Source organism: Pseudorca crassidens, chromosome 8 (assembly GCF_039906515.1).
Source record: "Pseudorca crassidens isolate mPseCra1 chromosome 8, mPseCra1.hap1, whole genome shotgun sequence".
In the NCBI taxonomy this organism is placed as follows: Eukaryota; Metazoa; Chordata; class Mammalia; order Artiodactyla; family Delphinidae; genus Pseudorca; species Pseudorca crassidens.
The window spans coordinates 49,719,554-49,791,642 of NC_090303.1; the positions used below are offsets into that span (position 1 = coordinate 49,719,554).

A 72,089-nucleotide genomic window follows, 5' to 3' on the forward strand; every position below is an offset into this window, starting at 1 on the left:
TTCAACATAAAATCATTGAGCATGCAGTCTGTATTAGGTATTGGGCTAGGTGGTAAAGGAGATACAGAGATGAATCAGACAATCTCTGTCATCTAGAAGCATATAGTTCAATCACACTTTTCTACATAGCATGGTCTTTCATTACTGCAGATTGTCAGATCAATGGTGACCAACTAGTTGCTAGGCAACTTGAAATACGGGAATACAGAACTGATGCACCTTCATTATGATATGAATTCTTCTTTGAAATGTTTGTCAAGAATTGTGAAGGGTCTGAAATTTTCTCTCCTTTAAGGCTACAATGTGAGCCTGCCACGGTTTAATAGATGCTGGCAGAAGACGTGTGACTTCTGGGTCAGAGACAAAGGACTTTATTACTCATGGCAAGGCAAGCAACATGATTTTTATGTTTACTTCTGGTCCTCTTGACCCCAAGTCCCATGGGGGCATGCAGGGCAACTTGATGAATGTGTCACAACTGAGGAACACCAAGCATAGGGAACCCAAATCTTTTAAGCAAACCTGCCTGACATTTGCCCTGTAGGAAAACATCTTTATTATACTGGATAGTAACTTGCCCTCCACTCTGGAGGGAGACACTACCTCTGTCTTCCAAGGCTGTTCACTATCACTATATAAGCATCCTTGAAAAGATAGTCCAAAACAAAGATAGTCAGTGCTTTTGCAAGACATTTTGCAGAAACACCATAAACCCTTAGAGAATTGTATTCCAACAGTGTTCTTTCTCTGGATACTTTCTAAAACCATTCAAATGTTTGATTCTTATTTCTATTAACTCTAAGTATCTACTTAGAATAAGTAAGATTGTCCCATATTCCCCCATTTTTACCGTATTCTTTTTACTAGGTGTGTTAATCAAAACTGGTTTTTTGGTTTGTTTGTTTTACATAACAGAAACCAATTTTCTCTAACTTAAGCAAAAAAGAAAGTTTGTGGAAGGATACTGGATTATTTCATAATTCAAAGAACAACCCCACACTAGTACAGCTCTGGGACCTCATCAGCAGAAGTACATAGTTGTCTCTGGAGTATTGTCATTAGCATGCCTCAACTTCAGTGGCTGTCAGTCTCTGTCATTCTCCACTCCAAGTTTTAAATCCTCAGAGGAGAGGAGTGGAATGGCCCACCTTGGCTAAGCCTCTGCCTCTATCTTTTAAATTATGTCCAAGGGGGAGGGGCCATAAAAGCACACAGACCTAGTAAATCTTGGCTGTTCCCAAATTAGGAGAGAGTTTCTTGGCAGCTTTGGAAGCCTTCCGACTGCTTTCTGCTATATCTGGATTTGTTTGGATTGATATTCCACTGCTCCTAGAGAAATACAGTTATTGTCTTGTGCATTATTCTATTTTTTTAATAAATTAAATACAGCTTTGCTTTATGTGTTGTTTTCTTGGCCATCTTGTGCCATTTCTCAGTTTTGGGAGGGAGTCATTATGTGAACTGATCTAAGCCAGTTTAGTGATTCAAGAGTTTGGGGTAAATATAGGTAGCCTCTGGTGGTTGAAAATAGATTGGACTATTTGTCTTTTCTTGACAATCTTGCTATTAAGTGTTATGTTATAAGCAGAGTAAGGCTTAGCCCAAATTTTGTTAATATTAAATGTTTATTAGCCAGTCAAAATAGCTTCAAGACCATTTTGTCAACAATGAAAATTTATTTTTAACATCCTTTATGCTAATTAACATATCCTCTGGTATAGATTTCAATAATGCTATTTGAAATACCAGAGTAGCCACCTCTAAAGCTGTGGATTTTCATAATTAGGGTATTTCCAAGATTACAAACTCAGTCCTGGAATGTGAGATATATGCACATATATACATGAGACCTCCTATGGAATTATTATTATTATTATTTTTTTGCGGTATGCGGGCCTCTCACTGTTGTGGCCTCTCCCGTTGTGGAGCACAGGCTCCGGACGCGCAGGCTCAGCGGCCATGGCTCACGGGCCCAGCCGCTCCACGGCATGTGGGATCTTCCCGGACCGGGGCACAAACCCGTGTCCCCTGCATCGGCAGGCGGACTCTCAACCACTGCGCCACCAGGGAAGCCCCTATGGAATTACTTTTTAAATAAATTACCAGACAGACAATATAATAGGTCAAAATATAGGCATTTAGTCAAGCACTCATGCTAATTTCCAAACTCCTTTGTAATTAACATTCCTCCTGACTGGATTAATTGGGTTTGCAATAAGTAAGCACATTTATAATGCTGCAACTGTTCCCAAATTAACTGCTCATGTGTTCAATGAGCCATTACATGTTCTCATTTAAAGCAGCTTAGAGAGCCCATGATTTTAGAGCTGTGGTCCTAATAGTTTTTGGGGAAAGGGGCACAGAATCATCCAAGAATATGTCAATAATATGATGACAGCAATAAACCAATGGTGCCCAAACTTTGGGAGTACATGAGAATCACCTCACTACTCATTGAAAATACCAGATGCCTTGGCTCCACCCCCAGCAGTTCTGATTAGGTAGATATTATGTGTGGTCTGGAAGAACTTTGAGAAGTATTGCACACTTTCTTCCTAGAAAAAGGCACATATTCACATACTTCCAACTTTACCAGTGATTTTACTGTGGCTTTAGTCTAGTACAATTTTTCTCATGACTGGCTGCATATTACAATCACCAAGGGAGTTTTAAAACAATATTTCAGACCAATTAAATCATAATACAAGTGGTATAGGGTGACTAAACTGTCTGCATGTTTCTTTCCCCAACCTAGAATGGAGACTAGAGATTTCTCCCAACGTATCAATTTATTTTACTGAATTAGACTCACTTGACAGATACCTAGCAGAAATGATAATAAAAAGAGCTCAGTTACCCTATAAATCTTATAAAATACACACTTTAATTTGTGTATTGGTGAGAAGGCACATCAGTTTTGGCATTGATTTGTCTTTCTCTCTTCAAAGGTTCAAAGGATTTAGTGGACTTTGTACTCTGTTTGATAGATAGCCTTCCCAAGCTTGAGAGAAGAAAAGCACAGCTCTTTTTATAATTTATGATGGCAAGGTGAGTGTTTATTGTAATAGTTTAGTTGAAGAAAATCTAAGAAAACATACGGCACTTCAGATTGACCATAAGTTCACTCTATTTTAATAGCATGCCCAGCAATAAGTAAAAGTAAATATCTGTTGTGAATAATCCAGAAAAATGGTTAAATGGGCAATTTTCTAGATGTTATCTGGAGAAGGTCTTTTTACCTTTTTTGATTAGGAACATATCATGATGAGCAAAGTAGTAGATGGAAAGTTTAATTTAGTTACATTGATAAAGTTTTTGAAATTATTTTAGACTTCTGTATTATAAAGGAAAGGAGGCTTATAATCAGTGATAGAAAAACCATGTTGGAAATAGCTATAATCAGAGCTTCTTTTATGTTTCCTTGAAGTGGATCCACTTATAATATTACTCATATAGACATTCAAAGCACTGGCAATAATAGGTGATTTAATGATGTTAAAACCCTTGAGTAAATTTATATAGGCCAAGAAATTTCCCTGAGGACATGAATTTAATAATTATGATCATCTCTTGTGCTGATAACTCTTGAGTTAGGATTTCCACTGCCAGAGACAAAGTTTTAGAAAATCAACTTGTGAAAATTAAGTGTCAGAAGTTTGGATAATTCAACATGTATGAGTTATAGCCGATTTGTGTAGAAAAGCTGGCTTCCGAATGAGCAAAAGGGCCATTTCTATGCTCAGAAACTTTCTCTCAAAAATTGGAAGAACCTAATGGCATAGGGCAGAGACCAATTAAATGCAAGTTTGTTCTATTTGTCAGAAATTTTACTTCTTTTATTTTTTTAACTGTCAGAGTGAAACTATTATTATTTTGTTGTTGTTATAAAAAATTGAAAAGATTTTCAAGCTTTTGATAAAAGTACTTTAAAAAATTGGATTGTGGAGAAGTATTCACCAAAAGTTGTGAGGGTTTGGAAGTTTGCTAGAATCTATTTGTGGTAGAAAAAATTGAAGTGTAGTAGTTGAATTGTAGATGTGTTGCCGTTTTAGGCCACTGCTGTCAGAGAAGATAGTACCTGTAGAAAGGTGATTACTTTTCTTAGCAATGTAGTTAAAGGTTTTCAGGGAAGGATTTGGTTCAAGATGGTGGAGTAGAAGGAGGTGCATTCACTCCCTCTTGTGAGAGCACCAGAATCACAACTAACTGCTGAGCAATCATCCACAGGAAGACATGGGAACTCACCAAAACAGATACCCCACATCCAAAGACAAAGGAGAAGCCACAGTGAGATGGTAGGAGGGGTGCAATCACAGTAAAATCAAATCCCATAACTGCTGGGTGGGTGACTCACAAACTGGAGAACACTTATACCACAGAAGTCCACCCGCTGGAGTGAAGGTTCTGAGCCCCACGTCAGGCTTACCAACGTGGGGGTCTGGAAATGGGGGGAGGAATTCCTAGAGAATCAGACGTTGAAGGCTAACGGGATTTGATTGCAGGACTTCGACAGGACTGGGGGAAACAGAGACTCCACTCTTGGAGGGCACACACAAAGTAGTGTGTGCATCAGGACCCAGGGGAAGGAGCAATGACCCCATAGGAGACTGAACCAGACCTACCTGCTAGTGTTGGAGAGTCTCCTGCAGAGGCGGGGGCTGGCAGTGTCTCACTGTGAGGACAAGGACACTGGCAGCGTAAGTTCTGGGAAGTACTCCTTGGTGTGAGCCCTCCCAGAGTTCACCATTAGCCCCACCACAGAGCCCAGGTAGGTTCCAGTGTTGGGTCGCCTGAGGCCAAACAACAAACAGGGAGGGAACCCAATGCCACCCATCAATGCCCATTGACAGACGAATGGATAAAGAAGATGTGGTACACATATACAGTGGAATATTACTCAGCCATAAAAAGGAGCAAAATTGGGTCATTTGTAGAGACGTGCATGGGTTTAGAGACTGTCATAAAGAGTGAAGTAAGTCAGAAAGAGAAAAACAAATATCATATATTAACGCATATATGTGGAACCTAGGAGAATGGTACAGATGAACCAGTTTGCAGGGCAGAAACTGAGACACAGATGTAGAGAACAAACGTATGGACACCAAGGGGGGAAAGTGGCGGGGGCTGGTGGTGGTGTGTTGAATTGGGAGATTGGGATTGACATTTATACACTAATATGTATAAAATGGATGACTAATAAGAACCTGCTGTATAAAAAAATAAATAAAATAAAATTCAAAAAAAAGGGGTGGGGCTTTCACGAAGATCCAGCCTTGTAGGGATAATGATAACAGTGGTGCTGGGTACTTTCTCTACACCAACCTCACAAGCTGCTATGCATTCCTGCTTCCGATCCTAACAGTCCGATGGGTAGTGCCATCGTTATCACCATTTTATGGATGATGAAATGGTGGAGACAGGATTTAAATCCAGATAGCTCGGCTTACTAAGCTCCTGTTCTTTCTGGCACATCCTCTTCTCTCTGTTCCGTATAATCCTTAAAACCTCTTGCTTAAATCCTGAAGGATTACTCACGGTATTTGGGGGCAACATTTGCAGCATTGGGCAGCACTGCTCACCCAAAAGGCCATTCTCCTTTTGAGCTTTATGTTTTTCTCCTTGGGACTTCCATTTATTAGCTCTGTGAGAGAGATATTAAGGATAGATTAGAGAGGGTAAGTTAAAAAAAGGGAGCATTGAGGACATAAGGTAGACCACTATGGACACTATCTCTCCATCTGGAAAGAAGGCTGTGTGTCTGGGGCAGACAGGAAATAAGCACAGGAAACTGTTCTATTTTCTCCTCCTAAATCCGAGTTTTCATTCTCTGATGTTGTGCATGTGGCAGTGTTAAAAGACTGGGGTGTTCTATTATCCAGTCAGCAGGGGGAGCAGTGAACTTGAAGTGACATCCAGTAGGGAGAGAAAGGCCATCCACTCAGCACAGTGGTTTGTGAGTGAGTGTTCTTATCCTGCCTGGCATTAATAGATTCCATGAAAAAAAAAAATCGTTTCTGTTTTTTTTCCATGCTGTTTATGGTTAATTATTCAGTGGACACCAACAGCAATGCTGCAGCAGAAAAATATTTACTTTAGCAGAAAAGTACATTTAGTGTTTATGATTAGTAATAATAAAGTACATCTTTAAATATGTAGTGAATTGTAGTTTTAAAGATACCTTTCTAGCATCCATTAGGATTGCTAATTCTGGCCAAGATTACTCTTACACCTTGGACTCAGAATAATAGCTCTGCTTGGGAGCAGCCAGATGAAGAGGAGACATTTTGGTTCTAAGAGGTGATTTGAGGGTCCCTGAAAAACATGTTCCTATTACTGTCCTTACAACCTCTAATAGTGCCCAGATTTTTAATCCCTTTTAGGTTAAAACTTCTTTTTTTCAAAAAAAAAATATATAACTTACATTTGCATATTTTACCTAAAAGGCATAACTCATTAATTGATCTCCATTATTGACTTTGTTCTCATTTGAAGAAGTTCTGTGGACAGGTGCATTTTGATGTTGCAGAGTATAAGGCTGGGTCATAAAGCATGTGCGAAGACTTGTTAAAGCATAGGATAGAGGTCTATAGCAGCGAAGTGAAAGAATGAATGACAAACCTCTATTTTAATTTGGGCCATTGTTGGTTCATTCTCTTGGGTCTTAGGATAGGAGAAGCAGCGTGTTGAGTATGAGACCCAAGGTGAGCTATGAAAGTCTAGTTCAGAAAAGTCCAGGTTTAATGAAGTGGGTAGTACTTCTTTTGGTTATTGGTTTATAACATCTTTTTTGGTCATGTACCCCTTGGCTTAGCTGAAGAAAGTTGTGGACCCTTTTCCAATAAATATGCACACACACACAAAATTTAGCACTCTATTTCAGGAGTTCACTGATGTCCTGTTCTCCCCTGGAGCCCACCATGAGTCCTGTTTAGAGCAATAGTCTCTGAAATGGGGGTGGGTAGGTGATACATGCCAAGGTGTGTGCCAAATGATCCAACGGAGTGTGGAATTTTCTATTTGTATTTATTTTCTGTCTTTTAACATTTTTTTCCATGTAGGTTTTATATTGCACATAATACATTAGTGCAACAGTACACATATAGCATTTACATATAAATAGATTAACAGAATTAGTTGTAAGAGCTCACATTTTTACTGATAGGGAGGCACAACTCAAAATTGATAGACTACCAGTTCGAGAATGGTGCTAATTAAATTTAAATTCTAGTCTCTCCTCTCCCTAAACTGGAGGGCCAGGGATAGGAACTTAAATCAAGAGGAAATTACAAGTGACTGGAAGTTTTAGACCTAATGATGACAGGTAACATTTGCCTACACTTCATTAAGCACTTTCACATATGCCCCACTTAGTCCTCCCAGTGGTTCTGTGAGATAGGCACAGTAGGTATGCTGATGGAAATCTCTTGAGAGCAGATATGTTAACCAAATTCTCAGAAAACTTAAGAGACTTTCCCAAGGGCCCGTGGCTAGTCGGTGGTGGAGCTGGTGCGCATAACCTTGGCTGCCAACCACAAATTATATGCTCATTTCATTGAACTGCAGGGATAAGTCAATCATTATGGGCTGTCTATGGCCCCATTGTTGCAGTTGCTGGTGCTCCCCCCAGGCCACTGAGTTGTTGAATCCCTGGCTGATCCAGGCACAGGGATAGAAAACATATTTAGCTCCTTGATCAGAGGGCCAGGAAGCTGAGCTAACAATTGAACATTAGCTCTCTCCTGTTGGTACTGTAATACCAACATATTTCAAAACAGATAGAGGGCTCTGGAAGGGTTTAGATACATCTATGTACAAAAAAGATTTACAATGGGTTATTAAATGGGAGTTTTGAGGCTGGCTTCATGGGAAGTGCCAACCACTGCTTCTCCCAAATTTCCCCTGGTGCCACTGTCAAAGGCAAAGTACTTATCTAGATGGATTGTTATTCTGACCCAAAATGACATTTCCAACTTTTCTTACATATAATCCAATTTCTGAACTTCCTTTTCAGTGATATTAAGTGGAATAGCATAAAAAAGTCTTTTGGCATTAAACATAATAAATGTGTTCAGCATTGCTCAGGTGTCTTTGCTCTTTGCCAGTGCATTAGCTGTATTGACTTTAGAATTTTAAATGACCCTTTTTACCAGACTTCATTAATATCTCTTCCCCTCATCTTGGCTACCTAGCTCCTTCAACTCTCTCATGTGCAATCTTCTTCCCTCTCACAGTAACACAAGTTAGAGGCAGCTGACCTTCACATGACCAAGGGTCGGGAGATGTTATGAGGAGGTTCCCTTGAGTCTGGTGATTAGCCTCTGAAGAGGGGACCTGCCGTTCAAAGGCCAAGACTTCAGGACATTGCCCAGGCCCTGGAAACACTAACAGTGGACCTCCTGTCTTGGTAAGTACCAGACTGTTCTAATATGTGGCTTCTGGAAAAGAAACATTTAGCCAGACAGAAGGCTAGAAGGTGATATGAGATCTCTGGCAAGAGCTGGCCAGCTCAATCCAAATATCACTGTTACTGCATGAGGCTAAGGTCAATTTCCTGGGATTCCATCTCCTTAATTAATAGTGTCCTCTGCTATCCTCAGAGGACACTTCGTTTAAAATTGTGTTCAGGCATTATTTTATTCTCTCTCTGCAGTTGAGCTGCGAGATCCCTGAGGATGCTGCTGCCTGGTATGGCTTTGTACACCCCTCCCCAGTGTCCCCCAGAGTGGCTGGGACATGGTGAATGATGACTCTTAGGTTAGGATTTTCCTTCTCTTTCAGAAAGTGGGTGGGCAGGAGGGTGACCACCCTTCCCCTGGAGTTGGTCACTCCTCAACCAGGATTGTTTTCACTTGTGACTGCTTATTTCTTTTCATGATATTTTAAGAGTAAATTTGTTGTAAATGATAAAAGTAATATAACTACATTATAGCAGATTTGGATAATTAAGACATAAAAATCATTTCTATCATTACTACATAAATGTACCTACTCAGTATTTTTACATTGCATTTAAAATATTTTTAATGACAGTGTGCTTGAATATTATATTTTAAAGATTGTAACATTCTATTACATTTTTTCTTTTGTTTAATTATCCTCGTAAATGTTATTGAGATACAAAAATTTATTTCACTATTTTCCTATTATTATCTGTTAGATATATCATTATTTTTTCCTCATTAGTATTTATTAGATATTCTATCATTTATTTCCTTATTGTTATCTATCAGATATATCATTATTTAACTATTTTCCTATACTATCTCATAAGGATGATTAAATGATTATTAAGTGACTGCTTGCTTAGGAAATCTGCCTATTTGGATACAGTTTGACAAAAGTCATTACTAACATGTAGCATAGTTTTGGCTCGTAGTTGGTACTCAATAAATGTTGGTTTTCTTCCTTCTCTTTCTCCCTTCCTTATACCAACTTTATCAACTTTATGGTTTGTTCTTGTACTGTGAGCCTGAGGGCATAGCATATGCTTTATCCAGAGATTTCTAACTGGTTATTATGTAAGTTTGTCTTGGCTGTTTCAATTAGTAATTTGTGGGGAGTACTAGTACTCTGATCCCAGAGGTTCAGTTTTATGTTGCTTGGTTAGGTATATTGATTCGTTCTTGCCAGACATAAAATGTTAAAACTACAAAGGATTGTTGAAATCACCTTATCCAGTGGTTTCCCAATTGGTGCATGTCAGAATTTTTCAAGGTGCTTAAAAGGATACTGATTCCTTACTAAATCTTAATTTGGTGGTTGAGGATTGGGAATCTGCATTTTAATAAGCATTCTAGTGTTCTGATTTAGTGGTGGAAGGACCACAATTTGAAGTTACCATTTGGTTAGCAGACCTTGCTAACTTTTTTAGAGTTAATTTTAGATTTTTATCATGTTCAGTCTTTTGCTTTAAAAACTAATTGAATCTCGAGATGACTTATAACAGGAGGCAAATATTACAATCACAATTATGTTCTGCAACAGGAAATAAGCTCTAAATGAATCTTAAGATTATACTTGACACATTACTATGTTTAAGTGTATTAAAGATGTCATTGAAAGGTGCAGGGGGGGAAATGAACTTGATTTGACAGGTAGGTGTTCGTGGTACTATTATCCACAACCGTCTGTGCTGATTGACAGCACACACATTACCTCTTAACAGGCATTGTACTCAGTTGCATCAGATTTAAGTGTATGGCATTTTTACTGAATATTTGAAACTGTTTTAGTTAATAGTATTAATTGTGCATAGACCAACTTTCAGCCACTGTTTCAAAGTGCTTAATGGATAATAAACCAAAAAGTTCTATGGACCTCTACTTAGAATAAACTTAGGTCAACAATTGCCACGTTGCTTAGGTATTATGTATTTTGAGTAGGGCAAATGTTTAACAGTTCAGAGAAGGAATCTTCCCCATGTTATAGATAAACTGAAACTCAGAAAGGTAAAGCACTCAAGGTCATTTAGCCAGAAGGAGCTGAGCCAGAATTGGAGCTCAGATCTCCAGGGTCCTTGTTCTCCGCTCTTTCTACCATACCAAACTGCCCTTTTTGCATAGTTCCTATCTAATGAGAAATACTTGGTCTAATGGCTGGTTAGAGATGCTATAATCCATATTTATACTGCAAAGAGCATTGAAGCAAGGAATTCTACTCAATATTTTCTTTGGAAAACCAAACATGCTTTATTTCATTTTTTGCACAATTTATTTAAACATCTCACATATACAAAATAGGTACAATTTAATTTTTCTGCTTGTCCGAGAAACAAGGCTTCTTTGGAACCATGGGAGAGGATGAAAATGAGACTGGCAAAGAACAAATGCTGAATTTAAAGAAGAGGACAATGTTGGGCAAACGATCCACTTACTTTTATTCGGGAATAAGATGTAAAGTACTGATGTTAAATCAAATGAAAAAAAAATACACAATATAACTCAACACAGAGGAGTATTTCTTCTCAAATTCTCCTAGCACCATCAACATTCTTCAAGTATCTGAAATACTATTAGTTAGCACCTTTGTATTTTGAACAAAAAACAGATACCTCAGCTCAACTCTGTCTAGGTCAGCACCTAATGGTGTGGATCACACTCACAGGAAAGTGTTTTGAGGTAGTTTACACCTTTGGAAGTTTGGGTTTTAAACTTCCCTCTGTGGAAGATATTCAAAAGCCACAAGTGGTGCAAATGTTCATGGTTTTTATTTTTCAATTTTTATTTTGGTTTTCTTACAAAGGTTGACATTTTCCACAACAAGTTTAAGACTGTTAAAAAAAATTCCAGATTTTTGGAGAGGGGGAAAGGGAAAGGGAATTAATTAAATCGTATTGCACAATGCTCTGATCAATCCTTCTTCTTCTCTTTTGCCCACAATTTAAGCAAGTAGATGTGCAGAAGAAATGGAAGGATTCAGCTTTCAGTTAAGAAAGAAGAAAAAGAAATGGCCAAGAGAGAAATTTTTCAGATTTCCTTTTTCTTTAATTTAGGTTGAGTTCATTTATTTGAAACAGACTGGGCCAATGTTCAATCTGATTTCTTGGTCAGCGCCACCGATGTCCAAAGGTGCAATATCAAGGATGGGCAGGCGAGATGGCTTATTTGTTTTATATTCAATGATTGTCTTTCTCCATTCATTTATCTTTTTCTGTTTAAAAAGAGAAGAAAAATATACATAAAGCAGCACTATTACGGAACCTAACCATCTTGTATAATATTATATAATTATATATTGCATACAATTGTATTATATAATATATAATTATACAGAACATATATTTATATATAATTATATAATATATTAGATAATATTTATATATAATTATATGTTATATAATATTATATACTAGATATTATAATAACCACTTTTTGGCTTATGTCCTTCTGAAGATGTGTGTCTCAGATCAACAAGTGTATCTTTGAAACAGTAGCATCAGGGCTGTCTTTACAGGGAGAGGTTTCCTACCAGTCTAATTTTATAAAAAAACCGTTCCAATGCATATTCCAAGCGGCTTATTTCTACAGTATCTTTTCAGGATGTGTGTGGTAGGGTGGCTATGCAGTACTACTATTAGTGAATTTAAATTTTCTTCAATTTATAGTATATTATAGAGAAGGCATAAAGAAAAATTAAATATAGGTCATACTAATAAATAAAATAAAATACATATAACTATAAATTACAGTTTGGGCCCTTTTAACCTCAAGTAATTTTAAGTTATGGGTATACATCATCATTTAAGAAACTCATGTTAGAAGACAAATAACTAATACATGGAACAGAGTATATATTTCAGTATTTCAGAAAATTTCAGAAGGCAAGATCTGATAAGAATATTCTGAATTTACCATCTGAATTTAAACAAATACATTTATGAAAGAGAAATCAAATAAGTTTGGTCTCTCATTCATCTGTTCATTTAATGGTCTATGCTCCACTATCCCACTTCCCAAATAAATGTTATTCCCATACTTCACTATTACTTACAGAGCAGCCATCTACAAGAACAGTGTAAGTGAATCTGCTGTTGCCCTCAGCAACAAGTTCAACATCATTGGATCCTTGCAGAATGACAGCCTTTTTCAGGTTGCCAGTCTCCTCATCCATGTATGCAATGCTGTTCTTGCAATGGTAGGTGATGTTTTGAGAGGCATGGTTGGCCAGCAGGCGCATGAAGGCAAGTTGGGTAGCCATTTCCTTGGTAGTTACTCCTTCAACATTATATTCAAACTACAGAGAATAAGATGGGCATTCCAGTTAAATGAAGAAGGACTCAGATACTAAGAGTCAAATTTAAAAAAACAGTCTGGTATAGAGAGGAATAATGGACTCAGATCTGAACTTGTACTTTTAAAGGAAACTCAATTCACTTGTCTTTGAAATATAAGCTACCTAGAAGGAACATAAGAACTACCAAGCTGAGGCAAGTCATCTCAAAAAGGGACCTGTTTCAGATAAAGCCCAGATACACACACACACACACACGCACACGCACACGCACACACACACATATATACGTGTTTCTTTTTTTAAAATAAGAGAGCAAGGATCTAGAGATTCAGACCCCTTTAGTTTTCTATAATTCCCACCAATAAAGTTGATGAAAACTTTTAATTAGAAATTCAGAAAAGCTCATATCTTGAAAATACATGTGGCATGAGTACTGGACTACATGCTGGCCAGTACTCCTTCACACTTAATGACATTAGTCAGTTTCTCCAGCGATTATCAATTAAGTCACATTTGAATATTTTTGAATTATATGGATATGTCTAATCAATCCATCTTTAATGTGCAATCTAGGATATAACCAAACCCAAGAACAGAGCAGGTTCTTTTAAAAAGCCCATTTTGGTAAAGGGCTAAAATGTAGATAATTAAAAAACGAATAATCCGAACAAGATATTATTTAGTAGGAGAAGGAATGTTTGTAGGATTCCTTACCTGGGTACCACCATTGATAGTTTCTCCTACCCAGACGTGCTTCTTGGCCTTGGAACTTCTGTACCAGTTCTTGACTGGGATGTTTTCAGGCTGAGCCCGGATGCAGGTTTCGCCAGTAGAGAAATCACAGTATACTTTGATAGCATCCATAGTACATCCTTGGTTAGGGTCAACCCAGTAGTAACCTTTTAGAAAAAACAAGACCCAGATCATAAAACCTCTCATTGAGTAGCATATAGGTTCTAATAATTACTAGTCAAAGATTCTGATTCCCATAAGTAACAGTTCTGATTGTACTGTTATATTGTCTACTCCACATTAACAGGAAGAGGGTGGCTATTTTCTAAATTAGACAGTTCCTCCTCTCCTCTCCATGAAAATCAAATCAGGGTACATAATACCATGAAAAGGGCAAAAACAGATATCAAGACAATCTTGAAAATGGGTGCTGGTTGGGAGAAGAAAATGTTTTATTAAGTGGGTATGATTTCACATAATGCAGTTTTTACCCAAATACCTTTTTCCTCTAAATATCAGTGGGAACTGATTTTGAAAAGCCTAACTTGTGAGAAGGGTCATTCTGGTTGGACATCTCAACCTACCACTGCTCCATTCTGGGTGGCTGAGTCTCAAGTCACGGCATGTGCGCGCTGGGTTCTTCCTAGAGCCTTCTGGAGTAAGAAGAGTCTCAATCTGGTTGTTGAGAGATTTCAGAGTAGCATCAACTTCATAATCCTTGGGTCTGAGAGATGGTGGTGAGCGAGGCTGGTCAGCCCTGTAGAAGTCTCCATCAAAACCGAAGTCATAACCACCACCACTGGGGCCAGGAGGGCCAGGAGGGCCAGGAGGACCAGGAGGGCCCTGCAGAGTGTAAGTAAGAAAGAGGAGGCTTTGTATTTGGTTACAGTGAGAGAGAATGAGAGCAGGTTTTCCGTCGAGATTCACACAAAAGCATGTTCTAATAAGTAAAAAAGAATCAAGTTCATGTAAATAACAACTTGCTCCCAGGCATACTTGCAGGGATGGGTTTATAGAGCTCGTTGCATACAGACAATTTTTATATATTTTAGAAAACATACAGAAATGGGGGACTACTTTAATGTGTTGTTGTAATTGTCTTGGTTTAGTCTAAAGAAGATATTCCCTTAGGTCAGTGATGCCCTTTATTATTTCCCTAAATCATACTTACAGAAGGACCTTGGCTACCCTGAGAGCCACGAATGCCAGCAGGTCCGACTGCACCAGGATGTCCAGTGCGACCATCCTTGCCAGAAGGGCCAGAAGGACCAGAAGGGCCCTAGGGAAGAAGGAAACCAAGTCTGTGTGAGCCAGCAAAAACCCCAGAAGCGAGAAGAGGTCTGGGGCTCACTGCCTGCCATAGGCTCCTTTCAGAGATGAACGTCTCTTAGTTGACCTACCCTAGGACCAGCAGGACCCACAGTGCCAGGAGCACCTTGATCGCCATGATGACCCTTTAAAGAGAGAATAGGAAAATCACACTTTCAGAACATGTGTCGATACACAGATTTCAAAAAACTGAATGGAAAACTTTAGTTTCAATGGACTCTGGATTGAGAAAATTGAAAATGTAAAATGGGGCTCTTTTCTCTCATTATGTCTATTATATTCAGTTATTTTTTTCTACAAGCCACTTCAGAAGTGCAATATTAGTCATTCCTCTGATTATATTTATTTTAAGTGGGGTTGAAGGACATTGTTGCCAGGAGATTTTAATATACGTATATTTCTATCTCCCCTAACCCTCACCTTTTCATGTTGGGATGAAATAGCATTACCTCTGAGCTATGGAGTTAGAGAACGGGAAGTGAATATGATGTAGGACATTTTAGAACAATAGCAGTGAAATTGTGAGGAAGTTCATTCTGTGTTGAAGGACTTTAAGATCTGTGTACATGCTGGATGTCCACACTGTACTTACAGCAAGACCAGGAAGACCCTGCAATCCATTGTGTCCCTTTAAGCCAGGAAGACCTCTGGGCCCCTTATCACCAGGCTCTCCCTTATCACCTCGAATACCCTGTGGGCCCTATAAAGAAAAAGGACAGATAGGACATTTACCTTTGAAAGATGACACTCAACTCTCCACAAATATTGTTCAATCTGTTTACAAAGATAATTCAAGACATGCAAAGGTCTACAAGCCATGTGGGTGCTACTCCCAACTCTTAATCTGCTTTAGTTGAGCTGTCTGTAAAGTGGCTAAGCGTTGTGATAATTTAATACAAATAAGAATAGATTTGAAATATAAGAGATTAAAAGGTATTTGTAGCAACTCTCCACATGGACTAAATTTTCAAAAAATATATAAAATCCAGTCTATGTATTATTTATCTTTTTTAATGTACAGTGTGGACTGATCCTCCCTAACTGTTGTACAGAAATCTTCACCATGTACATACACTAGGACCTCTTGGACCAACAGCACCGGCCAGACCAATGGGACCAGAAGGACCCTGTGAATTAGAAAAGAAAAACACAATTTATCAGCCAAGCCCAAGATCCTCCTCCCTAGGCCACCACAGTTCCCAGGTGTGGGGAGGTCAGAGGTAAAGCCTGCTGAGGATGACAGCATTAAGGGACTGGTATTTATAAACTTACAGGTTCACCGCGGTGTCCATGTTTGCCAGTTGGACCCACAGGGCCTTGAGGACCAGGTGCACCCACAGTACCAGTGGGACCAGCGTTACCAGGGTAACCACGATCCCCCTGCCGAAGGCAGAAATGAAGCTTAGCATCAATCTGGCCTGTAGTTTAGTCCCTTTTAAGTTAGAGAACAACGGTGAGGTGTACTGACCTTGTGTCCAGCTTGACCATCGCGGCCTGGGGGACCATCATTCCCAGGGTTGCCCTGTGAAGACACCATGCCAATTAAGGTGCTTAGGGAGGCTCTGTAGCTCACTGACCCCTACAGTTCAGCTATCTGCCTTCATTACTCCCAGTGCCCAATGGAGAACCCGCTCTTCAGGCTGTTAAAAATAGGAACAAGAACTTGCCAACCTAGATTTTTATAGAATTTTCTTTTTAATATGTTGGCCAACTTGAAGTATGCTACTTAAAGACTCATTCCCTAGCCCAAGTTATTTTTAGGATTGTCAATACTGAGAGTGGTGAGTACATGTAGACCTCAGCTCAGGATACAAAGTTACACACAAGGAAGTACTGCTAGGTTACATTTTACAAACCAAATGTTGGACTCACATCACGACCAGCTTCACCAGGAGCACCATTGACGCCAGGATTACCCACAGCACCAGGGGGACCACGGGCCCCAGTTGGGCCTGCAATGCCGAGAGGGCCAGGTTCACCCTAAAGAGGCAAAGAAGACAAAATTCCTCTCATTGGATTGAGTGCCACTCCCATTCTCCCAAAACAACGTTAGCCAGGGGATTCCAGGTTTAAGCGAGAAGGTAGATTGAAAGTGAGTGGGCCACATAATGGTAAGAAGTGTCATTAGTGTCATCTTTGCCCTTCTCCTACACACTTAGATGGTCAGCTTTATGTACTTTTGGAATGTTGCTCTGTACAAGCTGAGTCTAGTTTCATCTGATTTTCCAAATAAAATGAATTCATAAAGTTGAGAGAGTTTATGGAGATTAGATGGTTCCTAGTTGCTGTCATGTATTAGGTTTAACAGAATGATTCAGAACTTCTGGAGTTTCATTCTTCCTACAGGATAGATGATGCTAGCATTTCATACTGCAGAGGAGTAAATGCAATTAGAGCTTATATCGTTTTTAAGCATGTAAAAAGAACAAAAATTGTTCTGCATAATGTTAAGCTGTGTTTTTATAGCATGTGTCTAAATAAGGTGGTATTAAAGCTTCTTAGATAAGTGACATGTGATCTGTATAAAGAAAATGCTATGAATAAAAAATCTTAAGTGGAGTTATTCACTGATCAATCTGTCACAGTTGAAGTGGCAGCTTTTAAATCTTTTCTTATGTTAATGAGAATAAGAATGGTGTCAAACACTCACCACAGATCCAGCAACACCTGGTAGACCACGTTCACCTCTAGAGCCTGGGAGACCCAGAAAACCAGGAGCACCAAGAAGACCTTGAGGACCTGGGGTGCCAGGAGATCCCTAAACAACAGTAAAAATACTGAGTATTACTGTAAGACCCTAGGAGACAACACAGGTTGGCTTGACGCTTCTGAGAATGAGTTTATCCTCAGTTTAGAAAAAGGCTAATGACCTCCTATTAGTAGAACATATCTTTGGCTGTCTTTTCTCTAGTGAAGACAATGAGTTTACATCTTGGCATGTTTATTTCTTTGTACCTGGTTCCTCCTTGAGACCAATGGAACAACATTTAAAAATATGTGGTTGGGATTAATGAAGCCATCTTGGAGTGAGGGAACAGAGTTCTTATAGAATTTATGCTGGGAAGCAAATTTTGACCTTGGCCTCTAACTGCACCAGGTCTAGTAAAGTCACATTTCACAGTAGCAATAATACTGCACATTGCATGTTTAAAAAATTGGTAGCTTACTGATATTGATTAATTTACAGTAGAGTGACCACAGCAATGGGATGCTGTTCTAATCCCAGTACCAGTGAGGTACTCTCACAACAGCTTAAAGGGCTGTATTGATAAAACAGTGAGTTCCCTCACTCATTGTCATCTCCATCTAGTGCCTTCTGAGCATCTGCTGAAGCCATGACACCTCAATATCTGTTGGATAGATTTCCTGGCTCAACTGAGCTCTACTTGAGAGCCCGCAATACTCATCAACAAATATATGCCACCTGAAGATTTTTACAAGGGATTTATATTAATTCAACACAAGGTATTAAGAAAGAGGAGTTTGAAATCACTTACAGCAGTACCAGGCTCTCCAGAGGGACCCTTCTCACCAACAAAGCCAGGGGGGCCAGAAGCACCTGTTTCTCCAGTTCGACCAACTGGACCTTGGTCACCACGAGGCCCACGAAGTCCTTCTTTACCAGCAGGACCAGGGGGACCAGGGGGGCCAGTGATACCCTGTGAGCAAATACATGAGGTCATTTACTTTCTGTTAATCATCACAGATGGGAGAGAGCAGCTGAGGTTCTAAATATTAAGATGCAAACAACTTGAAGCAACAAAATAATATCCTGGTCACTTTGGAGAAATGTTTAGAAGTCTTAACAGTCTTTCTTGTAGAAAGAAGCAACTTTCATCTTCCTCTCCTGGGGCTGTAATAAAGTGAACAACCGAGGCAGAAGCTATGGCAAATGTCTGTGAGAAAAAGCAATGTGGTGCCACCAGCCACCTGGCATACTGGAATCAGAACTACGTCGAGTTATAAGAGCTAGCTGTAAATGAATGGGAATTTGGGTTTTGGAGGACTCTGCTTGTTTCTTTTTGAAGAAAGCCAATACAGGCATTTTGCTCATAATTGAGGAATCACATATGCTCTCAACTAGGTTTAATTAAATGCCTACAGGGAATGAAGATTTTTCTGTTATGAACCTGTGAAAGGATTCCAAGAAATCAACATCTTCGCTATTTTTTTTCCCTGAAACCTTAACCAGAAGACTTAATCCTTTGTAATTAATTAAATTCTCTTGAGTCCTGACAGGAGAGTCTGAATCAGAATTAAATTAGAGGCCAAACCACCTTTAAATTCAGGAACAATTATACTTTAACAACGGAGGCAGAATGTTGGCCATAAAGGGTAATTAGATATAGAAATATCTGATATGTGACTAAAACTGTTCTGTTTTTTATTTTTAACAAAGAGACCATGCCCCTAAAAGGGGACAAGGGGACTTATGTTCACATGAATAAAAGCCTCTTAAACTGATATTTCTAATATAATTTCTGATGATTTTGCCTTAATGATTCAGAAAAACTGATTTCAGATTAGGAAAGTAATAGCAAAATATTAGTAGCATGTTTTTCATAGGGAGTTTCTTACCAGTTTCTTACTAGAGGCTAGGGATTTTGGCTAGAGTAAATAAATGAAGACACATTTTGAAGTGATTTACTTACAGAGGGTCCAGGAGGACCAGTCCTTCCAGCAGCACCAGGGAAACCCGTAGCACCCTAAGAACCAAGCACATTAAAATTCCACAGTCAGCACCAACTCCAGGAATTTGGGTAAGATGGAAATTTCTCCCTTGGAAAATCCTCAGTACACGTGACCAAGGATGGACCAAAGAGTAGGCAGTGACAGCCTCAGGTAGGGTATTATGTTAAATATACCCAGGACCCCGAAGACCCTCCATCTCTACACAGCTTCCTGACCAGCATGCCCCCAGTTGCAATGCCTATATTTTGCATTAAGGCTCTGATAGTTCTTTTTTGAAATGCTAACATTTTGCCTGATGGTTGTAAAAGCAAGAAGACAAGACACTATACTATTATTATATATGATCTGTATATATTAATAACTTAACCACCTGGCTGGCTGCTAAGGGAATGGACACTAAGTAATTTTGTTTACAGAAGAAGGTATAATAAAAGACCAAGTGTATTAATTGCTGTCCAATGAGAGGAGGAAGAAGTCAGTGGAGTTGATTCCTGGGGAGCTTTGGGTCTCTAGGAAGTCAGTGTGATAGCACTGGACACCAAGGGAAGGGACCTAATCAGGCAGAAGAAGGGGGGCATCAACAAAATGATAAAAGGTACCAAAGAAATATTTTACCCATTTCACAAACTACTTGGGGTTAACTTTGGTTATCACTACCTCAAGTGAAGTGGCAGCAACATACAGTGCACTGAGTTCCAGCTGGGATTAAGTTAACATTCCATGAATCTGATCTTGACTTCATTATCAGAATTTCTTTAAATAGTTAGCTTGACTCTCAAGACTCTCATTATAGTCCAAATTACCAAAAATTTCCAAACTTTCAAGTTGTCCCTAATAGATTCTGAAGAAATAAAAATTATCAGAATACACTGTAAATACTCACAGGGGGGCCTCCATCACCACGACTTCCAGCAGGACCAGGGGGACCATTTGGACCCTAAATGGAAATAAGAAAAGATGGTCAAATCAGAAAACAATCTTTATAAATGTTACTCTTTTCTTCAAATGGATCATTCCCATGTCTATTAGAATCAAATCTAGAAATGTAAAATGATTATCTGTGTTATATAAAATAAATGTCCTTACTTCAATATTACCACCTTTTGGGTAATCAAAGAAGTGAGATAAAACAATATTTATGAAACTTTTATAATGTGTAAAGTGGTATGCAAATGTTAACTCTTATTTTAAAATTGTCTTCTATCTGGTATGTTTCCTGATGTATAGCAGGTACTTGATTGATTTATGTTGAGTTATAAGATTTCATGGGTAACTGCAGAGGCTGTGTTTACCATCAGTGAATTCAACTTACAGCTGGGCCAGCAGCTCCAACGGGGCCTGTGGGACCAGTAGGGCCATTTTCACCCTTGGGTCCTTTGGTTCCTCTCTCTCCTTTAGCACCAGGTTGACCAGCAGCGCCCTGTTGGAAAGGAACAGTTATAGTTCAGGTGTTCCAACTTACTCTACTTGCTAACTTGGAATGTTTTCAGATTAACCTGTGCCACATGATACTCACAGCAGGACCAGCAAATCCATTGGGGCCAGCGGGACCAACCTCACCACGTTCACCCTAGGTGGGAAAAGGGATTTTAAAATGTCTTAGCAATCTTAGATTCATGAGTGTCTAGAAGTTATGAGTGTCTAAAACGACCCAGGTTTTTACTTACAGGGCTTCCACGAGGACCAGCAGGACCGGCGGGACCAGCAGGACCAGCTTCACCCTATAAGGGGGCCAGAAATGAGTTTGTCAGTGTTCCTCACACAAATGCTCAAAGAGGTAGGAGGCAGAGGGAACAGGCGTAGACAGTGGGCTCTTGCCAGAGTTTGCAATTGCATCCAAAGAGATAACTAATTCACGTCTCACAGAGAAAAGTGAAATGGATTCTTACTCTGCATAATATTGTATTAATTTTACAGGGTGAAATGGTATTGGTCATACACTTGCCAAAACACTATAAATCAGTGCCCACAATACCAGGAGGAGGACATTTTAATTTTTAGATGGACACAGGGCTGATCTATTTGCTGCAATTTGTGCTATACAATAAATAAGGTCTATTTTAAGTGGACTGTTCAATGTGAAATGGGCACACTATGTATTTTATTGATTTTTTTTTTTTTTTTTACAATGAAGGCTTCAAGAAGGCTCAGTGCATTAGGATATTGTTAATGGGCAACCCCGAAAGACTTTAAAAGACTTTAAAACAAATGATAGGGATTGAAGTATAGATCAGATACCTGGCACGTGTACAGGAAGGGAAAGAGAACTTTCAACACACAGCGTTTGTTTCTTGCTGCCCCATACTAATGGATAAGTTTTTAAATCAATGGGCTTTAGACCAAGCCATAAAAATGAATTGCCAGGGCCCTTTGGGGCCAGGGTGGCAGGGAATTTTAGATACCGCCATTGGCTCAGAGAGCTGCAACTCAGTGAAAATGCATGCTTACCCGGTCCCCGTTGGCTCCAGCAGGACCAGGGGCACCTACAGCACCAGGAGCACCCTAGTACCAAAAAGAAAACAAGTCTTGTTAATAACACCCCCATACCGTCAGAAGTGACCCTTGCTGTTTCCCCTTGCTGTGCTTATACAGTGACTGAACACTCTGGGTGGACATCAAGAAAGCCTTTGAAGCATTTCAGTTCTAATTTTCAAGACTATTAGAAGCCACTCTCAGGAGGGGAGTACCCTAGTGGTGAAGGTTATGGAACTAAGTCATGGGCAGGTTAGGAACAATGGGGAGATCTGAACTCTCTGCTCTTGTAAAATTCCCTGGAGAGTAGCAAATGACTAGCCTTGCTAAGAACTGTGAGGACTGTGTGAGTTGGAGAAAGGATATGATGAATGTGCCACAGGGAGTTATCAGGCCTGAGGGAGAGGTGAGAAAAGCCCAAGTGGCTTATGGCCTGGAAGAGCCATGATATCAACACTCTAGGTGAGATTATTATACCTTTATGGGATTATCATTGGCATCTCCATGGCATTAACAGTTAATCTTTGGAGCTGCTCTTTGAGTGATAAATTCTTAGGGTATACATTTGAATAAATAGGACCTTATTAGAGGTTCTGGCTTCCTAAAATGTAAGAATTATTGTTTTTTCTAAAGCCCTATGATAAACAATCATTTAATGTTCTATTAAACCTAGAGATTTTGGACTGTAGTTTGTACTTGGTATAGTTAACACTAAGGAAGGTAGAAAATTCAGGCTATGATTTTCAAGGGGATAAGTCCTCATTTGAATTTTTCTTTTGGAACATGTAAACTGATATTATTAGTCATAGGTCCAGGAAGGAATGGAATACTCTTTTACAAGACTTGAATCCCTCTTTTGTCAGTTCAGTTTTGGAAAGCTTCTCAACTCAAATTGAGTGAAATGTAAAACAAAACAAAACAGAACAAAACAATCTGAGTACCAACAGAATTCTACTCACACGAGCACCATCTCTGCCGTGGCTACCAGTATCACCTCTGAGACCAGTTTCACCCTGAAAGTAAAAAGCAAGAGGAAATGTTTGTTTTCTGACCAAATTTTTGAATCAAAATTAATTCACAGTGTTTTTACAGAAGATGCTATAATACTTTTATTTATTTAAGATCTTTAGTAATGTTTTGATTCCCTACCATTCTATAAAATATTGAATGAGGAAAAAATAATTCAAGGCCCTTTCCAAGTTAGTGTTAAATATTCTTTTCTAATTTCCATACACCCTCCTGAAGCGTAATCAAGCAAGGTACAAATTCATGTGGACAGAATTATAAGGCAACATCACAATGGGCTTCAGTGCCTGATCACTCTTATGGCATAACTAATGCAGCAGCACGGTTGACAGCTGTTCAATATAGCTTCTTCCCATTAATTAGGGCAGGCTGAGGCATTATTGTTAGTGGCATTAAAATGAGCCTCATGTATTACTCAACACCATCTGTTTGCGTGAAATTCCATGGTAGCAAGGAATTTTGCCAGATTAGTGAGTTTAGCAATGCGTAGGTGCTAGGTGGCAGAGGGAAACGTATATAGATAGATATCAAAATGCTACCAGACCACCTGCCAAGAACTGTAAAAAAAAAAAAAAGTTGACCTTGCACAGCCTTCTTTGTGAGAGTTCATCAACAATATGTATTGAGGTCAAACACTGAGAGGCTACCTTTTCTCCCTTGCCTCCAGGTATGCCAGCAGCACCCCTTTCTCCTGGGAGTCCATTAGGACCAGATGGACCAGCAGAGCCTGGAGCACCAACCACACCAGGTTCGCCCTTGAATCAAACACATGTGAAATCAGTTATTTCTGTGGTACAAGAAGAAAATGAAGAGCCAAACTCTTGAAGCATTCCAATTTAAACATTTAATGGATAGCATGCTCGCCTGCTTAGACACAAAGGAGGCCTACTGAAAGGAGGGAGAATATAACCGAGGAAGATGCTGTTAATGACACAGTGACTAAAGAGAAGAGGGTAGTAGGATGGGTGCCTGTGATTTTTCTATAACCTGCTCCCAGTCCTCTTAAGGGAGTCAGGCATGGGAGAGAAGAGGGTATGACAATGGAAGGCAGAGAGTGAAAAATGCCCACAAACGTTTTTCAAGGTGAAGTCTCTTAGCTCAGACAGGAAATGTGGAAAGAGACCTCATCAACGGGGGAGATGTTTACATTCTAATCTTCTTAAGAGTGTGGACTATAGCTTACATTTTTTTATAAAATCTTACAATTCCACATACTTAAAACCTGTTGACTAGCTCCTGAGATAAAACCCTTTGAAAGTACTTTCTCACAGAACCAATATTTCCTTTCTTACTTCCTCTCTCCCTCTTACCTTATTTTATTTTTTCCAATATCCTTCCATATACCAAAATAGCCTTTTATAGCAAATCTTTACCCCTTAAAGGTAAGAATCAGAAGTAATATGTTACCTTCTCTTTATTGTGGTTGAAGTAATCTGTTTTTCAGAAATGTGTAATTCCATCTATTTTAAGATCTAAACCACAGATTCTATTTTGAAACACAAGTTTTCAGGCTTATGTTTTGGGGATGAATGTACTGTCCAGTTAATTTTTATCATCATAAAATTATCTTATTAAAATTTAGATTACTTTTTGAAATTTTACTTTATGAAGTAGGACTTTGGGGAGGTAAAAGTTCATTCTCTAAAAATAGTGTTCAAATGTATATGATGTTTCTAGATTAAGACAAAAGTATAAATAGTGTGATGAGAAAAGAGTGAAAACCCATACTAATTCATTTATGTGTGTAGAACACTGGGGTTTTGCCTCTTTTGGAATAATTCAGGTCAGTTGGAATCAGATTGTTATTTACTGAGGTGGAAATCATCACAGAACTGGCAATAAGTTAAAAAAAAATCTGAGAAACAATTCATTTACTACTGTAAAGGATTTACTTATTCTAGAGCACACTGGGCCAAACCAGCAATATGTAACAAAGTTTTACCTTGTTCCCATCAGGCCCTGCAGGTCCAGAAGGACCTCGGCTTCCAACAGGACCAGTAGGACCAGCAGCACCGCTTTCACCTGGGGGACCACGCTCCCCCTGTGAAAAGGGGATTAGAAGAAGTGTTACACTGTTCATCATTTTCAGAAATACCATTTTACACATTAGAGTTCACACTTGTTTAGCTTTTGAATCCTAGTTCTGCCAAATGTCTAGTTTACTAGCAAATTATAATTATTTTTCCCTTAATTTCTCTACTAGTAAAATGAAGGGATGGGATGAGATAATCTCTAATGTCTCATTCAGCTCTAATGTTCTATGGCTACAACTCCAAAATTTGTTGCTTTTAGAGTGTAATATTCAACTTTTGGAATTCATTTCCTTTTTTTGTGATAGGTCCATAGGTAAAAATAGATGCCAGTTATGCACAGTACCATCATTTTAGGTGAATAGCAATGCCAGATGTAAATAAGATTAGATATTTCATATCTATGCTCTCTTTATACAATTGCATGCAATAGTGATGTAACAGCTATAATATAGTTAACAGAGAATACATGTATGAAAATGTGTGTATTTGTATGTGTGTCTATCTTTCTATCTATCTATCTAAATATTTCCCAATTTGCATGTAAATATCACTACAACATAGTATTCTATGGTCCAGAATATTTAACATTTAAGCCCACATTGCAACTGTTTCAAAGGCCCTTGTCATAATTTGGTTCTATGATACTATGGTTCTATGACAGTAAATTTGTTTGGGCGTCCTAGCTATATGGTAACTAGCCACATAACAATATACTTTAGGGGCCAACTAATCCTTACAGTTATTCTAATGACCACAAACAAATGACATCAATTTATTTAATATTTAAAATAAAAGTAGGCTCATGATTTCCTCTTTTAGACTTTGAACACCAACACACATTGGAAAAATTGATTTTAAATCTTAGTAAGATATTACTTTTCCTTAGCTCAGGTCGAGCCACTGTCATAAATATATCATACTTGTTTGTATAAATCACTGAATATAATACCTATATTAGTTCATTTATGTTTCTTATAATCCTGTGGTTTTTAAATAAGAAATATGAGCAATTACATAAAAAGTCTACTGTCAATTTAGAAATTGAATATTCTCTGCAGATTATGTTTGACTACAGAAGAGTGTCAGGAATTTGCTGTTACAAGGTCACCAATAGTTTTTAGGAGAAGGCACCATTTGTTTTAAAAACATTGCGAGAAGTTTATGGAAGTTAAGTAACACTTACTCTTGGACCAGCAGGACCAGGGAGACCAAATTCACCAGGGATACCCTAGGCAAAACATGAGAAAAAATAAAGTGTGAAACTTATGTATGTTCTCTAAATCCACATATGTTTATGATATTTAGAAAAGTTTTGAGAGTGAAATAAAGCCCGATAGGCTCTACCTACATGAGTGTATAAGTACACAGGCTATTAGGAACAAGAGAGCTTTCAGTGGTGTATGGAAAGATTTTAAAAAAGTGAGAATTTCACTGATATTAAATATATATCTATCCTAGAACCTGGTATCAGAAAATTTTAGTCTCTCATTATTTGGTTTATTGCTTTTTAAAAAGTGAAAAAAGACTATCTCCTTTGATAATATAATAAATAATGATGATGAACAATATCAGACATTGCCTATTTTTAGTTATATAACAGACTGCTTTCTTAATAGAAATGATCATATTCTGCACATTACCTAGTTAATTGTATACCCAAGTGTATCTCCTTTATTACTGACCAGCTGTCTCCTTAATGTGCCCCACTGTTGACAAAGGAGAGCAGGCCACAGAATGTAACTGAATTGAGGCACATTCATCACAATTACAGAAAAAATGACTCAGAACTCATGCCCTGATTGTGAATAGCAGTGTCATGTCTGAATGCCAAGAAAAACATTAAAAGCAATTTTTCAGGGTCTAGTTTGATGGAAAATCAGTGCATTTATTTTTTTTACTATGGAGAGGGAAATAATTTGTATTTTAACATTACCAAGAACAATACAAAAAGTAAGGCTATTAAATGGAATGTTCATGATATTGTACTTCCATAATGTGATGTTTCATTCAATCCTTAAAACAAAGTAATTTGAATGAAAATGAGTAACTTGGCTCATTCTCTCCATCAGTACCAACATATGTAGAACACTATCATTAACATATGAAATATGAAGTTTCCTTTTGCATATTATAATTGCACTGCAGTAGGGTATTTAACAGAGGGAAAGTCCCAAGTTTAGGTGAATTTACTATCACTTGCTTTACTCACCCTTTCTCCTGCTTTGCCAGCTTCACCAGCTGTACCTGCAGGGCCAGGCAGACCCTAGATGAGAAAAAGACAAACCTCAATCTTTATGGCTATATTTGGGGGATTTTCTAATAATTGTTTTTTTTGGGGAAATACCTAATATCAACATGATCAGTAACTATTATGTGTTATTAAAGGATTACAGAAAAGTTTGCCTTGAAAAAATGTACGCTTCTTTGCTTCAGTTCTGAAACCATGTACTGTGTGGTGGGGAGAGTGTTATAGTTATTTACAGCTGGAGAGTCTGACCAAAAGCAGTAGTCTGTACGTTTTAGCTGACTTACCTGGAAGCCTGGAGGACCAGCGGGACCCTGTTCACCTTTTCCACCTGAGACACCCTGAAAGTGATAGGAAAGATTACATAAATAGAGATATATGCCACCATTGCTATCGAGCTACATAACTTTTAGACTGGAAAAAAAGAGATGGCCATTTTTGTGGGACTAGATTCATTTTAGTGCAAAATAGAGCAAGAGTGAGAGAAATACTCACCTGTGGTCCAGGAGGTCCCTGAGCACCATTGTTTCCATCAGGACCTGGAGCACCCTAAAATGTTCAACAGAAAGGCTCAGAGTTAGTTGCCTGTGAGTCAGACAATTTAAGATACCCCAAAGCCTCCCTCATGTATTACTTCCTCACAACAAAGCTTGTTATTTCAGCATGAATTGAACACATTGTGGCCAAGGCCCAAATACTACCTACTAACTTGTGATATGGCTCATAGGAAGTCCATGGATGAAGGGCAATTTATGAAAGTCAGAGAATGCTACTAGCATATTCATAGCCTTTTAATCATAAAATGAATTAAATAAAAACCAAATGCATCCATAAATATTTTTGACTTAATATACATTCTGATTCATCATAGCTCACTGCCTTCTAAGTGTAGTTAAAGAGAAAAGACATTTTGTGATGGTAGAAGGAAGCTTGGGGATGCCATCTTAGAAAGAAAGTGATGGAATGATATCAGATGGCCTCAAAAGATGTGTATCCTACGTGAATACTATGTGGATAGAGCCGCACAGAAGTTAGTACCTACCCGAGGACCGGCAAGACCAGCATGACCTTTTTCACCATTTTTGCCAGGATCACCCTATAATAAACATTAAAAAAAATACATTTAATGTCAAATTAACCATGACAATTTTGAAATGTGAATTTCTTGCCTTTTTTCTTTTTTTTAGATTCCTAGTCCTTGAATTCTGTTATTTAAGGCATGATCCATCGTCATGCAGCTCCAGATACAATAAAGTACACTTATGTCTGCAGGAGCATATGACTCAAGATGTGGATTTTCAGCAGGAACAATGATACACTGGAGGTCAACTTTTGTTGTGGTAAGTGGCTTGCAGTTTTCTTGTGTTGAAAGGAACCCCCTTGAGGTAGAGTGGACTGAGGCAGGAGAGAAATAAGAGTTCTGGTGAAATGTGGCAAAAAAGTGCCAAGGGAGAAGAGGTTCTGGTGGTTCTTACAGTGGGGCCTTTGGGTCCAGGGAATCCGATGTTGCCAGGCTCTCCTCTTGCTCCAGCTGGGCCAATTGGTCCAGGCCTGCCATCAATACCAGGGAGGCCCTGAAACCAGAGTTTATTTAAAGTTTACTCAGCACAGGATCTCACAACCTCAAGCTTGTGATGCTGCCACAGGATGAAACAGAATCATTTTCTGATTGTATAGAGCTTCCTGTATAAAGTGTCAATAAATTACGAATCCACTTTCCTTTTCTAAATAGGATGTCGGTACATGCACATCCAAGTCAATCTCATATGTACACAATTCCCTCTTTCTCCTCTCTTTTCATACCCTTGTCACCCGCTTCAATTTTCCCTGCCATGTTTTTCTTTTTCCTTCTCTCCTTTTGCTCCTGTGTTCATTTGGCCTCTGTAATTACAATCTATTACTTTGCATTCTCAGATATGTATGTGGCTAATATATATTTTCAATGTGTTCACATATAAATAAGCTACAGGAAACACTTGATAAGGGTGCAATAAGTGTCCTGGAAAATATAAGCGATACTTACCATCGGACCTTCTTTACCAGCTGGGCCAACATTTCCAGGGGAACCAGGAAAACCCTATAAAATAAATGAGGATGCTTTCCTATTGGCACTCTAACACATATACTCAAGGCTCCAATTAATTGAAATCTCACAAAAGCACTTTCCCCCCACTTTTTGTTTGTTGACTAGGGCAAAACATTAGGGGTATTAGCCACTAGCTGGGAGGTATGAAAGAGCTCTGAAAACTTTCTTCTTTCTATTTTTAATGCCTTTCCTTTTACTGAATTTTAGTGCAACTGATCCATTTAAAGATATCTCAAGAAACTGTTGAGCAACATACTATATGTGCAAAATGTATATATTTTTTTACCTTAGAATAGAAAAACAAATACTTCTAGTAAGTAATCTTCAAAGTGGATTTTTTTAAATTGCTATATTTGGTGTCTTTATTACTTGTTTATGGTACAATGACAGTTGATACTCATCCGTAAGAGATAATGGAGGCAAAAAATTACTCTATTGCTATGGATTAGAGTGTCTACAGATCTAAAGGTCATTTCTCCATAGCTAGTGTGATGCTGAATACATTACAGCACTTTGTGATCGCTGGAAAAATGATTCACTTATGAATCTAATAAACTGATAATGTATAGTTCTAATATATTTCATGAACACCTTATATAAAACTCACAAATTGAGATAAAAGATTCATGCTGATAGGAGAACCAACCTAATTTGGATATATTAAAATAAATCTATTCTTCCAAAAACCTCACAGCCATTGTATCAAGTAATAAATAGGAAATTTATGAACTAACTAAATTCGTCAAAATATCTACTGGGCTTTGATAAAGTTAAATTAAAAAGGGAACCATCAGCAAGTCTACCAACAAATTAATTTTTGTTTTTTTTTATTGTTGTCTTCAAATATTAATCATCCCTTTAGGAAAGGAAACAGTGCTAGGTGTGACTTGCTCAAAATCAATCTGAAACTTACTCGGGGTCCCATGAGGCCAGGCTCTCCAGGGCGACCAGAATCTCCACTGGGACCTCGCACACCAGCAGGGCCAGTTCCACCACGACTACCATGAGGGCCCTATTAAAAAGAAAGGGGAGGGGAGGTTGTTAACTCCAGTGACATACCCACGGCCAGAAGCATCAAGTTCCTTCCCAGGATGTGAGTAATAGACAACTTACCATGACACCAGCTCTGCCATCGGCTCCAGGAAGACCACGAGAACCAGGATTTCCCTGTAACAAAGTACATGAAATAGAAAAGAATTGGAGAGTATCCTTGTATCAGGTAGGGCAGAATTTATTGAAACATGGCATGCATGCAAGAAATCTTGATGACCTTAAGGGAGAGATACAATTACAAACCAAACCAAAAAACTTCATCCAAACCCCAAAGGACTGTGTGGAGGAAACCTTCTGAAAAAGTAGGTCAACATTGTTTCCAGACCAATTTTATAACATATCAAATTGAGAGTCAGTGATTTAATAAAGCAGATGGAAAGCAGATGTTTCCTTCATCTAGAAAATGCACTCAGTAATTCTGACCAATTCCCAACGAATGGGTGCCTCTGGTGTGTCTGGGTGTCAAGAGCATTTGGAACCTACCCTCAGCCCAGGAGGTCCTGGGGGGCCAGCGGATCCAATTTCACCAGTGCTGCCTCTCTTTCCTTCTTCGCCACTGGGACCAGGAGGACCTGTGGGCCCAGCAGCACCCTATTTAATGAAAAAACAAAAGAAGGGGTCACAGGAAAAGTAAAATTTGTGTTCATATCTAGCTAGAAAAAAAAGTAATAACTTAAAAAAAGTGAAAGTATTACTTTTTGGATTGAAAAAGTAGTAACTCCATAAAATTGTGATTATAGAACTACTTACGGGCTCGCCCTTGTTGCCACTCTCTCCTTTGGAACCAGCTGGACCAGGCTCACCCTAGGGTCCAATACAAAACAGTGGTCAAATGACAAACATTTGTCACAACTCTCTGGAAGACAAACATCAGGGGCTATTTACAAATCAAAGTAAAGAGAGCTTTAGTTCTCTAAGAAATATGCTCAGTTCATATTTAAACGACCTACAGGGGAATGGTCTTGGTTGAAAGGACAAGACTGATATAATAGAAGTGTGCCTCACTGACCTTTGGGTAATGTTCTAGGATAGCAGAAGGGGAGTGTCTGTGAGTGTGTGAGGGAGAGAGTATACATAAGTGTGCCTGAACTTACAGAAGAAATACACACTGAAAACACTAAGGAAGAAATAAGGATAAGACGACAAGATGAAGTCTAGATGGGGATGAAGTGATGGTAGAGCTGGTATTTCAGAATGATGAAAGCATCAGCCATGACCACTTACAACAAGTCCTCTGGCACCAGTAGCACCAGCAGCACCAACAGGGCCAGGAATACCCCGGGGTCCAGGGAGGCCAGGAGCCCCAGCAACGCCTGGAAGGCCCTGGGAAAGAAACGCAGCATGGTCCCTCATGAGGCAACTGGCAGGAGAGACAGCATCCATTAAAATACCTTTAAAACCACAGCAGCACATTTTAGCCATATACTCACGGCAGCACCCTTAGCACCATGAAGGCCATTGGCTCCAGGGTTGCCCTGTGATGAAAAGGAAGGGAGAAAGATATGGTTCACAGGAGTATTTCTGCTCTTCTTTGACCCCACCTTCATTCTTTTTGTTTTCTTCCTTCTACTCAATGAAGTTAATGACAGTGGCTACTTACAGGAGGTCCAATAGGGCCAGAAACACCTGGAAGACCCACTTCACCACGGGAACCCGCGGGACCAGCAGGACCAGGGTTACCGACAGGTCCAATTTCACCCTAAAAACAGGAATGACGTTGAGGCATTAGTCAGCAAATAATGAAATAGCATATCTCTGTTTTTAGGTGGCCAAGTTTTATGAAGGTTCTTCAGAATTACAATAATTTCCCTTATCTGATCTGGTACCACAGGTTGGGGTTTGTGTTCCTATTTTCCTGGCCTGGTTCTGCCATCTTGGCTACCATTGCTGTCTTCACCTACCTCTGTCTCTCTTGGTAGAGACTCTGGTTCTCAGCCAGTCAGCCCCAGCTAGTTTGGGAGTATCCCAGAGGAACCCCAGGGAATCAGTTTCCATGTTGCCATCTCTACCTATGCTCTTAGTGCTTGGGTACAGAGAGATCATCTATTTCAAGTTTAGAGTGAGAAAACTGGTCACTCTGTATCCATTTCGAAGGAGGGACTAATTAAGCTGCCTGTTCTGTAATTATCTATATGCAAACACAGTCCCTATCTTTCACATCACAATAAAATGTTTATCAAGGTAATGACAATGGTCACCAGCATTTTTACCTTGGGGCCAGGAGCACCTGGGAAGCCTGGAGGGCCAGCAGACCCAAGAGGACCCTGAAATCAAAGAAGAAGGTGGAAAGAAGTTTCCTCTCAGTGAATTAACAAAACAATGGGATAGGGAGGGTAGGAGGGAGGGAGATGCAAGAGGGAAGAGATGTGGGAACATATGTATATGTATAACTGATTCACTTTGTTATAAAGCAGAAACTGACACACCATTGTAAAGCAATTATATTCCAATAAAGATGTTAAAAAAATAAAAATAAAAAATCAAGTTATTAGTGGAATGTTTAACAAAATACAAGTATGACCTGTGCACTAAAGCCTACAAAACGACATTGGAAAAAGAAAAGCCCTAAATAAAGTGATCATCAATTGAAAAAAAAAATTAACAAAACAACAACAGAAGATTGAAGTGGCTTAGAGTGGCTTGATCTTACTTAATGTTGGCAAAGAGAAAACTGACAGCTAATCTGCTGTCATTGGTATGTTATCCAAGGGAAGACATTCCAGGTATCCCAGGTGAGGTAGATTTTACTTTGTTTATCAATTACAAACCTCAGGGATAGTAGTTCTTATAAATAGAACCTTTAAATGACCTCTTAGAACGTTTGGTAAGGTGTCTAAAATGGTGTTATTTCATAGGGAATTAATAAAGAAGATAGCTCCCATCCCACACTCTCAGTCCCTTCCAAATTCCTCAGTGTCACCACTTACAGCAGGACCCACAGGACCCACACTTCCATCACTTCCACGGGCACCCTATGAAGAAAATAAAGAAAAAAGTCGAGTGGAAAGTTAAATGGAACCTATTAGAAGATTTTTAAAAAGAATAAAAATGAACAAACGTGGAGGCACTCACAGCTGGGCCAGGGGCACCGACACGTCCTCTCTCACCAGGAAGCCCACGAGCTCCCTAGAAGCAGAAATATTTCCATTGAAATCCACAATGCTAATTTAAGAAAAAGTTGCAGGCATCATTTCCTTTTTCCAATTTCCAACATGCACAAGAATCCACTAGAAATAAATAGGTCTTGTTCTAATTCCAACTAAAAGGTAATGATTTCAATTAACTATGCAGAAGGCTATTAGAAAAATATCAAAGAATACAATGCCAAGGGAAATGGTAATTAGCAAAAACATTAAAGAAGTTCCAGCTTGCAAAGAGTGTACACATTTTTGATTTATAGTAAAGTAATCAATACTTACTACTTGACCTGGAATTCCATTTTCACCAGGGGCACCAGGTTCACCCTACATGGAAAAGAAAGATTGAGTTTTTTTCATTATATATATTAATTATTTTCTTCTGATTTGGTAATTTTTACACTATTACTTCAACTTCAACCATTCATATATTTTGTAACATTTCTTACATAGATTGTTTCTCAATTATGCCAATCACATACATTTAAAAAATTTATAAAATATGGGTTTTTATTTAGATAATACCAAATATCACAGAATCAGGGAGATGTGGTCTAGTGTTATTCACCCTTTCCCCAATTTTCCCCTTAGATTTTGGATATCATTTAGACTAGGCTTATATATTAGCAATGATAACATAAAAAGAGATGATAGGATAAATTGCTTTCAACATAACCATATTTACCCTCTTTAAAGTTATTTTGAACACTCAATATTTTTATTTTTATAAAATATGCATGAAAAATTAAAGCTTCATAATATTTTATAAAACTGTCTTATTTACTTCCAATCTACATTCTTTTTTTTTTTTTTTTTTCCAATCTACATTCTTATCTTGAGTAAAAACCATGTAGGTGGGGTAGTGGTGGTAGTGATGGTGGGGTAGTGGTGGTAGTGATGCTGGTGCTGGTGGTAATTTAATACAATGGCACATGAAAAGGAACTTTCCTTCAAGATGATCTAATTTAGATATAGAGGAAACCTGGTTTTCGAGACCATTTAAGGACCCTTCATTTCTAGGATTCTATCTGAAGTGTATTCTTTGTGAGTAAGCACTAGAGTGGGAGTCAGGAATTCTAGCCTGTGCCCTTCTAACTTCTAGATGTGTGACTTTGGGCAAGTCATTCACTCTCTCTAAGCCTCAGTTTCCCTCATCTGAAAAATGAGAGGGTCTCCAAAGCTCCTTGCAGCCCTAACATTTTATGATGCTGTGATCAGTAGTCTGAGCTCTTATATTAGGCTCCAGGGAGAATGAGTTTGACCTTATCCATTGGTGTGGCAGCTGGAAAGTTAGAACGGATTCTCCATATTCATGTTCATTTCTGGTCCCACTAGTATTCCTTACTCATTAATTTGTGATTACGTTGGTATTCACTTTAATATCACATTATCTCCTTAATAGGAGAGAGAACATTTTATAGTTGAAAATGCTGTCAGAGAAGAGCCCAGCCAAGAGATAACACACTTCTGAGACTTTAATTACCTAATTAAAATTTTTTTGAGTGTGCACAGATAAATCACAGGAAAGAGGTTGAAAAGTATATTGTGACATGAATGTACCCATCTAATTAGTGCATGGCAAAGGAGAATTTACTATGTAAAATAACATAGTGTTCTAGTATCTGATTATATGTTTATTTACTTTTATTTTGGCTGCAGAGATCGACTAAAATTATAGGAGGAAAGGAAATGGAGGAAGAAATTATTGACATGTTTTTTAATCTCAATTGCTTAATAGATATTGAATTAAATAAATATTATTAATAATTGGCCTTTTGTTACAGAATCCCATAGTCCTCACCACTGAAGGATTTAAAGTATTGAAGAGGAAATAAGATATGCTTCAGAATATGATTAGCCTTCAGTAAAAATATACTTTCTGATGGCGATGGGAAATTACAATCAATTTTTTTTAAATTTTTTTAAAAACAGTGCTTCTGATTTAGTATTTACCTTCACACCTGGAGTACCAGGCTGTCCCTTCAGCCCGTCCAGACCATTGTGACCCTGAAAGGCAAATCCTTATTATTAAAATGCTATTCCATTACAGTGTTTGGTCAACTCAAACATCTTGTATCTTTGCAGTTAATATCTCCTGCGTGAATCTTGTGACTGCTTCTGTAGAATGGAGTCCCATTGCCCCAGCTCCCAACAAACTCCCTCTGCTGCCCTAGGTAAGTCACTAAACCTCCCTACACTTGAAAGGGAAGGATAAAGAACTAGATGCTCTCTCATGTACTTTCCATCATTAATAATTTTATGATCTTCAGAGGGCTTTAAATACCTCTTAAGTTATACCCATTTTATACCATTTTCCCTGTAGGGATCCTCCTTTCTTGGAAGCTATGAACAGACTTAAAAAAAAAAAAAACTACACCCCACTTTACTTTCCGGCCCCCTTACCCTTTAACTCTCTCTCCACTCCGGCAAATTCCAGGAATTTGGAAGCAAATATGTGTCATCCAGGAGTTTAAATATAGTTGAGGTTTTTACTAAAAGTAATCAACATTTTCTCTTCTGTGGGTAAAGAATGTGCTCACCCTAATGCCCTTGAAGCCAGGGAGTCCAGGCGTTCCAGGGAAACCACGAGCACCCTTAAAAAGAAACATAGAAGACGACGAATGGCGTTTTTGTCCTAAATAAAAAGACGATGATTTCTTCCCTCCAAAGTGTTTCTTCTCATCAAAGTCCAAGCTTGGAATCAAAGACTAGTATATGTGTAAGCACAGAGCAGCAAATAAGTTGCTCTAATTTGAGTAACTAATACTATGGTACTTGTAGAACACACAATTTAGTTGTTTAAAGGATGCTCACCATCATTAATATTACATTATTTGCATTAATAAAACCTGTATGCATTCTTAACTAGGCTCCTTTATTTGTCAGATGCCTTCAGTGAGTGTTATAAGTATGACTTCTATGTTGCCACTTAGTCTGATTCTAGTTTTAGCAACAATCTTATATACGAGATACCTCTGATGTTTGGACTATATACTGTTGTAAAAAAATCTCACCTGTGGCCCAACAACTCCTCTCTCACCAGGTCGTCCAGGTTTTCCAGGGTGACCCTAAAACATGAAAGCATCATAGGGTAAACCCTTTCTTGGTAAACTATCAGATGATAGTCGGTGCATCTTGGTTTTTACAACAGGGAAAAAAGGCATCATGTAAAAATGTGGATCCAAATATATATTTAATTAACAATTATATTTCCTTAAATACAAGAAAATTAATTATTATTTCATTAAAATGTTATTATCCATATGGGGAAAATTATGTCAGGCATATTCAGCTTTTGGCAGAATACTTAATTTGAATCTAGAAATTCTGTTGAGGCAGGAGTATTTAAATGGCATTTGGAAATGCTTACGAGTAAATACTTACATCCTCACCAGCCTTGCCAGGAGGGCCAGGTGGACCACGAGCACCTGCAGGACCCTAGGAAAATGGGAGACCCATTGTTTTGTTAATGCTATATTAAGAAACTTCTTGAAAAAAATATTTATCACAAAGGGGGAAAAGTACTCACAGTTTGACCAGGCTCACCAGGCTCACCAGGAGGTCCTTGGAAACCTTGAGGGCCCTAAGAAAAAACAGTATGTCACATTCCAAGCCTTTATTTAATTCTCTGTCTTTTTTACATAAGAGAGATTACAAGCTTTCGGTACTTACAGGGACTCCAGATGCACCAGGAGGGCCTCTAGGTCCCATCAAACCCTGTAAAGAGGACAGATATAGTTAGCACTGACAAGTCGTCATGGCCTCGGGTTGGGTTAGACAGGACTAGCTTAGTAGTGCCATAGACGTTTTGTGATGGACAAATGAACAGAATTGTCCTGGTCTCATTTCACAGTTTTTGTTCCTCTCAAGGAAGCATTTAAGGACCCAAGTTTCCTCCACTGTTTTCTCTGCCTTTGCTTTCACCTTTGCCCCTCCTAATCCAAATCAGAACTCAGGTAGATGAGGTGGCCACAGGTTGCTTCAAGTTGTGCACAATTGGGCATATTGAGATTGCTCTAATGCAATGAAGTGACTCAGTCTTTGCACAGTACAGAATATACAACTGCCGTTCATGCAGCTGACGAAGCATTTCCATTTGGATTTCCTTATCATATGTCATCTCCTCATATCATACTCAGCTAAGAAATTGATATTTTTATTGCCACAAGGGGCATAAATTGAAAAGGATCAAAAGTCTTTCTTAATGATTAGAGGGAGGTTTGTTATAACCTTACAACTCCTTTAAGGGCTATTGGTGACTGATGAAAATGTCAAGCAAAAGTGGATATAGTAAGGGGTGAAGGAAAAATAAAATATTATTGAAACATCCTACTGGAAGAATCTATTATATGCTACTATTATTGAAAATATGGCCCAAATGACAGCAGATTGTTTTCGCCTTTGTTCTTCATTCTGTAGCACACAGAGTAAAACAGAGTGTTACTAGTTTGGAAGCTAAATACACATTGTGACTCCCCTTTGCAAGGCCTGTGCAAACTCTTCTGTAGGGGCCATTCCTCTAATGCTGAATATATTGTACAGACAAGTCTCAGTTAATTTGTTCACGACACATCAAGCATGGGGACTCTGCAGTCAAGTCTGCCCCACTGTATTAATGCCTAGAGTCAAATAATATGGATTTTATTAAAAAGCTCATCATCTTAATTATGAGTTATTTATTTGGTTTTAGAAATTGCTTCAAAGTTAAAAGAAACTGTCACTTTTCAATCAAAATAATATTTTTAGGTGTACATTAAAAATAATTTTCCTTGACACCATGAATTTTTAATTATATTTATTCATTTTTCCATGTATTTGCAACAATTTCATTTACATAAAAGGTAGTTTATTTTGTGGAGGCTGTGAGATGGATGATGATTATTCATTAATTCAGAGAAGGACCCTGTGGGGTTTTATAGTTATTGATTTTCCAACATGGAAATTTATTTTAATGCTTTATTGCTGCCTACCTCTCCTATTTGTGAAGCATATCTGTTGATTACATATGTCTGTGAATGTGTGTGAATGTGCAAGCTTAAATTATATTTCACTGATATTTAAAAGTAAAACACTCTGCTATATGCCCCCCAGAGAGATGTTCCAAAGTCAGGGGAATGTGAAATCCATATTAATTTTCCAGGCTTATGTAGGCTTTTTTTTTTTTAATTAATGCTTTACTTTTTTTTCTTTTTAGCTTCTTCTTGAGATATAGGTACTGCTTTAAAACTGACTAATGTCCAGCATTAGCTGAAATGGCTGATTTCAAATATCCAATATAAACAAAGCCAAAAGAAAATCTCTACTTCTTCATTTCAGATATGAATGTTTTAAATTACCATGCAAAATCAGGAAATTGGAAATCATCAATTAACGGCATATTACTTCTCAAGTGAGAGTTTTAATTTACAGAAAATATCGTCTTGCCCTTACCGTGTATTAGCTTATTGCGGACCATTAGCTCCAGCAGAACATCTTCTGAAGACAGAGCACTGAATGCATTGTCCAGGTAAAATTTATATTTTAAAGACTATCTTAACTTGGGCATATAAATACCTTTGTTTGCAAACAATTAATTAAAAATCACTAAATTATGTGTGGGTATGTACTAAACTGCAGTGTTTAATCAACTTAACATTTTTATTTCCAGCAATTTTCCCCTCTATTTTTTACATGCTAGTATATATTTTGCATGCTCATATCAGTTTTTTTCCCCCTAACACATCTCACTAATGCTTGTTAGAAGGTTTACTTGTTAAAGATAGACCATCATCATCATAGTCATATTCCCTCCTATACTGATTTATAATTAGACTTTAAAAAAGAATTTTTTATCAAGGTGGATAAAAAGAAACATTTCCTATGTTGTTAATTCCTTGAGGGAGGGTGGGAATCTGTCATATTCACTGCTATATCCCAAATGCATAATATAGTTTGGGTCTTACCGAAGACCAACTTGGTAAATACTTGTTAAATAAAGTAATGTTTTATTCAAGTACTGGATACATGAGCCATGATGTTGAATATCAGACATCTTGCCTGGCATTCTGTCATTAACCACATATATGACCTTGGGAAAGGGCTTAAACTCTCTACCTAGAAAATGAACGGGCTACTCTAGAACTTGCTGATCCTTTCCAGCAAGTTCATAGAACTTAATAGTTCTGCGTCTCTGTGGGTTGCTTCAAATTCGAGGCAATGTTAAAGTGAATAAAAAAATTAGAATGATTACTTTTCTGAATTAAGTTGGTTTACCTAAATTATGATTACTACGTCCAGAGATTATTTCTTGGATATATAAATATCTGATCTATCCTAAGGAGGCATGTTTGTAGAAAAAATCAAACCCCCTAACCTAGGCTTAGATTTTTATAGATTTGAATACAAAGAGAGCTGCTGCTTTTATCTGATCTGAGTATTGAGTATTAAACTAGGTAGCTAAATAAATGGCAATGTGAAATTTAACATAAAGTAAATTCTCTATTCAGTAATTTTTTGGCTAGATAAAAAGAGATAAGCATACCATTGGTCCAGGGCCGATTCCAACTCCTTTTCCATCATACTGAGCAGCAAAGTTCTAGATGGGGGAAAAAAAAAAAAAAAAAATATATATATATATATATATAAAAATAACTATTGGCCATGTAGTTCATTTTCTCATTCTACTAAAGATTTTTCTGTTATTGTTTAAAAGGAAGCAGTATTTCTGACATAATTATTAGTTTAGACTTCCATATTGAGCTAAATTCCTAAAAATTCAGGAGAGATACAAGTTTAAAATTTAGTCCACACCTAGTTTGAAATAGGGAGCTTCCCTACCTTATTTTTGAAACTTTTCCTGCCCTGTTAACCCTCTCACTCAAATCCCCACCCCCTACCTGTACACTGAGGAAGACAGTTTTCTAAACTTTAAAAGTCAGTGAGGGCCCCTGATAAATTAAGCAGAACCCAAGAGAACAACTTTATATTTCTACCTGTTGCCCTGCTCCTCCATGACTACACAAAATGACTAAGAGACCTTTTTCTTGCTGTAGTTTCAAAAAGGATATAAAGAGTTTTAAAGTTTAGAGGAAAATTAAATTAAAATGCCCCTTGGAAGATTAAACTTTTAAAAAATAGTTCACAGTAATAGCTTTACTGTTAAAGATCTCTCTTACAGTGGTAGACCTATTAAGAAAGGTGCTGTTTAATGCACTCAGTAGATAAGCAATCATAATAAGATCTTTGGGGGAGAAAGGTCTTATTTTACTGGCGTACAGTTGGGTATTAGAATCAAGCTTCTGATTCATAGTGCTAACCAATTAAGCAAATATGTTTTCCTTCCTGCAGTGAGGCCATTTGGCGCTCATACCATTGTTAAAGCATAAAGCTAAAAGAAGATATTAATGAAAAAGAGAAATGTACTTTTCTCAAATTAGTTTCAAGCAAATTAAACCAAAAACTGCTTTGAATGTTGGTTCAGTAGACTTCAAGCCAAGGAGAATAAAAAGAGTAGGATGTTTGTGAAATTGCTTAAGATCAGGGATTTCATTTATAATTCAATCTAATCAAACTTTTTAATAATGCAACACCTCTTATTTGTGCCCTACTGATAAAAGATATTAAATTCCCAAATTAAATAATGGTCACGAGGGCTGCAGCTACCTTCAGCGAACACAAAGACCTGTCCTGTAATTGACAAGGGCTCACAAAGACATCGGGCAAAGCAGAATCTTGAATGAAGAAACCAAAGAAATGAAATAAAATACTATACTAATATCCAAATAGCAGACTCTCCCTTAAAACTACTAAAAATAAATTCCACAATGAATCTTCTTCCAACACAGGTGTAAGAAACTGAAGTTAGCTAAAAGTTAAGGATACTTAAGACACCTTACCCCACCAAGACCAGGGGGACCAGGAGGACCAGGTGGACCAGGTGGGCCTGGGATACCATCATCACCATCTCTGCCTGGTGGGCCTGGCGGACCCTGTTATGTAAAAAGTGAATTAAGTCAGGGTTAGACAGACTCCGCAGAAACCTAAAGGAGACCTCAGAATACATGTGGTAAGATCAGTTGGTCAGAATGTACAAGTGGTGTGGAAATTTAAAATGCCATATTTGCCACTATTGACATGTGTCTATTTTAGAAGGAGGTTTAGCAGCTGGTGTCCGAAGAAGACACAAGACAGGATAGTTCCTCTTGGAAGAGGACTATGTCAGCCATTGGATATTAATTCATAATGGAGCTCCAGTATTCAAATGAAGATAAAAATTATAGCTAAAATTTATAGCTATAAATTCATATGGTTAACAGTGCACAGTGATGTACTGTGTACATTGATTGTCAGTTTCTGACTGATGAACTTACTCAATTGTTTTGGTATGTTATGTGTGAAAAGCAGGTTAATTGATATGATAATTAATAGTTATTTTATCACAGGGTAGAAAATCCTGCAGATTTCCTACTATTAACACTATTTATGTTGTTAAAGTAATTTACTGACATAACCCTACCTCTAATAGATTGCTTGAGTGGAATACATTTAAGTCTGCACTTCTCGATGGATACAAGGTATAGGTATTTATATACTGATGAAAGTGTCATATAATGAAACCATGTGGTTATACCTGCCACATAAGCATAGCAAGGAGATCTAAGAATACGATGAATAAAATGCAAGCCTAACTTGTACATTTATTAATTTAGACAGAAACATGTTGTTGGCTGCTGTTTAACTATTATTCCCAGCCTAGATAAGAGATCTTACTTGAAAAGCAAACAAAACATGTTAAAAAGAGAAGGGCCATGTGGTGGTAGGTAGATATATTTCCATTATGTATGTTTTAGACAGGTCAACTAAAAACAAAGAAAGATAGACCATGCAAAGAATATGGCTGTCTGTAATAGTTCTACTTTCTTAAAGGATAATCTTGACCTAAAAAGAATATTGATTATATATAATAATGCTTATTCACTTTCTGTAAGGCATTATTTGCTTGAAAGGTAGGCAATTATTTGGATACATAATATCCTTATAAATTGTCAGTCTCCTGTAGTTTCTAATATGTAGTTATTAAAATATGGGCCAAGGCCCTTTAATAGTTTAAAAATTACACACCCTTTCTCCACGTGGTCCTCTATCTCCAGTTGGGCCCTATGAGGAAGGTAGAAACAGCACAGTAATAAATGTCTAGGCAATTTCCAGTGAATGAGCAAAACATTCGTGATAATAATTAGTCGGTAAGGCTGATCTAACCATAATGTTATTAGATAGTGGCTATAAAAATGGCACAATACAATAAACAAAAGTATTTTGTTTTTATTATAATTACATGTAATTTGTTTAAACTGGGAGATTGGAGGCTATAGTCTCCAGCATTAGGCCAATATCATGACCACTATTTTTAGAAAGATGATTTCTGTGGATAAAATTATCATTTTGTAACATCGATAACAGCATATTTATATAGTCAAAGCCCTTTAAAATAAACTTTTGTTTATCACGTATAATTAACATAATACTCATTCCATCTCCAGAACAAAAACAAGTCTTTTCTTTTCCTTTAGTATGTAAATCACCAGTTGTATAATATAAGTATAATTAGAGATGACTCTGGAAGATAATAAAGCTTTGTTATCTTGCACATCAAAGCTATTTTATTTTATGGTTTAGCTAATGCATATTCATGTGGGCAAAATCTTGACAAAGTATTTTCCTTCTGTAGTGTACCATAAATTTAGTTAAATTGTAAGTTATCGCTGATCATTTCAAGTACTATGGAGAAGTATTGGATTCTTACCTTTCTTGCAGTTGCCTAGAAAAGAATAAGTAAAGGATTATTATGAGGAAGATTATATAAATTTTAAAATGGCTCCCATTTCCATGTAGTGTACAAACATACCTACAGAGTATATATATTTTGCATTACTATTATCGTAATATCTCAAAGCACAATTTTAAATTTTACCAATAAATAAAATAAAATACATATAGAATCCAGATATATACTTATCTGTAATTATGCCTCAAATTCAATTCATGAACTAAGAATTTGTTCATAATAATCTTGCAAATGATTCCAAGGGAGTGATAAAATTCTCTAGCTTGGTGAAGTCTTCTAGTTCGTAGCAGCTGATGCTAAAACCCAAACTTCCACTGGATAATTTACTCTCTTCTCTTATGGGTGTTCGTTTTAGGGTGGTCTTATTCAGTAGCCCCGCCCATTTCAGAAATTGGGGTGGGTACTTTCTAAGGCAGCCAGAAAGGATTGACTACCATAACTCCTGATGATTATTTTGGAAATTCGAGTTGGTCAATATCAATACAGCCTCCTTTTCCTTCCCCACAGAAGACATTACTGGGGCCAAGGCAATCGAAGTCTAAAATAACAAATTCAAAAAATAATTTTACTCACCTCTTGTAAAGCTATAGAGGAAAAGGGAAAGAAAGAAATAATTATTAGTATTATTTCATTGATCACTAGCAGTGACTAACAAATGGGTATATTAGTCTATAAAATTGACTTACCTAATTAAAGGACAAATTGTATTTTTTATTAAGAATATTCTAATGACTTAGAAATTATGCACATCAAAATTATGGCAGGGATCAGCAGGATGATTTGTTTTCAATATTAATATGTAAGTATATTTTGAATTAAATTGTTAATTATTTACTACTTTATAAATGCTGTGAAATATTAATGTGTCTAATGTTTAGTAATTAAGATGCTATATTGCACAGGTGAATCACTGAATATGAGCAAAACCAGTATATTGATGAGGAAATAATTTGTATTAGACAATTTTTGATACTTAAAAATTTTAAAAGGGGGAAATTTAGGAAAGTACATTACCTAAAGTTTTTTTCTAAAACATTAACGTTACAGAGTTTGTACCATTCTTAATGTCCTTTTTCAAAAGGTCTAATTTGCAAATAAGTCACCATGAAAATGGATTCATTCGGACATCTGAAATTTTGCTTTAAATAGGTTCACTTAAGTTAGGTAAGGTCATTTTACCAATGTGTATCACTTTTGTCCCCGAGGAAGAATTGCTCTGTATAAATGGAAAAACTGTGGATTAAAGATCTAGAAAAATAATGGGAAAAATACACTAAAGGAATATCCTCCCCCTTTGCCATAATTGCTATAAGCCTTTAAAGACTGAATTCTTCTCCTACGGTATAAAAATTATAGGTTAACACAGGATATAAGGCCAAGCTGGCAACAAAATGAATCACCCCTAAAAATTGCTTTAATTAGGTGGCCAAGAATTGTGTCATTTGGAGTGGGAACAGCTGCTGCAACAGTCACAGTTCAGGAGGGTGGACCATATCCAGCACTGACATTTAAGGGCAATTTATGAGAATTACTTTTAAATTAGGAAAATGATATGTTTACTTCATTGTGTTCATCAGTAGGAAGAATAATTATGCCTGGACTTGATTAACAGAAGTTCTTATGATTTTGGAAATTTGCCTTTTAATTATTCAGACTGAGCCACTTTGAAGAATGTGTGTTTGGTAACTTTTATTCAGACTGTAGTTGGATGTTGATCAGAAGGTGAATTGCCCTTTGTACCTTCAAACTTTCCTAGGTCTATTTTCATCTTTTCTCTAGGAGACAACTCTTTCCCCCTGCCACCCTCAGATCTCATTAAAAAAAATGAACTTGGTAATATGAATTTGTTCAATGCAACTATTGCTTAGCATTCACAGTGTGTATACTAAAAGTGGATGAAGGGAGAAAACACGCATACACACACAAATGCATCAGTAATACACCGTGGCATGTGGGTGGAGCAAACTTTTAGAGTGTTGGGTGTGGCCAGATCCCCCTCTTACCCCATCAAATCAGTGTCTTTGGTAATTAGTCAGCCATTTTCAAGGCAAAACCAGACTGATTTTCTTCATTCTATCTTAACATGGAAATCTGGTCATAAAACCTACAGCTGGAAAGCAGCCTTGGAGTCCATCCAATTTCTATCCTGCATTTTAGCAAAGGCTCGGTTTGACTTGCCCAAGGTCACATGATAAATTGTTGGCATGGGAAAAACCGGGTCTCCTGAATCTCAGATCAGTGTTGATATTTCCCAACTTGCTATGTTCAGAATGCCTGTCTTTGGGAACATATTAAAGAGATAACTCTGGCTCAACAAAAGGCAGGGCAGATTTTAGCTAAATAATGTTACCATTTCCATGACCAGGTAATGAAATGAGAAGCTAATTTTACTTTTCAGAATGTATCCATTTTTCTTCCCAGGATACACTGACTAGCTATTGGGATTGGCTTCAGTGAGAAATGCAGATCATTCTCTGTATAAACCTGTGGAGTCTTTAAATGGGGATTCCATAGACCTTAAGCCCTGGACCCCTGTGCTCTCATTGTCCCCCTCCAGAGGGCGCCTGGTGGTCGTCATCATCATCATCGTCATCATCATCATCATCCAGACCAGTCTTAAAACACCCAGAAGAGAAAAGCCTTTAGGAGGTGAGTTTTTTTATTACTAAATTAAGGGCTTTCTAAACCAGGCCTCAAGTTTCACAAGGTGGGCATCAGTGCAGTTTTGGGGCCTTTTAGGCTGAGGCCTCTGCCTTCCTTCATCATGTCAGTTCATATCTCATCCTTAAGGAAAAGGATTTCTGCTCCCTTTGAGCTTCACTAACTGGAGGATCCAGATCAAGTTAACAGGTTCACTCTGAGTTGAGAGAAAAGTTCCCTAACTTTTGGCAAGAGTCGAGCCTTTTTTGTTTTCATTTCTAAAGTATTTTCCATGTTTCTCATAAATGCCAGCGTGTCTCCACATGCCAGAGAGCCTTCCCTCCAAGCTGTACCTAGAACTTTGTTAGGCTTTCCTTTTCAGACCAGGTGCCCACCCATCTAACCTCTTTCCCAGACTGCCCGAAACAAGCTGAAGGCACTTACATTGGCATGTTGTTAGGCACGAAGTTACTGCAAGCAGCAACAGAGTCCGCGTATCCACAAAGCTGAGCATGTCTACCACCTAGACATGCAGACTCCTTGTGTCGCAGAGCCCCTGGGTCACCGGCGGAGGTATCACCTGGCGGGCGCAGGCATACAGTCGTGGCGAGTACCTCCAACTTCGCCGAAACCTCCTGCCGCCTTGGTGCTAAAATAATAAAGCCCGGATCTGCCCTATTTATACGGCCAAAGTTTCTCTGGCCCGAGGGTGCTTCCAAAAGCGCTTCCACCAATGGGAGGGCTGGGGCTGGGGGCCCGGGCAGCCACAGCTGGGAGGAGACTGCGGGGGCGCAGAGGAGGGAGCGGAGGGGGGAGGGACGTGGCCACGGGGCTGGCTTCTTAAATTGGTTCCATCCTTTTTGAGGACGTGGACACTTTTGAGGCTTTCAAGGGGAAACTCTGACTCGCTGTCTGCATACCTCCGCCCTCCCCATCTCCCCCGGCCCTACCCCGCCCTTCCCAAGTTTGGAAACACTTCTGTACACGTCGGAGAGCTCTGCTGACACCGACGTGGGCAGAGTTCTCAGATCTCCGGGCAGCCGGGCAGCCGGGCAGCTGTAGAAGGGACTGGAGCCCAGAGATCAAAGCAGGAGCTGTCCAGCTCTGCCTACCTGGTGCCCCGCGGGCCACCGGCAGGGCGGAGGGCCGGCGGGCGCGGAGGGGGCAGGGGACCAGGGAGCAGGATCCGACTGCGTGGCGCAGCCCGAGGCCGCCCTCCCTCCGCCCCCTCCACCCCGCCCCCACCCCCGCCCAGCTTTTCTCCCTCTCTGGGGCGTCTGTGCGCCCACTTTTTCAGCAGTAACGCTCTCTCTCTCTTCTGGCTCCGGGAAAGGGTGAGAGGGGGGTTCTGTCGGTGGAGGGTTTACTTGGAGTCCGAGGACGCCCACCGTTGGGAGGGTGGGGAGGGAAGAGGGCTAGGGTCAGCGTGGCATCCAGCACCAGGGAGGATGTGCTTTGCGCACACCAGACTAGACCGAGCCACGGGAGAAATCATACGACCTCCTCGCTTCCCTCTGTTGAGGCTGATTCTAAACCGAGGCTTTGGGGATTATCTGGCCCTGCAAAGTGACTGCAACTGACCAACACGGACTCCTTTCTTACTTCGCAGCCTCTTTCTGAGGTTGCGGTGGAAAAGTCCACCCCCTCCCCTTCGGGTTTCCAGTCTCCCCCTCCTCTTCTCCACAGACTCCTTGTCTGGATTTACCAGCTACAGCCCGAGCCTAGACTTAGATAAGCCCCCAGTGAGGCGCTGCCCGCCATCCCTTTTGTCCTCTCTGCCCATTCATTCACCGACTCCACACTTACGGGAAACGCCCAAGCACCTCCCAGCTGATCTCCACACCTTGGAGAAAACGCCTAGGCCATCTAGAGGGACTTCTAATTTGAGTTTGGGATACAGGCTGTCTTCTCTGGTAACACCTCAAGCAGAGCTCCCACCAACGTGGGTGTTAGTTCTCTCCCCACCACCCACGTTAGGGAGAGAGCTCCTTCTCCCCTTGAGGACGCTTCCCACTCTCTGCCCCCCACCAGGGAGAGGAGAGGACCCTGAGGCCTTGGAAATGCGAGGCCAGAACTCTTGAGAATCTAGAATACTGAGTGCAGTCAGCTTCAGTGGATGGCCCTTTCCCCAACCCTTCTGAGATGGCATTCCAGGTCCAGAGGAAAGGCCATCGGTCCGCGCTGTGCCTCTGCTTGCTCAGCCCCCGCAATGAGGCAGCCATTCTCTCCCAGAAGTCAGTGCAAAAGGGGCATCTTTAGGTCAATTCTGTCTCCACCAAACAGAAATGAGTGGGCTGTAGTTCCTTGCTCATCTTTTTTCCTTTCTTTCCCCCATCTCTCCGCTCCTCCTTCCCCCCCGCCCCCGCCCCCCGTACTTTAAGGAAGAATTTCTGCCTAACTCTATCAGCAGCTGCTATAAACCAAAGGGATTGAATATTCTTAAACTGGTTGCTTCCTCTAAGCTTATACTAACAAACAGCAAAGTTAATTGAAATAAAAGAGAACAACCAAAAACTATATATATATTAAAAAAAACCCTCTTCTTTTATTCTAATTAAGAGCACTGACTTGGGAGATAACTTGAGAAGACTTTTTGAAATTGTAGTACATTTTTTGGAAATGTGATTATAATTTCCCTTTTAGCATAACAAAATGCTCAACAAGGTTTTGAGAATTCGAGAAATTCAAGCACACATTTATAAACTAAAGGAAACATATCTCTGCAGAGTAAACTGGTAACTGGAAAAGCATTCCTGGAAACTGATGCAAATACCAAACGCTGGCGGGCTCCCTCCCTGCTGATGTGGCAGGGTTTGAAGCAGGCAGTCATGAGCGTTTGGTGGGAGGCTCTGGATCTAGAGGAAACAATGAAAATGGAAAAAACTGAAGGAGAGTTTTTCTTTTTTAAGCGGGAGACAAATTTTTGTTCCAGCAGTTTTTACACATTATTTTGCCCTTCTCTTTCTCTTACTCATCACTTACTGGGGAGGATAGTTAATTAAGTGTTTGTGTTATTGGAGGAGTTCTTTAATGCTTACATTTAGGTCTCTGTTAAATATTTTGTGCCTCCAAACAAAGCGAAAAGCTTTGTGAGTGGATAGGGGTGGGGCTGGGAAGAGGGCTGACTCAAAGCCTAAACTGAGTGTCCTGGCAATGGCTGGGATGATGTATGTGAGTTTAGGGGAAGCCTGGGTAACTGGGTGGGGGGCAATTGGAGACTGAGTAGGAGGAAAGAAGAGTAAGGGAGTAAAGTGGGGTAGAGGCTGAGAGTGGAGGAGTGAAGGAAGAAGGGAGGTAGAGATCAAAGACCTCTACATTTTGCTGTTACACAGTTAACACCTGGGTTCCTATTCCTAAATCATTCTCTGCTGAAAAAAAAAAGATGATCGCTTTAGCTCCCTATAACCCACAGATTACAAACTGGGCCACACCGTAAAGTTTGGCAAGAGGAGGGTTGAGAGTCCCACTGATTAAAAAAATGCAGGGCAGCCTGATAAGACTATGCTGCCTTATGCGTTTATTCCTTTCTCTTCTTTGATCAAGCATCAAACTGACATCTCCTTTCAAACATTTTTGAGGATCCAGTCTGTGGAAAGCACGAATACTACACTATCTTATTCTAGTTCTAGTTGAGTTGGTTTTTTGCTAAGAAGGTATTAGCTGATAATTAAGGTGGAAGCTGAGAAGGTTTGAAGGCTGACTTCTGTCTGTGATATTTGTTTGGAAGCCATGGAGATTCCTGCCCTACATCACATCTTTTGGGTCATTCGGTTCTCGCTGATTATTTAAATAAGACCAGATGAATATTCACTCAAGTACTATTTAGTGTTGTAGCAGGCATTGTGCTAATTGGTGGGTATATAACATGGTTATTGCCCTCGGGGGCCATATAGTCTGTTGGAGATTAAGAGTGTGGGGAGTACTGCGATGGGGGAGCACAGGGTGCTTATGTGTTTGGAGGACGATTAGATGGGCACCTAATCTAGATTTAGGTGGGTGGAATCAAAGAGGGCTTCCTGGAGGATGCAAGAAGCTCAAGCCTTAAATATGAATAGGATTAGAAGAGATGAGGGAGAGATCCAGGCACAGAGGCATTAGAAAACTTGGAAGTTCTGAGGAATGGAAGCATTTCGGCATGGTGGGCTTGTGGAAGGAAGTGGGGAGAGCAGAGGAAGGAGCTGGACATGAGATTGGTGGATTTAGCAGGAACCAGAGCAAAAAGCACCCTTTCAGCTGTATTCTGGTGTCTGTGTTTTCTTGACTATGTTATGGGGAGTGTTTGGATGATTTTAAGCAGAAAACTTGTGTAATGAGAGAGTGTTTTTAAAAAAGATGACTGTGGCTGCAGTGTAGGGAAATGATTAGAAGGAGAACACAGTGGAGACAAAGAAACCAGTTAGGAGGCTGTAGCAGTAATTCTGAAGGAAAACGATGGTGGCCTAGGGTAGTGCTGGTAGAGATGGAGAGAAGTTGGCAGACTTTGTAAATATTTTGGAAGTAGAAGAAACAGACAGACGTTTGGTTGTGGGGAGCGAGGGAGAAGGACTCAGGGAGCACCAGGAGGTTTCCTGGCTGAGCAGCTGGCTGCCTGGAGGTATCGTCCATCAAGCAGGGAAACATTTGAGGGGGGGGAAGACTTGGGGTGACGGAGGGGAGGATAAAGAAGTCAAATCTGGGCATGTTCAGTTTTAGGGGATTGTGGACGATCCAAGTGGATAGGTCTCATAGATGATTAGATATTTAGGCCTAAAGTCCAAAACCTGTACTGGGCCTAGATTTATCAGTAAGGGAGTCAGCAGATTACTGATGTCATGGGAGTGGATGAAATCCCCCACGTTGTACATGTAAATGGAAGAAGTTGACGATAATAAAACCTAGGACAAAAGCCTGAAGAGCTCCGGCATGTAAGCAGTGGACAGTAGAAGAGGAAAATCCATAAAGGTGAGTGAGAAGGAACAGCCACGTGGGATGGAGGAAAACCATAGTGTTTCCATCACAGAAGGCAAGGAAACAGGTTGTTTGGGGGAGGAGAGCAAGAGAGGTCAAGTAAGGCTAAAAAGATGACATAAATTAGCAAATTGGAGATCACTGGTGAGGCCTTGGTGAGGGTGGTTTCAATGGAATGAAATCCTACCGAGAGAAAGTGGAAGAGTGAGGAAATAAATACATCTAGAGTAGGATTTAAGTTACATCAGGAGTATAATAGGAGTCGGGAGAGAGCTGGGATATAGTTTAAGGGTGATATTAGGATTAATATGGAAGAGAATTGTGTGTGTTAGAATGAGACCATCCAAAGCAGATGTTTAATCTTCATACAAACCCCATTTTAAAGCCTTCCATTGAAATGTTCTTCTCCTTCTTGAGGTTTCCTACATTATATTTCTCCTCATTTGCTTTTTATTACTGAAGCAAGGAGCCCTTAAGTGCTTGCAGATATTTTTTTTTAAACTTGGTAGTGAATGATCAATTTTTTTTCAGGAGATCCCTTTAAAATGTGTAGACAGAGTCAATTTATTTCATGGTTTTTGAATCCTAGTTAATCTGGGAGATTCCTCTGGGATTCAGTGCCCCATTTTTCATGTCTAGAAATATGAAATAGACAACCACTTCTTTATAAGCACAACTCTGAGTATTCTAGAGTGTACAAATTGTATGGATATAGGTGTTTTGTGATATCTTGTTACTGACTGTTCCAAGCCCTGTAATTCAGAGGGATATATTAGGGCACACAAATTTCTGCTTTGAAGTCCACCTTTTTCTTTGAGAAGATACTGATTACATTTCTTCAGCTAGTTCCAAATCCATCCTTAAATTGAAGAGCACCAGAATGCTAATGCATTCCAAAAGTCCACTCTGGGTTCTTAGGACTTTGGTTGGCTTGGTTTCCAGAATTATATTTTTCAAGTGGCTGAAAGAAATAAGGAGACTTCTGCTTCAGCTGCAGCTGAAGATGCTGGGTGTTGGTACCTGATTGATTCACCCATTAAGTTGAATTGAGATATATTACATATAGAAAAAGAATTATAAAGATTTAATTATATATACCATATTTAGAATTTATATAATTTATATTTCATCTTTTAAAAATAACTAGCAAATTAAGTTAATGGTATTACTGACAGACTCTTTAGAGTTTAAATTTGATTTTGACCTTTAGAATTCTCTACTTGCATAGATAATCTTCCAGTTAGTTAATGTGACATCATAACTACCTATTATATAGTGTGTTAAGTACTGTGCTAGGAATTTTACATAAATTCTCTCAAACCTCCAAAAATCATTATCTAAATCTTGGTGGGGTATGTTTTATTATTCCCAAGTTTACAAGTAAAAAAACTGAGGCTTAGAGAGATGACGTAACTTGTCTGAGGCTTCCCAGGTATGCTAGAATGGGTCAAGCCCATTCTTGGGCATGGATCTGTTGCCTACTGTACATTTTTAAATGCCTTGTACTTCTAATATCTAGTATCTATCACCATGATAACTGATTAATTAATTAAAGGGGCTAGTTGTTCTTTGACTGGCTTCATTTAAATGTGAGGTCTTTAATGACAGAGACAATGCCTATTTTATTCACACTTTCAACTCTAGATCCTAGTACAGTGCCTGCTGAATAAGAGATGCTCAACAAATATTTACTCAACAAATGAAGACTGATTTGCATGACATAACTGGAGAATATGGAACTAAATGTAAATTCTGGTTGTTTTCTTCACTGACAGTTTACCATTTAACCCGCACCCTTAAAAATTTATTTTTGTTAATAGGTAAGAGTGGCAATCAACATATGAAATTTACTTGAATAATACGTGAATATATTTTAGCCAGCTCACCTGATAATAACACCTAATTATTCCTTGATATCTCATAAAGATTTTATTTTATTAAGTCAAATTTATGAAGGACGAAGTGATCGAAGAATAGGAAAAAGCTAATTTTATTAATGATAAAGCCACACAGTTTTAGAGTTGGAAGATAATTTAGATATCATCCAAATCATAATCGTAATTATAGTGTGTGGAATCAGGATTTGTTTTACTACCGTATTTCTAATGTCTGGCAGATGTCAGTTACACATCAGGTATTCAATAAGGTTTAGTTGCATGAAATAATACATTTTATAAATGAGAAGACATGCCTAGAGAGGTTATGTGACTGGTAGCTTATGGTAGACCCATAACCAGGGGTCACCTGATTCCCACTCTCCTGCTCTTTTCTTTAAATTAAAATAATATCTAGCATTTGTCTGGAATATTTTGCAATATTTAACCTTTACAACAATCTGAAGATTAGTTATGATTTTACAGAGGATAAATTGAGGCTCAACAAACTTAAAGGTATTCTCCAGATCAGTAGTTCTCAAAGTGTAGTCCCTGGACCAATAATACTAGCATCACCTTCGAACTTGTTAGAGAGAAAAATTGCATGCCCCATCTCAGACCTACTAAATCAGAAGCTCTGGCTGTGGGTTAGCAGCAATCTGTGTTTTAATAACCCTCCAGGTGATTTAGTATTGAAGATTGTTACTGTTAAGTTAAACTTGAATTAGATAGATCTAAATCTAGTATCATGGAGAATAGCTGTGAGCATAACAGGATAGAAAAGTGGGAAAGTCCAGTTAAGAAAATGTTAATTCCTTTATTCTCCTTCACTCCAAAGAGCCTCCTCCACATCCATTTTTGCTCTCTAATACATCTGTTGACTTAATATGTCTTTTCTTGATTCTCCTTGCTTCAAGAGGATGGGTAGCTGAACATTCTGAAAGGCTATTAATTGTTCTTTACTCACAGTATTTTTTAACATCGAAGGAAGACTGTTTTTATCCTTTTTTTTTTACTGATCCAGACTTTATTTAAGGCTATTAGGGTAACATAACATTTACAGTGGAAAAATGTGTGTTGAAGGATATACCTTAACTCTTCAAGAAAGCTGAGTGTGATTTGCCTAATGGTTAGAACTTCGTGCTAATGAAGTCTGGTTTGTAGCATCAGTTCCCCTCTGGAACAATTAACTTCTCCCTGTTTCAGTAGCTTGGAATTCACTGCTCTGTGGACCTGGGGTGTAATTCCCTGGGTAATTAAATAGTTCAGGTGAGGCAGGAAAGATTCATGGTTTCCTGCAAATCCATTACTCATTCTAGAAAATGCTCCCAAAAGTCCGGGTGATGTTGTGAAACATTTTATTTCTATATTGACATCACAGACATATATGCTCCTATTTCCTGTAGTTCCCATATCACGTTTTGATACTTGAATTAATATGGCACTCCACAGCCTTAAAAAATGGATTTTCCTTCTGAAGCACCCAAGAGAGTAAGTAAGAGGATAGATCTTCCTGTTCAGAACTTCAGAATGTGCAATATGCTGGTATAAAACAATCACAGAAGTCATTGTTTTTGCCTGTGAGTCCCTACTGGGTTTTCTGACAGGCTCCTTATGTTACAACTGTAGCCACTTAGGCACAACTGCAAACCCAGTCCTGCCTAGACTCTGGAAATAGGCCCTGTCCTTGTACATGATGAATTGAAGAAGCTCCAGTTCTAGCATTTTCTAACTACCATTCATTGGATTTGACTCTGTGGCACTCTTCTTTTATCTGGGCTTCATATATCCGAAACCCAGTCTACATGTTAAGCCCATTCTTACAACATATGTCTTTATCTTGTCTTCTTGCACCTGAGTTCCTCTTTTGATAATGTGCTTGTTTCCTCTCTAATTGGCTTTATTCACTCTATTCACTCATTCATGCATTCATTCACTCAACAAACCTAATGTCTATGCAAGATACAATGTTGGAAACTGGACCTGAGATACGATCTTGGCAATCCAACCTTTTCTGACAACCTGGAGACTGGAGTCCTGCCCCTAGACTTCGGCACCATGTCTCCACATTCATGTCTGCTACTGTTGCAGACCTACCTGCCTGTATCTGCTTCCTCAGGTATCTGTGTTCCAGCAGCTGTTGCGACACCTGCATTCCTTTTTGCAGGACCTCACTGATGGCACTCCTGGCTTGGCCCAGCACATACTAGTTATCTCTGTGCTTTCCCTGCTTCTGACTTCCAGCTATTGCCTGCAGCTGATTCCATTGCTGTTGCACCCGTTCCCAGTCTTCACTTTTCTCTCAGAATCTCCATCTGCCAGATGAGGATGGGTTTTACCAGTTCCTCTAGCCACATCTTGTTTTGGATTGCATCCTCAACAATCAGTGATGGAGTTCCAATTGTGCCAGGTGCAGATGCAGGGATAGAGGGATAAGATATAGATTACAATCTCAGGAGACATCACAAATGCAGTAGATCCTCCCCAGTTGTGAGGGGACGGAGATATTTCAGTTTGAGGTACTTAAGATTTTAGGGAGAAAATAAGGTTATAGAGGGGTTAAAGGCAGGCCCTTATAAATCTTTGTATCATCTCTAGAGCATCAAGACAGCATGCTAAATGAAGAAAGTATCAGTGACATTTTTCACGTCTTAAATTACTAATAATGGTTATGGTACAATTGCTTTCCATTTACCATATCTTGCTCAGTAGAAATTTCTCAGGGTCTTTCTCCCCTGCCATTTCAATGAAATGCCCATAAATTTGCTTTGCTTTGCTGAAGATAATATGCATGTGAAAGGATTTTTCCCCCTGTATCTCTTTCTCCATCCAAATGTGCAGTGCCTTTCAGATATCGTGATTCGAATTGTTGACTCCTGCATCCTCAGTCCCAGAGATAACTCTCTAAAGCACATGCCATCAGGGCCCTCTCACACAAATATCACTTTCCTCCTTCCTTGCAGCTGTAGGAGTACCATTTTAAGGTCCTGGTTTATGTCTCCTCAGATTCCCTTATTTCCTAAAGCCTCAAGGCAAAAACCTCTGTTACTGCCATGCCATCTGCTTTACTTTACTTTTTTATTCCCAACACCCAATTTCTTCTTTTTCTAATTATCCCCAACAGGAGTGACTCATAATTCTTATATACTGGAACTAAAAAAAGTACACAAAACTAAATCTGCATATACTGAAACCCCTTGTTTACTAAAATTTGAAGTAGGGGCAGTTCACTAATGGGGAGGGATTACTTTACCTAACTGGAGAAAATAAGGCATTATCTCATTAGAACAAAGATATTTTGCACTTATTCAGTGTACAATGTATTAACAAGGTTTAAGGGAGTCCATAAGGAGGATCAAAGAGCAAGAAGTAACTGATTCTACTTGGGAAGGTTGAGCAGGGAAAGGGAATGTTGAAATTGACTCTTGGAGGAAATTCATCAGGCAGAAAAGAAAAGAAAACCCTTTCTAGGGAGATGGTACCACATGTGTAGAGGCAGGTGACATTTATCATAATTTGTACTCAAAAATAATTAATGTTATAACAATTATTATCAACAAGGTGTGTCGTGTGCTACTGGTGTCTAGTGGATAGAGGCCAGGGACGCTGCTAAATATCCTACAGTACACAGGACAGATTCCATAACATGTGGTCATCCACCTCAAATGTCAACATTGCCTCTGCTCTATAAGGTAGGTCCCATGAGACCTGGAACCTAGCCTGTCTTATTCACCCGTGTGTCAACAGAACCTAGCATAGTTTGAGGCAGAGTTGGTACTGATTTAACATTTGTTGAGTGAATGGAGGCATGAAAGAAGAGGGGAAATGTTTGGGGAGGGAAAATACATATTCAGAGTTAGAAGTTAGGGTATAGTTAAAGAGCAGTGGGAAAATAATAAGGCTATCAATAAAGTAAAGAGAAATTAGGAAGGGCATCTTGTGCTATCTTAAGGAGTCTTCTTTTAATGTATAGTCCATGGAGAACTGCTCCATGGAGGGTTTTAAGCAGGAGACTGATGCCATCTGATTTATGTTTTAGTAGGATGACCAAGCAGTGAGGAAAGAGTCTGGAGGCTGGGCAGTCACTTAGAAAGGCATTGTAATAGTGCCAGAATGATGAGGGCCTAACCTAAGGCTGAAGCAGTGAAGATAGTTAGAGAGAAGAGGGCAGATTTGAGAGATATTTAAGACTTAGAATTCTTAGGACTTGGTGATTAATTAAATATAGAAAGTGGGGGAGAAGTTTCTGCCTTGGGCTGCTAAGTGGATGTTGGTATCATTACTTGAGATGAGGAAGATAGAAGGAGAAGCAGAATTTGTATATGTGTGTGAGCTTGTCTCTCTGTATACTCATTAAAACATTAGCTTATATCAGTACACTCAACAGACATTTGATTAACCAGTTTCCCAGGCACTAAGGGTAGCAAGGTAAATAATTCCAGTTTTTAAGAAGCTAACATGTTCATAGCAGCACTGTTCACAATAGCCAAAAGGTGGGAACAACCAAATGTCCATCGACAGATGAGTGGATTAACAAAATGTGGTGTATCCATACAATGGAATTTTGTTCAGCCATAGAAAGAACGAAGTAATGATACATGCTTTAACACATATGAACATCAAAAATATTATGCTAAGTGAAGGAAGCCAGACATCAAAGTTTGTATAATGTATGATCACATTTATTTGAGATATCCAGAATAGGTAAATCTATAGAGACAGAAAACATACTAGTGGTGGCAATGGAGAATGACTTCTTAATGGGTATGGAGTTTCCTTTGATGATGATGAAAATGTTCCGGAGCTATATAGTAGTTATAATTGCATGACACTGTGGATGTACTAACTGTATTTTATACTTTAAGATGGTTAATTTTATGTTATGTGAATTTCACCTCAATAATTTTTTTTAAAAGGAAGCTCACAGTCATGAGAAAGATAGACTAGTAAAAAATATGGCAAATCAATGTGAGCCATCTATAATTGCCTCAAATAATACCAAATGTTCTTCAAGCTGAAGAAACTGTCCAGAAAAAGCCTCAGTGGCTATGAAAGCCCATGGCAGGAGCAGGGAGCAAGAAGGGATTGAAGAGACCATTTGCTCTATTTTTATAGTCCTAATTGCTGCACTTCATGTAAGGCGTAATGGAGTTACTCCAGAGACCTAAAGTGGTTCCATCAATGCCTTGTGACCAGTCAGTGGCAAAGGTCTGAAATAGTACAGTTCATCAATTCTCGGAACTTGAATCTTTTCATTATGTAGACTTCATCTCCAAAATATTTGCAGGAAGTAAAGTCAGAGAATGAGTGATAAGTTGAAGGATTACAAATAGAAAAATAATTGAGAAAGAATAGTGGAAACTCATGACACAACTTAAAATCAAATGGCCTTTAATGTATTAGACAAATTTCCCAAAGAACATTAAGGAATCTCCACTACTTATGTTGTTTTTGGAAGTAAAGAGTGGGCCAAAAGATGCACTGTAGTGACCAATAAGGAATTGGCAGAGTGGTGTCACAAGTAACTGAAGGTGTTTTCCTAATGTAAAATTACCATATTTACCCCCTTATTTTCTACACATCTTTTAAAAGATAGAATGTTGTTTTGTACATGTTTACAATACCTTCCAAATATGGTAATGAAGAACTGGAATCACTTAATAGTTAGGATAGCTCCATCCTCAACATTGGAAGAAATATTGCTTGACCTACCTCCTTCTCAAGGGAATCATTTGTCCATTCATTCAGCAAACATGTATTGAATCAGAGGCACTGAGAAGAGAAGGATGCTTAAGATGAAAATTGCCTTCAAGTTGCTCATAATTTAGCGGGGATGTGTGAGAGAGAAACAGAACAATGTGACAGAGATCTTTTTGTGGGAAAACAGAACTGAGGTATCTAACTTTGCCTGAGAATATTAAGGTGAATCGCCAAGAGGAGATGATGAGTCCTGATGGGTTAGAGTTTGTTAGGTTGGCACTGCATGAAATAAACAGGAATATATAAAATATAGCACCATGGTTCAATCGAGTTATTCATTCATTTATTAAATACTAATTTTATGCCTACTCTGTCTCAGGCACTGTGACAGGCATTGATAATCTAAGGTGAGAGGGTTCCTGCTTCATAACCTTATAGACCAGCGGAAAAGACAGGCATTAAGCATGTCTGCATAATAAACTAATGAATCCTCTGACAGGAAATATGTGGGGTGCTATGGGAGTACATGGCAGGGGCCCTGACCTGGCCATGGGACACAGGGAAGAACTCTGAGGAAATGACAGACTCAGAACTAGAATGGTGTCTTGGTCAGCTTGGGCTGCCATAACAAAATACCATGACTGGGAACTTTAAAAAAAAGTCAATTTTTTCTTACAGTTCAGGAGGCTAGGAAGTCCAAAGTCAAGGTGGCTGCAGATTTGGTTCCTGATTAGAACCCTCTTCTGGCTCACAGATGGCTGCCTTCTTGCTGTGTCCTCACATGGAAGAGAAAGAAAGAGAGAGCTCTGGTCTCTCTTTCTCTTCTTAAAAGGACACTAATCCCCTCGTGAAAGCCTCACCCTCATGACCTCATCTAAACCGAATTACCACCACAAAGTCTCACCTCCAAATACCATCACACTGGGGATTAGGGTTTCAACGTTTGAATTTTTTTTGTGGGGTGGGGGACACAAACATTCAGTCCGTAAACGATCGGTGCCACGTAGCCAAAGCAAGGGAGATGGGTGAGGTAGGGGTTGAGTTCATAGAGGGATATTCCAGGTTATCCAGAGGACAGTCAGGGAGGGCCTTGAAAGGCATCTTAAGGAATTTGTCTTAGCAGCAGTGAGAATCCACTGAAGATTGTTAAACCCTAGTCCAAATATTAACCCTAACTCTCACTCTAATGCTAAACCTGATCAGATTTTGTTTAGAAGGATAACTCTGTCTGTAGTCTGGAGAATGGATTTGAGAGAGGAGACTGGAACATGACCCTTTAAGAGACTCTTCCAGATAAGAGATGAATGGTAGTGGGGTCTGGGGTGATAACATCGGGTGAGAAGAGAATTAGGTGGATTTGGGACGTGAGAATCAGAAACGGGTATACCTACCAGGTTTCTGCCTTGTTGTGGTAACATTTCTGAGACAGAAGAATGGATCTGAGCTTGTGAAAATTATCAATTCTTTTTCAGGCATGTTGTGTTTGAAATATCTGAATATAATTTCCCATGGCCGGAACATGTGGGCTGCTTGCGGTAAAGAATCACAGGTGAAGCAGAGAAGTAGGCAGTATCCATGTCATGGAGGACAAAGGTATATCTTGCAAGGTATGGAGAACCACTGAGGGATTTTCAGTAGGGCACTTTTGTGTTTTAGAACAATTATTCTGGCAACAGAAAAATACATCGTAAGGAACGGATACTGGAGGCAGGCGGTTAAAAAGCTGCTATATCACATGACACGGTGGTGGTAGGCTGGACGGGAAAAAGGAGAATCATATTTCAAGGACACATTCATAGAATTTGTTGTGAGAATGTCAGGATTAAGAAAAGAATTGTGAATGATTCCTAAATGTCCTTTGGAACACTGAGTGGATGATGATGTCGTTAACAGAGATGGGGAAAGTAGGGGGAAAGGCAGAGCTGTGAATTTGAACTTAGATTTGCACATGGTATCTTTGAGATGGTGCAGGATATCCATCTGCTGCTGACTAGCAGGCAACAGCTGCTAGTTTCTGTGACACCACTACTGGTAGCCTTATTAATGCTGGCTTATTTCAGTTTCCCTCTGTAAGTCCTTTCTTTCTCTTGGTCCATAAAGATGAGCCGCCTTTTCTCTCTGTACACTATTTCTCTGAGAAGACCTTTTATCAAGGAGATAACCAAATATCACCACTCTAAGGTAAGCACTACCACTAAAGGTTGATTCTTGTTCTATGAACTCAACATTAGCCTTATATATACAACTAGTTCTAGATATCTCTATTTGGATGTTTTGTCATTTTCTCAATTCAACATACTCACATCAAAGCTTTCCAAAATTCTTTTATTATGTCCAGAATCCATATCATTTTTCCTGAATCTCTTTGTGCATTAATGTTCTCCTAGTCATACATATCTGAAACTTCAGGATCATCTCTGGTTCTTCCACAGTCGTCATTCTCCAAATTCAATCAATCATAAATTCCTATTTTTTTCCTTTATGCTACTTGTTTCAATCTTTCTTATATTGTTATCCCCGATGTTCTAGTTAATAAAAAGAAAAGAAAAACACTTATTAAGACACTACTGTGTGCCAGGTAATCAAAGGTGCTCAGAGTGTAGTACCACTGGAGAGGCAAATACGTAAACCTACAAATACCATTTAATATGATACGGAATCATTGCTGAGTGCAATGTATAGTGGAGGTCCTAAGAATTCAAACTATGAAAATCAAGGAAACATTTACAAGAGAAGAAAAGCCCTAGCTGAGTCTTGAAAACGAATAGGAATGGCATGGTAGAGAAGCAGAGAAAGATGTAGCGGTAGAGGGCAGAGCATGAACAAGAGAGTTGAAGCTTAGGAAAGGTATGGCATGTTGAAGCTACCCTCCATAGTTAGTATGGCTAGAATACAAATTATGCAGCAGAAAGTGGCTGGAAATAAAGCTCAAGACTGACCAGATCAATCATCCTAAGTAAGGAATACATCACCCTACACCCAGATTGCTATCCCAGCTTTTGAGCTGCTTTTGATGCCCCTAGTCTCTCACTCACATGACTGACAAAAATTTATTTTATGTGGTATTTAGAATGAGCTTTCAAAGTACTGTCATGTATATGACCCATTTACCCATCACAACAACCCCTTGAGGTGGTAGCAAGCTGAAATTGGTAATTTTCTCAGTATTAACAAAGCTAAGTTTAGGCCCTAGATCTTCTGTATCAAATTGCCAAATGCTTGCCATTTGTCTATGCATTTTGTGTACTTCTGTCAAACTATCTTGTATACAAAGCTATGATTATCATCCTATTGCTCAACAACTTTTATTAGCTCCCTATTATCATACATTAGCAAGAAAAGCTTCTCTGCTTGACGTTTTCAAAGCTCTCCATAATTTGGAACCATCCTACATATATAATCTGATTTTCTACTTCTCAAGAAAATTTACCTTTGCACTTCGGTTATCAATTGGTGCCTAATAAACTAGCCCAAAACTTAGTGGCTTAAAACAAATTCTTTATTTATAGACTGGGAATTCAAGTAGGGTTTAGCTGGGTGATTATCGTATTCTACTTTTTATTGAGTGAGGTCACTCAAGGTTCAGCTAGCAGCTGGTCTGGTCCAAAGAGTCCAAGATGGCTTTGCTCATATATCTCTTGGCTTTACAGAGATGCCCGAAAGCCTGGGCTCAGCTGGGACTGTTGACAGAAATGCCTACATGAGGCATCTCTAGCACAGCAGTCAGTTTTCATATTTGGCTCCCACAGAGAGCATTCTAAAGGACTAAAGCAGAAGCTGCAAGACTTTTTCTGTCTTAGCCACGGAAATTACACAGTGTCACTTCTACCTCATTCTGTAATCGTAAAGAGAGCCTCAGTGCCAACTGAGATTCAGTAGGATGGGATTACACAGGGGTATGATTACCTGGATGTGTGGTTTATTAGGGAGTAAGCTTTGGAGACTAATACACACATTTAGCTTTAGTCAGCTTCTCATTGCTTGTGCACACGCCATAGTTATTCCTGCATCTGGACTTTTACCCATGTTGATCTTCCCACAGATTCCATTCCACCTCTCCTTTGGCTTACCTAAATCCAGTCTTTCAAGGATTGTTCAAGTCTCATCTTGAGCATTTTGAATCTTTCTCTGAATACTCTTGTTCTCAAAAAATCTTCTCTATATTTAAAATACAATAGTATTTATGGTCTGGCAGTAGGACTAGAAAGGAGGAGACTGAGTTGGAGATATCTGGGGGGAAGAACCAACAGGGCTAGTTACCCGTTTGAATGTTGTGGGCTGGTGACGGGAATCAGTCAGAGATGTTGTGGATTCGAAGCTCGATAGGTGAGAGGACTGAGCTACAATTTACAGAATCACGAAATACCAGATGAGCAGTGGTTTTGGGGAAAAGATTAATTCCCTTTTGAACATGTTACTTTGGAGGTGTAGTGGAAGAGCCAGATGAAGGTGTCTTGCAAACAATAAAGGGAAAGGAGTGGAGATTGGGAGAGAGGTCAGAATTAGAGAGAGAGATCTGGGATCCGCCTGGTGAGGAGGTGCTGGTTGAAGCTGTGGGGTTGAATAAGCTTGCCAGAGAAGTTGTGGAGATGGAAATCAAAACAGCCAAGGGCAGATCTGAGGGGAATTTTTGCAGCAGAAAGAATCTGAGGATCCAGAAAAAGAACAAAGAGACAGGAGGAGACTTGAGAGAGTGCAAAGCTCCTTAATCCAAAGGAGGAAGGCAAAGATGGTCAAGTATTAAGGCTGAAAATGTGTTTAAGAAGCAGGGAATAAAGAAGACCAGCGAACTTTATCATGAAGAGGTCACTGGCCACTGATCTAGGAATCATTAGGAGGAAAGCTAGACTGGACCTAGTATAAGTGGGTGGTAGGGTTAGGGAGCAGGAGAGTAGTGAGGACAGACTGGCCACTTTTTCAAGAAGTTTAGCAATAGAGAAAAAATAGGATATCCTCTGTAATAGAATTACAAATAGAACTCTTAATGATGGCCATTCTTCTCTGATGCTGGTCGTTATGTGGGAGTCGTGTGTGTGTGTGTGTGTGTGTGTGTGTGTGTGTGTGTGTGTGTGTGTGTGTTGGCGGGGGGAGGTATATATTATGTAGCAGTATGTTACCAGCCAGGTTCTGTATTAAAATCACCAGAGGACCAATTATACTCTTTAAGGCCCCAAACCAGACTTACTGAGAATTTTTAGAGGTGGGTCCCAGGCATCTGCAGGTTAAAAAAAAAAATCTTATAGACACTGACTTAAGGGTTTAGGTATATCCAGGGACCTGGAGCTTCACAAAATAGTTGATGTCTTCATAGGGGGTAGGGCTAAAATGGAATTAAGTTTTTAAAATGGAAAATTGGGAAATAAAAACTACAGTAAGAATTCAAGATGCAAAAAAGTGAACATAGAAGACAAATATCTCTATATTGAAGACAAACATTTTAGTAACAACAGAAGAAGTCATATACTTCAGATAGACTTTTTTTTGCTTCAGCAAGCAACACGGACAGTTTTATGAAAGTCTATCATCAGAATTCCAAGCCATTTCCCTTTTCCTCTTTTTTTTTTTTTTTTTTAAACTGGACTGGGGGAGGAGAGTAAAAAGAATGTGGTTTGCGAGGCCAGTTAAAGCTCAGAAATTATTTCAAGCCGAACACTTTTTCTAGTTTACACTTTTTGAAGTCTGCAAGTCTGGATATTGGGGGCAGGGGAGTGAGGAAAACTGTGGAACCATTTGTCATTTCCTGGGAGGAACCCTACCCTTAACCCTTAAGGGAACCACATTTGAATACACATACTTCTGAGATTTGACCAAGAGTAGGTCCAACCCTAGCCATTTTCTTTCTGTATTTCAGATTGGTGTTTTCCTAACCTACACCTCAGGGGAAAAGAGTGGCTTTCCTTGAGAAAGAAGCAAATAGCAGTACCATTTGGGGATGTCAGTGAGACCAACACTGTTGAACTCCTTTCACACTTTCTTATGACAATCCAAAACACAGACACAAACAGTGTCACATTTTATTAATCTTATTTAGATATGAATTTGACTCATAGTGTTATGTTGTTTGTATGTTTTCATAGGTAAATCTTTATCAAAACGGAGTGTTTGGCTTTTGTTTTGAACTAGCATGCCAGGAAAGGGTTACAGAAGCCTGTCTCTTCTTGATGTTTAACAGCTGGTAAGAAAGCACAGCCTCTCCCTCAAGCTCAGCTCAGTCATATACTTAACTCAGGGCCATCACCATCCCCCACTGCCTTGCTTCTCTTAATAAAATTCCTTGCAAAAGTTGAAATCCGGTGGTAAGCAAAGGAAGCAGCTTTGGTTCATTAGTTTGGGGAGGACTAAGGGTGAGATTGTTGTAGTTAAAAAGGAGGTTTAAAATGCAACAACTGGTATGCAATCTCCAAGATTTCATGGTTGGAGTGTTGTTCCTGAAAAGGAATAATTCAGGATGAGGAATAGTCTTGGCCTTACTGAGAGCCCGAGCTAGAATGGGAAGCCCCAAACTAAAATCACAAAATCAAGTCTGAAAGCTGGGCATCTTCAATTACATGAACACTACTTGGCGGCTTTTTGCTGTATGCAACTTGCAGTAGATAACAACTTCCATTGTGACTCTAATCAGTGTCTTAACAGAACTGAGCTTGCCCGATACAAATAAACAGGGACACAGAGATGAAGTGTCCACAAAATGGCACACCCTTGGGTCAGCATAATAACCACTTAGGTTTTAGAGAAATCCACATGATTCATGAGGTCCTTAACTAAACACATTAAGGAACTACATATTACATTTTCTCCGAGTCGGAATAAGTGCTTTAAATAGCAATCAGGAAGGAGAGGTCGAAATGTTGGTCTCGGAATGGCCTCTCTCTCTCTGTGTCTCTCTGTCCCTCTCTTGCTCTTTCTCATGAAGATAAAGTGTCAGAGTGTAACCCTCAACTTTTGAGTAAAATTAAGTCCTCAAGGAAATAAAAGGAACTCATTTTTCATTTAAATCCAAGGACAGCTGGGTGGATCCAACACACTAAAATGCTCACGTGAAAGCCATAGGACTGATTTAAAAGATAGGAGTTGGGAAGAGAGAAGGAGACAGAAAGGAAGAGAGACAGAGACAGAGAGACAGGGCACAAAAGTTTTATAAATGCATACACTCTGCTATGTAAAGGACGGTTGGTTCCTGGGATGGAGGCTGAGGGCAGGTGCCCTCTGTGAGGGCGCCTCTGCTGAGCCACGCTGGCTTCTTGCTGGAAGGGAGGGCTGCGGGACCACAGCTGGGCTGGGCTCCAGCTGGTCAGCTATGTGGCACTGCTGCTATTGTTGAACAAAATTCTTTCCTCATTACACATCTCTCTTCTCAATTTGATAGAAAGTACAGTTCTTGGAATTTTTCTCTTCATGAACTTGAAGGAAATCAGAAAAGAGAAGCTTATTTTCCCCTCATTTAACAAGGGACTATTTGCTGAATCGGTAGCTTGAAGCCCCTTTATATAAAATTAGTTCTAAGAACACAGAAAAGAAACAGAAATTTGATCAATCTTATACAATGAATATTCAGGCAAAACCCATAATTTACCGGTGGCGATGTATGATAGGGCTGATCGGCTCTTTTTAACGGACTCTAATTCTGTGGAGATTTACTTTAAACTGGTTGTGTGAATTTAATAAGTCTAATATTGTTCCTAATCAAATATGTTAAGGGGAACTTCTGGAGCTGGAACATTAATCATTTTTGGCAAATTATTAAAATCCAGGCAAGAACAGAAATGAGACAGGGTAACATCCTCTTTCAGCCTCATTTCTTTTATCTGTAAATTGGGGGTAATATTTTTCATCTACACACATAGAATGTTGAACAGAACCATTATTTGTGAATTCACCAATTGCTCTGGAAAATCAAACGGGAAGGCTTTATATTATAAATCAGTGATGCTCAATCAGGGTGGGGAAGTTGGAGGAAGAGCAGTGATAGTCACCTAGGTTTTTTAACTTGAAGAAGACTGTAGCCAGACTTGAGGACACCAATTCATAATCTTTCCCCTCAGTTTAAGGGTCTGAAGCTTCTAATTGCTTGTTAATATGGCCCCAAATAAGATAGAATTTTGCATGATCAATTATCATTGAGTTGGCACTCTTGTGTCTTTAACAGCTTGGATAATTCAGGCCAAAACAAAATCAAAAGCAAAAATAAACCCTGTTTTTGCCAAAAGCTAAACTTAAAAAAAAAAAAAGATTAAAAAAAATGGGACTTGTAGCCCAAATTCTCTAGAGCACTATGGCTGTGGCAGTCTAGCCCAGTGATTCCGACAGTGTGGTTCCTAAACTGGTAGAATCAGAATCACCTGGGAAACCTGTCAGAAATAGAAATTCTGGGCCTCTTCCTCAGACCTACTGAAACAGAATCTCGAGAGGTGGGACCCAGCAATCTGTGTTTTAACAAGCCTCTGGGTGATTCTGGCCCACACTCAGGTTTGAGAACTACAGCTCTAGTCTAAATCCTGCTGACAATTTGGTCACATCAACTGTTTGAAAAATTGCAATGGTTGTTGTCTCTCGGCCTCTACTTCTCTCTCTATCTAATCCCTCCTTTGCATTGTCAGTAATTATCTTCCTAAAGTGCCATTTTAATCATATCTTTCTTTCTCTCAAAATGTCTTAGGGGATCCTATTAACTACTACATATGTTTATACAGACATTGTAGCTAAAAGGGGTCCTCATTATCAAATCCAAACAACTAGTTTTACAAAGGAGACTATTCTGGGGCAGAGACGTAGAGTGGGGATGCCTGGGCAAGTCAGGTGATAAATCCTGGACGTTGAATCAGCATCTTATATTTGGTTAAAGTGTGCCTGGAGGCAGCTTTGGGGACGAGGAGATACAGGAGAAGAGGGAGATGACAGGAAAAGGGAAACAAGCAAACCAGGGTGTGTGTTTAGAAGACGCAAGAAATCTCAGATCCAAGCCTACTGCTTTTTGTTAGTTGGGATGGTCAGACCTCTTTTTAATTTTCTTGGTACTAGCTCATGGGGTATATTTGTTTGCTGGTGCTACCGTAACAAAGTACCCCAAACTGGGTGGCTTAAACAACAGAAATTTATTGTCTCCCTGTTCTGGAGGCTGGAAGTCTGAGTTCAAGGTGTTAGCAGGCTTGATTCCTTCTGAGAACTGTGGGGGGGAGGATCCATTCCAGGCTTTTCTCCTTGGCTTGTAGATGGCTATCTTCTGCTCCCTGTGTCTTCACGTCACCTTCCCTCTATGTGTATCTCTGTCTAAATCTCCCTTTTTATAAAGACACCAGTCATATTAGATTAGAGCCCACCTGAATGACCTCCTTTAACTTGATTATCTCTTTAAAAACCCTCAGTTTAATGACCTCCTTTAACTTGATTATCTCTTTAAAAACCCTCAGTTTAATGACCTCCTTTAACTTGATTATCTCTTAAAAAACCCTATCTTCAAATAAGGTCACATTCTGAGGTCCTAGGGTTTCCGATTCAACATACACATTTGGGGGGTTACTACCTTCTCCTTTGTGCTTGGATGGTCTAGCTCAATGAGCCCAAATGGAGTACTGTGAAGGAGAGTGGTGAGTGGGACAGTTGCCATTCAGAACAATTAAAAAAATTTTTTTCTACTTGGAAAACAACTCTGGTGTTAACTACTTCTAGAAATGAAGAATGCTAACACTGGAGTTTCATTTAGAGAGCTTCTGGTCTGACATCAAATTTAGACAGAAGAGCCCACTGTTGGAAAGAGCTTTCTTTACCCACAGTCACAAATCTCATCATGCTTCTGATTTCAACTCCTGTGCTTTTGAGTTGCTGCATGCCTAAGCGGTGAGGTGACTGGCCCAAGGTCGTGGCACAGCTGGGACCCCAGACTCAATTCTCCTTCAAGGATTCTGTGCCCCTTATGGCTAGCGTGCTTGCTGAGGGGGTCAGACTTACTTCTGAATACTGCACACTGCATAGCACTTGTGTGCTTAATTTTCCAAAGTTGTACTGTCACCTGAGACAACTGCATTACTATGAACCATTGGAGGGTTCAGCTTCTTTCCATCAAAACGTATTTCCCCCACATTTTTACTGTACAATATTTGCTTGACTTCATAATATTTCCCTTAACTTGTTGTTTGCTAGAACTCTTGTAATAATTGGTACAGCAGGAAAAAAAGACTGAACTGATGAGTTGTTTCCAGTCAGAAGTCACCCATTTCCTGCAAATTGTCAGAGAAAAACAAAATGGATTCAGACAGCTTTTTGTCTTTCAAGACACACAGCTGCATAAAAAGAAAGAGTTGCTGATCAGTTTCTGCCCTTGGAAAAAAGTAGGAAAAAGCCTCATTAATTTAGACTTAATTGTGACTTTGCGATTATATCAATACATAGAATAATATTAATAAGATCATAAGGGAAAAGATTAATTCGAGGAAAAGTGTTTTCAAGTGTACAAGAAGCAAGCAGATGAAGAAGTAATCTCTCTTGTTAACCATTCTATCCCTAGCATCTACCACAGTTCTTGGCAAATAATATGTGCTCAATAAATTTGTATGGAAAGAAAGAATGAATAAATGAATAAAATAGTATACTTATAAGCAGATGTTGGCAATAGTTGGACTGGTGCCTGGATATGATCATCTAATTGCAAATCTTGCTTCGTTATTTATTAAATTTGAATCTCGATGAAGCAGTTCTCAGTCTACTTTTAATTACCATAGATTCTTTAAAGCAATAAACCTGAATTTCATTAAAAAATTATATTATCCAAACTTCATTAATTCACACTCCTTTTTCCCCTTTATTTAGTATGGCATAGTGAAGTCTAATTTCATTGAATGACCCAGAGGGAAGTAAGTGATGACAAATAGGAGACAAGAAAACTGTTTAAACAAAAACTCCAATGTTTACCAGAATCCCTGTCTTTTTTTATGGACGTCAACCTCGCCTGAGAGAGAGAGAGAAGACACAAAATATATCTGTAGACAATATAGATAGATGAACATGGCTACCTTTGGTGCGCCTGAGAAATTATTAGAAAGTATAGGAAATAATCACTGCTTTAAAAATAAGAATCATACATATCTCCCCTAATCCAGCAAACACCATCACCCACACAGAAGAAGCAATGTTTAAATCCAGCTGATTAAGTCAATTCTATCAAAATAGTACAATATACCTTACTCAACTTTGCTCAATTCCAGAAGTGAAATAAACACCTAAAATGTCATCTTTTAAAATATTGTTCAAATTCTTTATTCTAAACTTCAGTCTCTTTTATGTTTATGAATGCACTTAGTGTAGATAAGTCTCTGTGCTTAATTTCACTGCTTATAGGCAGAACTAAAATTGACATTCTGAGGCAACACCACTTTAGTCATCTCAAATGGTTAGCTCTGATTGGCATTGGTCCTACCTAGCTGGAACCATTCTTTCCCCTCAGTTAAGAGCCAGAGCTGATTACAATCAAGAGAATAGAGAGAGACAGAGAATGGTTTCCTTCAGCTAATCTTGTTTGTTTTATTTAGGTCTACTCTCTGGATTTTCAGTAGATAATCACAGTTTTACTTCATTCCTGGTACCAGGACTTATTTTCATGTTTATCAGAGTTGTATTTTTCTCTGACATGTTTGGCCTGCTATTGCTTTCAGTGCGATTTGTTTCTCTTTCCCAAACCATAAATGTATTGTCCTTTGGCTCATTCTCTGACATTAAGCAAATAAAACTTATATGCCTTATTGAGTCTTTGCATCCTTTATTAGTAGCAAAGACATTCTACTGGGCCTAATGGAAAACCACTACATAATATTAGATTTCATAGAGATGATAACCAGCGGGTTTTTTTTAATTGCTGAGTGTGATCAGAATGTTGCATTTTTCTGCTACAAAATATTATTAAGAGCCGTTCTTTATTAATAGTACTTCCCTTTTACCAGACATTTAGCATGCATTTATAGTTATTCTTCACAACAGCCTGAAGATGTAGACTTTTTAAAATCACATAAATGCAGATGGGAAAACCCAGGATTCTAGTCAGCCAGTAAATGGTAAAAGTTGGATCAGAATGAACTCTGCCTAGCTCTGAGGCCCATGGTCTTTCAATAAAGAGCTGCCGCTCAGCGAGGTCTGTAGTTCAGTAATGAAGACAAAGTTTCTAAGCATTTAGATCCCTCTGAAATGCCTCTTTAAAACATCATTTTCCAGAAAATTAATAAAACCCTCTACTCAATTGTGATTACTCTGAATTAAGTGAAAAATAGAGAAAAAAAAATCAAAACAGAAATAGAGGCTTGGTGAAAGGGAGACTATTCCCTTTAACCATATGCCTCCGTGGCACTTATAAACTTGCAGTTCTTTTTGACTGCTGGCCAGAAATGAATAGGGTAACAGAAATGAAAGCAGAAACAGATGTGGGCAAGTCTAGGTGACCTGCCAAGTGGAAGATAATGTTCTATACAGATGCAGACACAAATACAGTGAATAAAAATCTTAAAGACATGGTCATCTGCAATCACCAGGCAAAAAACAATGAAAAAAATACACATCTCCTGTGGGTGATTCTTCAGAGCTTAGCTCCAGGGTTCGGCGTACAGAATTCGATTTCCATTCTGAATTGTCTTCAGCTTCCTTTGCTAAGAATTATGGGTACAAGGTCCTAACTGATCGCAAATGTTTCTGTGGTAAACTTTTCCATGGGAGTCACCAGCTCGATTCTGTAGGGTTGCTTCTTTTGCAGTAAAACTTGGGAAGAAAGAATGATTAACAACAAAATCTTCCTGTAAGGACACTGTTGTAAAAAAGTTGTCAATAAGTTTGTTTTCTCTGTTTGTTAAAGGGCAGGGTGCTCAAAAGGAGAAGGTAAAATAAAGTCATAAAAAAGTACTTGGACCCTAACTCCTTCTTAGCCAGACGACTTCCAGTGGTTTAGGAGTGCAACACAGAAGAAGTATGAGTGGTTTCCAGAAAAAACAGTGTAAGTGGCCAAACCAAGCAATCTACTTAAAGTGGGCAAAGCAGAGCTGGAGGCCATTATGACTTCGAAGCAAGAGACATTTTTTTTTTTCCTTCTCTCACTGGTGGACCTAAGTGTTGAGTTTTAATAGGGAATCAAAACCTGAATAGATTGCTGGAGAAGAATCGAACTCTTAGGTGTTAATCAGTTCTGTCATCTGTTGTGTATCTTCGTTAAGAATTAAAATTCTTCAAAATAAGCTTTCCCATCAGGACTAAAAGACAGAAAATCTATTATCATGATTTCTGGTTGTTCCTTCTTATATTTCCCAGGGGTCAAAAGTCTTCATTAAAACATACAGCCATCCTCAAATTGGACATCCCTGAAAAGGGCTTTATCGTTTAAGACTTCTTAATAGAAAGACAGCAGGTTTTCCTTTATGAAGTCAAATTGTAAACATAGCAGGTGGTCAATTAGCACATTCACCTAAAATATTTATCTGTTTATTTATTGTCCTACTTTTAATCAAAGGTGAAGAGTGAAGTTCTTCCTAAGAGAAATCACTTTTCTTTGTTCTTCAGGTCATGTCAGAGGAGGTCACTTCCTGTGGCTCAACCTCCAG

General features: G+C 38.9%; 1 protein-coding gene across 1 annotated transcript; it reads right to left on the bottom strand.

The window, feature by feature from the left end:
* Window positions 1-11,187: 11,187 nt before the first annotated feature.
* On the bottom strand, window positions 11,188-46,671 carry COL1A2 (collagen type I alpha 2 chain). The gene is made up of 52 exons (XM_067746391.1): window positions 46,445-46,671; window positions 43,934-43,944; window positions 43,319-43,333; window positions 42,637-42,672; window positions 41,412-41,504; window positions 40,058-40,111; window positions 37,210-37,254; window positions 37,067-37,120; window positions 36,922-36,975; window positions 36,552-36,605; window positions 36,078-36,131; window positions 35,491-35,544; window positions 33,820-33,864; window positions 33,473-33,526; window positions 33,328-33,372; window positions 32,611-32,664; window positions 32,001-32,099; window positions 31,831-31,875; window positions 31,625-31,723; window positions 31,151-31,204; window positions 30,884-30,991; window positions 30,461-30,514; window positions 30,261-30,359; window positions 29,285-29,338; window positions 28,737-28,835; window positions 28,304-28,357; window positions 27,757-27,810; window positions 27,549-27,602; window positions 27,226-27,279; window positions 26,200-26,244; window positions 24,926-25,024; window positions 23,631-23,738; window positions 22,917-22,970; window positions 21,934-21,987; window positions 21,153-21,206; window positions 21,002-21,055; window positions 20,798-20,905; window positions 20,369-20,422; window positions 19,446-19,499; window positions 18,291-18,452; window positions 17,444-17,551; window positions 16,666-16,773; window positions 16,262-16,315; window positions 16,066-16,173; window positions 15,867-15,920; window positions 15,386-15,493; window positions 14,865-14,918; window positions 14,636-14,743; window positions 14,049-14,307; window positions 13,447-13,631; window positions 12,490-12,732; window positions 11,188-11,649 (listed from the first exon to the last, which is right to left on the bottom strand). Exons 1-52 carry the CDS (start codon window positions 46,512-46,514, stop codon window positions 11,503-11,505), a joined length of 4,101 nt encoding a protein of 1,366 aa, XP_067602492.1. The 5' UTR covers window positions 46,515-46,671; the 3' UTR covers window positions 11,188-11,502.
* Between the last annotated feature and the right edge of the window lie 25,418 nt (window positions 46,672-72,089).

What these genes read in the sequence shown, in the direction of transcription:
- COL1A2 (XM_067746391.1), bottom strand. Translation starts at nt 46,514, where the DNA reads ATGCTCAGCTTTGTGGATACGCGGACTCTGTTGCTGCTTGCAGTAACT. An exon ending in GAGGACCACGTGGAGAAAGG is followed by an intron (nt 41,505 to 42,636) that starts GTGTGTAATTTT and finishes TTTACATAACAG; the next exon opens with GGTCCGCCAGGCCCACCAGG. An exon ending in CTGGCAAAGCAGGAGAAAGG is followed by an intron (nt 26,245 to 27,225) that starts GTGAGTAAAGCA and finishes TGTTTTGCCTAG; the next exon opens with GGTATCCCTGGTGAATTTGG.